The sequence below is a fragment of the Oncorhynchus keta genome, chromosome 17 (assembly GCF_023373465.1).
Source record: "Oncorhynchus keta strain PuntledgeMale-10-30-2019 chromosome 17, Oket_V2, whole genome shotgun sequence".
Taxonomy (NCBI): Eukaryota; Metazoa; Chordata; class Actinopteri; order Salmoniformes; family Salmonidae; genus Oncorhynchus; species Oncorhynchus keta.
The window spans coordinates 48647702-48719790 of record NC_068437.1 but is presented as its reverse complement, the minus strand read 5'-3'; the positions used below and the strand labels follow the sequence as shown (position 1 = coordinate 48719790).

At 43.5% G+C, this 72089-nt stretch overlaps 1 protein-coding gene, 1 long non-coding RNA gene and 1 pseudogene across 6 annotated transcripts; all 3 read left to right on the top strand.

The window, feature by feature from the left end:
• The first annotated feature begins 12888 nt into the window (after positions 1-12888).
• Positions 12889-42401, top strand: cry2 (cryptochrome circadian regulator 2). Of its 4 annotated transcripts, XM_052466315.1 has the most exons (13): positions 13063-13210; positions 18750-18862; positions 19646-19754; positions 22541-22683; positions 24893-24940; positions 25215-25399; positions 27172-27401; positions 27647-27958; positions 33464-33615; positions 37912-38114; positions 38864-38947; positions 39227-39408; positions 40462-42401. In XM_052466315.1, exons 4-12 carry the CDS (start codon positions 22619-22621, stop codon positions 39400-39402), a joined length of 1455 nt encoding a protein of 484 aa, XP_052322275.1. In that variant the 5' UTR covers positions 13063-13210; positions 18750-18862; positions 19646-19754; positions 22541-22618; the 3' UTR covers positions 39403-39408; positions 40462-42401. The 4 variants fall into 4 exon arrangements, with proteins under 4 accessions (XP_035645989.1, XP_035645990.1, XP_052322275.1 ...); XM_035790096.2 differs by lacking the exon at positions 18750-18862 and having other exon boundaries at positions 12889-13210; XM_035790097.2 differs by lacking the exons at positions 18750-18862; positions 24893-24940 and having other exon boundaries at positions 12890-13210.
• LOC127908325 (uncharacterized) lies at positions 31107-33454 on the top strand. Of its 2 annotated transcripts, none has more exons than XR_008066841.1 (3): positions 31107-31952; positions 32032-32821; positions 32901-33454. It is a non-coding gene; the product is annotated as an uncharacterized LOC127908325 (long non-coding RNA). The 2 variants fall into 2 exon arrangements; XR_008066842.1 differs by having other exon boundaries at positions 31118-31241; positions 31321-31952; positions 32032-33454.
• Positions 42402-48069: 5668 nt separating the features above from the next.
• LOC118396063 (C-Jun-amino-terminal kinase-interacting protein 1-like) lies at positions 48070-65101 on the top strand (annotated as a pseudogene).
• The last annotated feature ends 6988 nt before the right edge of the window (positions 65102-72089 follow it).

Sequence of the window (72089 nt, the reverse complement as noted above, 5' to 3'; positions counted from 1 at the left end):
TCAGTGAAATGCTCCTCAGTCTCAGTGAAATGCTCCTCAGTGTCAGTGAAATGTTCCTCAGTCTCAGTGAAATGTTCCTCAGTCTCAGTGAAATGTTCTTCAGTCTCAGTGAAATGTTCCTCAGTGTCAGTGAAATGCTCCTCAGTGTCAGTGAAATGCTCCTCAGTGTCAGTGAAATGCTCCTCAGAGTCAGTGAAATGCTCCTCAGTGTCAGTGAAATGCTCCTCAGTCTCAGTGAAATGCTCCTCAGAGTCAGTGAAATGCTCCTCAGTGTCAGTGAAATGCTCCTCAGTCTCAGTGAAATGCTCCTCAGAGTCAGTGAAATGCTCCTCTGTGTCAGTGAAATGCTCCTCAGTCTCAGTGAAATGCTCCTCAGTCTCAGTGAAATGCTCCTCGGTCTCAGTGAAATGCTCCTCAGTGTCAGTGAAATGCTCCTCAGTCTCAGTGAAATGCTCCTCTGTGTCAGTGAAATGCTCCTCAGTCTCAGTGAAATGTTCCTCAGTGTCAGTGAAATGTTCCCCAGTCTCAGTGAAATGTTCCCCAGTCTCAGTGAAATGTTCCTCAGTCTCAGTGAAATGTTCCTCAGTCTCAGTGAAATGCTCCTCAGAGTCAGTGAAATGCTCCTCAGTCTCAGTGAAATGCTCCTCAGAGTCAGTGAAATGCTCCTCAGTGTCAGTGAAATGCTCCTCAGTCTCAGTGAAATGCTCCTCAGTGTCAGTGAAATGCTCCTCAGTCTCAGTGAAATGCTCCTCGGTGTCAGTGAAATGGTCCTCGGTCTCAGTGAAATGCTCCTCGGTCTCAGTGAAATGCCCCTCAGTCTCAGTGAAATGCTCCTCGGTGTCAGTGAAATGCTCCTCAGTGTCAGTGAAATGCTCCTCAGTCTCAGTGAAATGCTCCTCGGTCTCAGTGAAATGCTCCTCAGTCTCAGTGAAATGCTCCTCGGTGTCAGTGAAATGGTCCTCGGTCTCAGTGAAATGCTCCTCGGTCTCAGTGAAATGCCCTCAGTCTCAGTGAAATGCTCCTCGGTGTCAGTGAAATGCTCCTCAGAGTCAGTGAAATGTTCCTCAGTCTCAGTGAAATGCTCCTCGGTCTCAGTGAAATGCTCCTCAGTCTCAGTGAAATGCTCCTCAGTGTCAGTGAAATGTTCCTCAGTCTCAGTGAAATGCTCCTCGGTGTCAGTGAAATGCTCCTCAGTGTCAGTGAAATGCTCCTCAGTCTCAGTGAAATGCTCCTCAGTCTCAGTGAAATGCTCCTCAGTGTCAGTGAAATGTTCCTCAGTCTCAGTGAAATGTTCCTCAGTCTCAGTGAAATGTTCTTCAGTCTCAGTGAAATGTTCCTCAGTGTCAGTGAAATGCTCCTCAGTGTCAGTGAAATGCTCCTCAGTGTCAGTGAAATGCTCCTCAGTGTCAGTGAAATGCTCCTCAGTGTCAGTGAAATGCCCTCAATGTCAGTGAAATGTTCCTCAGTCTCAGTGAAATGCTCCTCAGAGTCAGTGAAATGCTCCTCAGTGTCAGTGAAATGCTCCTCAGTCTCAGTGAAATGCTCCTCAGAGTCAGTGAAATGCTCCTCTGTGTCAGTGAAATGCTCCTCAGTCTCAGTGAAATGCTCCTCAGTCTCAGTGAAATGCTCCTCGGTCTCAGTGAAATGCTCCTCAGTGTCAGTGAAATGCTCCTCAGTCTCAGTGAAATGCTCCTCTGTGTCAGTGAAATGCTCCTCAGTCTCAGTGAAATGTTCCTCAGTGTCAGTGAAATGTTCCCCAGTCTCAGTGAAATGTTCCCCAGTCTCAGTGAAATGTTCCTCAGTCTCAGTGAAATGTTCCTCAGTCTCAGTGAAATGCTCCTCAGAGTCAGTGAAATGCTCCTCAGTGTCAGTGAAATGCTCCTCAGTCTCAGTGAAATGCTCCTCAGAGTCAGTGAAATGCTCCTCAGTGTCAGTGAAATGCTCCTCAGTCTCAGTGAAATGCTCCTCAGTGTCAGTGAAATGCTCCTCAGTCTCAGTGAAATGCTCCTCGGTGTCAGTGAAATGGTCCTCGGTCTCAGTGAAATGCTCCTCGGTCTCAGTGAAATGCCCCTCAGTCTCAGTGAAATGCTCCTCGGTGTCAGTGAAATGCTCCTCAGAGTCAGTGAAATGTTCCTCAGTCTCAGTGAAATGCTCCTCGGTCTCAGTGAAATGCTCCTCAGTCTCAGTGAAATGCTCCTCAGTGTCAGTGAAATGTTCCTCAGTCTCAGTGAAATGCTCCTCGGTGTCAGTGAAATGCTCCTCAGTGTCAGTGAAATGCTCCTCAGTCTCAGTGAAATGCTCCTCAGTCTCAGTGAAATGCTCCTCAGTGTCAGTGAAATGTTCCTCAGTCTCAGTGAAATGTTCCTCAGTCTCAGTGAAATGTTCTTCAGTCTCAGTGAAATGTTCCTCAGTGTCAGTGAAATGCTCCTCAGTGTCAGTGAAATGCTCCTCAGTGTCAGTGAAATGCTCCTCAGTGTCAGTGAAATGCTCCTCAGTGTCAGTGAAATGCCCTCAATGTCAGTGAAATGTTCCTCAGTCTCAGTGAAATGCTCCTCAGTGTCAGTGAAATGCTCCTCAGTCTCAGTGAAATGCTCCTCAGTCTCAGTGAAATGCTCCTCGGTGTCAGTGAAATGCTCCTCAGTGTCAGTGAAATGTTCCTCAGTCTCAGTGAAATGCTCCTCAGTGTCAGTGAAATGCTCCTCAGTGTCAGTGAAATGCTCCTCAGTGTCAGTGAAATGCTCCTTGGTGTCAGTGAAATGCTCCTCAGTCTCAGTGAAATGCTCCTCAGTGTCAGTGAAATGCTCCTCAGTGTCAGTGAAATACTCCTCAGTGTCAGTGAAATGCTCCTCAGTGTCAGTGAAATGTTCCCCAGTCTCAGTGAAATGTTCCTCAGTCTCAGTGAAATGCTCCTCAGTGTCAGTGAAATGTTCCTCAGTCTCAGTGAAATGCTCCTCTGTGTCAGTGAAATGCTCCTCAGTGTCAGTGAAATGCTCCTCAGTGTCAGTGAAATGCTCCTCAGTGTCAGTGAAATGCTCCTCAGTGTCAGTGAAATGCTCCTCGGTGTCAGTGAAATGCTCCTTGGTGTCAGTGAAATGGTCCTCAGTCTCAGTGAAATGCTCCTCAGTGTCAGTGAAATGCTCCTCAGTGTCAGTGAAATGCTCCTCAGTGTCAGTGAAATGCTCCTCAGTGTCAGTGAAATGCTCCTCAGTGTCAGTGAAATGCTCCTCAGTGTCAGTGAAATGCTCCTCGGTGTCAGTGAAATGCTCCTTGGTGTCAGTGAAATGCTCCTCAGTCTCAGTGAAATGCTCCTCAGTGTCAGTGAAATGCTCCTCAGTGTCAGTGAAATGCTCCTCAGTGTCAGTGAAATGTTCCCCAGTCTCAGTGAAACGTTCCTCAGTCTCAGTGAAATGCTCCTCAGTGTCAGTGAAATGTTCCTCAGTGTCAGTGAAATGCTCCTCAGTATCAGTGAAATGCTCCTCGGTGTCATCTGTGAAATGCTCCTCAGTCTCAGTGAAATGTTCCTCAGTCTCAGTGAAATGCTCCTCGGTGTCAGTGAAATGCTCCTCAGTGTCAGTGAAATGCTCCTCAGTATCAGTGAAATGCTCCTCGGTGTCATCTGTGAAATGCTCCTCAGTCTCAGTGAAATGTTCCTCAGTCTCAGTGAAATGCTCCTCGGTGTCAGTGAAATGCTCCTCAGTGTCAGTGAAATGTTCCTCAGTCTCAGTGAAATGCTCCTCTGTGTCAGTGAAATGCTCCTCAGTGTCAGTGAAATGCTCCTCAGTCTCAGTGAAATGTTCCTCAGTCTCAGTGAAATGCTCCTCAGTGTCAGTGAAATGCTCCTGTGTCAGTGAAATGCTCCTCAGTGTCAGTGAAATGCTCCTCAGTATCAGTGAAATGCTCCTCGGTGTCATCTGTGAAATGCTCCTCAGTCTCAGTGAAATGTTCCTCAGTCTCAGTGAAATGCTCCTCGGTGTCAGTGAAATGCTCCTCAGTGTCAGTGAAATGTTCCTCAGTCTCAGTGAAATGCTCCTCTGTGTCAGTGAAATGCTCCTCAGTGTCAGTGAAATGTTCCTCAGTCTCAGTGAAATGCTCCTCTGTGTCAGTGAAATGCTCCTCAGTGTCAGTGAAATGCTCCTCAGTGTCAGTGAAATGCTCCTCAATGTCAGTGAAATGCTCCTCAGTCTCAGTGAAATGTTCCTCAGTCTCAGTGAAATGCTCCTCTGTGTCAGTGAAATGCTCCTCAGTGTCAGTGAAATGCTCCTCAGTGTCAGTGAAATGCTCCTCGGTGTCAGTGAAATGCTCCTCGGTGTCAGTGAAATGCTCCTCAGTCTCAGTGAAATGCTCCTCAGTGTCAGTGAAATGCTCCTCAGTGTCAGTGAAATACTCCTCAGTGTCAGTGAAATGCTCCTCAGTGTCAGTGAAATGTTCCCCAGTGTCAGTGAAATACTCCTCAGTATCAGTGAAATGCTCCTCGGTGTCATCTGTGAAATGCTCCTCAGTATCAGTGAAATGCTCCTCGGTGTCGTCTGTGAAATGCTCCTGTGTCAGTGAAATGCTCCTCACAAGGCATTAGAATAATTTGTTGCACATTGTCCCATATTTAAACATTCACACATCTTCCTACTTGTATTATTCCATTTAATTCATGTATTATTCCGTTCAATAGATGCTGCTGTAAAAATGGATGCATAGAAGAATGGCAACACTATCACCATACACTATGACAACTAGCTCTCACCATACACTATGACAACTAGCTCTCACCATACACTATGACAACTAGCTCTCACCATACACTATGACAACTAGCTCTCACCATACACTATGACAACTAGCTCTCACCATACACTATGACAACTAGCTCTCACCATACACTATGACAACTAGCTCTCACCATACACTATGACAACTAGCTCTCACCATACACTATGACAACTAGCTCTCACCATACACTATGACAACTAGCTCTCACCATACACTATGACAACTAGCTCTCACCATACACTATGACAACTAGCTCTCACCATACACTATGACAACTAGCTCTCACCATACACTATGACAACTAGCTCTCACCATACACTATGACAACTCGCTCTCACCATACACTATGACAACTAGCTCTCATCATACTTATTTTTGTTATCTGCATTGAAACAACTGGCAGAAAAATACAATAAATGGCAGTGGTCTTTGTACAACAGCAGGCTATACAGGCATTTTTCTAACAGGACATTATCTATGCTCTTACATCAAACCCTTTGTCTGTTTCCAATGCAATGTTTCGTCCCAATATTTATATATTTCTTCATTCCATTTTTGCACTTTTAGATTAGTATTTATTGTTGTGAATTGTGAGATACTACTGCACTGTTGGAGCTAGGAACACAAGCATTTCGCACCTGCAATAACATCTGCTAAATATTTGTATGTGACCAAAAATAAATGATTTGGTTCCATGTGCTATTCTACCAATTCAAAGACTTGCTTTGGGGGGTTTACTTTGGACCTTTTTCCACAGTGTTAAAAGGAGCAAGTGGGGTATTTTCTTGGACAGCATTCTGTGACCAATATGTTGTCATTTGTTACTGCCAGGAAAGTAAAAGTAATCATATTGCCAAGGTGTAGCGAATGTCGTCGGGAGAAGGAGAGGAGGACCAAAGCGCAGAGTGGTACGTATACATAATACTTTTAATCCAGAATGAACACAAAGAAGAAGAACAACAACAACAACAACAACAACAACAACAACAACAACAACAAACTATAAACTATAAACTATAAACTAACAGTTCTGACAGGTGCAACAAACACTAACCAGAAAATAACTACCCATAGTGGGAAAACAGGCTGCCTAAGTATGGTTCTCAATCAGAGACTACGATTACCAGCTGCCTCTGATTGGGGACCATACCAGGCCAAACACATAGAAATAGAAAACATAGAACACAAAACATAGAATGCCCACCCCAACTCACACCCTGACCAAACTAAAACAGAGACATAAAAAAGGAACTAAGGTCAGGATGTGACACAAGGCACCTAACATAATGACTTTCTCTGTTGTCTTGGTTCCTCACCTCACTCTAGCCCACTAATATCTGCTTAAAAGTATGCTGGTTGATACTCACAGAGGACCGTATCACCTTAAACTGTCCCTCTTTACTCTACTGGGGAAAAAACATGGTAATAAGACTTACTTGATCTTTACTATGTCTTCATATCCACATCCTGGTTCAACTCTAACCTTAGACTCAACCACAACCCTAAACCTAGCTTCATATCCACATCCCAAATCAACCCTAATTCTCAACGAAAACCCTAATCTTAGCCTCAGCCACAACCCTAACCCTAGCTTCATATCCACATTCCGATTCAATTCTAACCTTAGCCTCAACCACAACCCTTAACCCTAGCTTCATATCCACATCCCTGTTCAACCCTAGTCTCAACCACAACCACAACCCTAAACCTAGCTTCATATACACATCCCAAATCAACCCTAATTCTCAATGAAAACCCTAATCTTAGCCTCAACCACAACCCTTAACCCTAGCTTCATATCCACATCCATGTTCAACCCTAGTCTCAACCACAACCCTAAGCTTAGCTTAAAATCCACATCCCAATTCAACCCTTATTCTCAACGGCAATCCTAATCTTAGCCTCAACCACAACCCTAACCCTAGCTTCATATCCACGTCCCTGTTCAACCCTAGTCTCAACCACAACCACAACCACAACCCTAAACCTAGCTTCATATACACATCCCAAATCAACCCTAATTCTCAATGAACACCCTAATCTTAGCCTCAACCACAACCCTTAACCCTAGCTTCATATCCACATCCATGTTCAACCCTAGTCTCAACCACAACCCTAAGCTTAGCTTCAAATCCACATCCCAATTCAACCCTTATTCTCAACGGCAATCCTAATCTTAGCCTCAACCACAACCCTAACCCTAGCTTCATATCCACGTCCCAGTTCAACCCTAACCCTCAACCATAACCCTAACCCTCAACCACAACCCTAACCCTAGCTTCATATCCACGTCCCAGTTCAACCCTAACCCTCAACCATAACCCTAACCCTCAACCACAACCCTAACCCTAGCTTCATATCCACGTCCCAGTTCAACCCTAACCCTCAACCATAACCCTAACCCTCAACCACAACCCTAACCCTAGCTTCATATCCACGTCCCAGTTCAACCCTAACCCTCAACCATAACGCTAACCCTCAACCACAACCCTAACCCTAGCTTCATATCCACGTCCCAGTTCAACCCTAACCCTCAACCATAACCCTAACCCTCAACCACAACCCTAACCCTAGCTTCATATCCACATCCCAGTTCAACCCTAACCCTCAACCATAACCCTAACCCTCAACCACAACCCTAACCCTGGCTTCATATCCACGTCCCAGTTCAACCCTAACCCTCAACCATAACCCTAACCCTCAACCACAACCCTAACCCTAGCTTCATATCCACGTCCCAGTTCAACCCTAACCCTCAACCATAACCCTAATCCTCAACCACAACCCTAACCCTAGCTTCATATCCACGTCCCAGTTCAACCCTAACCCTCAACCATAACCCTAACCCTCAACCACAACCCTAACCCTAGCTTCATATCCACGTCCCAGTTCAACCCTAACCCTCAACCATAACCCTAACCCTCAACCACAACCCTAACCCTAGCTTCATATCCACGTCCCAGTTCAACCCTAACCCTCAACCATAACCCTAACCCTCAACCACAACCCTTAACCCTAGCTTCATATCCACATCCATGTTCAACCCTAGTCTCAACCACAACCCTAAGCTTAGCTTAAAATCCACATCCCAATTCAACCCTTATTCTCAACGGCAATCCTAATCTTAGCCTCAACCACAACCCTAACCCTAGCTTCATATCCACGTCCCTGTTCAACCCTAGTCTCAACCACAACCACAACCACAACCCTAAACCTAGCTTCATATACACATCCCAAATCAACCCTAATTCTCAATGAACACCCTAATCTTAGCCTCAACCACAACCCTTAACCCTAGCTTCATATCCACATCCATGTTCAACCCTAGTCTCAACCACAACCCTAAGCTTAGCTTCAAATCCACATCCCAATTCAACCCTTATTCTCAACGGCAATCCTAATCTTAGCCTCAACCACAACCCTAACCCTAGCTTCATATCCACGTCCCAGTTCAACCCTAACCCTCAACCATAACCCTAACCCTCAACCCTAACCCTAGCTTCATATCCACGTCCCAGTTCAACCCTAACCCTCAACCATAACCCTAACCCTCAACCACAACCCTAACCCTAGCTTCATATCCACGTCCCAGTTCAACCCTAACCCTCAACCATAACCCTAACCCTCAACCACAACCCTAACCCTAGCTTCATATCCACGTCCCAGTTCAACCCTAACCCTCAACCATAACCCTAACCCTCAACCACAACCCTAACCCTAGCTTCATATCCACGTCCCAGTTCAACCCTAACCCTCAACCATAACCCTAACCCTCAACCACAACCCTAACCCTAGCTTCATATCCACATCCCAGTTCAACCCTAACCCTCAACCATAACCCTAACCCTCAACCACAACCCTAACCCTAGCTTCATATCCACGTCCCAGTTCAACCCTAACCCTCAACCATAACCCTAACCCTCAACCACAACCCTAACCCTAGCTTCATATCCACGTCCCAGTTCAACCCTAACCCTCAACCATAACCCTAACCCTCAACCACAACCCTAACCCTAGCTTCATATCCACGTCCCAGTTCAACCCTAACCCTCAACCATAACCCTAACCCTCAACCACAACCCTAACCCTAGCTTCATATCCACGTCCCAGTTCAACCCTAACCCTCAACCATAACCCTAACCCTCAACCACAACCCTAACCCTAGCTTCATATCCACGTCCCAGTTCAACCCTAACCCTCAACCATAACCCTAACCCTCAACCACAACCCTAACCCTAGCTTCATATCCACGTCCCAGTTCAACCCTAACCCTAACCCTCAACCATAACCCTAACCCTAGCTTAATGTACACACTAACACCTGTTCTCCCACAAGGAGGTGGTCCTGGGAGGAGGTGAATTGGAGGCAACTTAAAGTAACCTTTAGGTAGTTCTGGAAGTATTCATAAGATTCTGAAAACTTAAAGTGTACTTCAAGTAGTTCTGGAACTATTCATAGGATTCTTTAAGGTGTGAAATTCAAGGTCAATCGTCTATCATAGTATTCTTTAATGAATCACAAAACTGTATCTTGTTATTAAATCACATTATACATCATTTAATTAAGCAATAAGGACTGGGGGGGTGTGGTATATGACCAATATACCACGGCAAAGGGCTGTTCTTACGCACGATGCAATGTGGAGTGCCTGGATACAGCCCTTAGCCATGGTATATTGACCATATACCACAAACCACTGAGGTGCCTTATTGCTATTATAAACTGCTTGCCAACTAAATTAAAAGAGTAAAGATAAATATTTTGTCATACCCATGGTATACAGCCAATCAGTATTATGGGCTCGAACCACCCAGTTTATAATATATAATATGTGATTTGAATCAGTGATTTTCCTGCAGAGATCCTACTCTTTAATCTACAGTAGTGTCACGACTTCATTTTCCATTGGTTTTGTCTGGTCTTCTTACACACCTGGTTCCAATCCCATTCATTAAGTGTTGTATATTTAACCCTCTGTTTCCCCTCCTGTCCTTGTCAGGGATTGTTTATTGTTATGTTCATGTTTTATGGATTGGTGTGCGGCGGGTTCTTGTACCCACATTTATTTTATTATGGACTTTGGTTTTGGAGTTTACATTTTAAGTTATTCAAATACTCCAATTAATACCAAGTTTAATTATCCTGCTCTTGACTTCCCTGCCACCTACATACACGACGTGACAAGTAGATTGTCTCACAAAAGCAACAATCAAAACATGCTTAATGCACGCAAACGCTTGCAATATTCCAACAATACAGATTTTTTACATTAAAAAAGACTACCCAAATGCTCCATCTGCTGAATGTTACTGAATTCTTAGACACACATTTTATCTAACAAACATGATTATCTTGTCATACCAGGTAGCCCAAAGGTAACCCCAAGGGTACCATAAACTGTGCCTTGCATTGAGGTGTTCCGAGGTGTTTCATTTACCATTAGATAATGTTATCACATCTCAGATAAAACTCCAAATGTCATCAGCTCCAGCTTCTGTGGAATCAAGTTTAAATCACAGAGCGTTTAGCTGCTCTGATTAAAATAACTGTTACAGAAATAAGACTGCCTGATCTCCTATCTTTATAAGACAAGCTATTTATCATATTCCACTGTGGAATATATTATTAGTTCAAGTAGGAGGAATAGGTGGGAGGAATATAACGACGAACTAAGATCAATATCCCTTAAATGTCTCCCAGTTAGAAGTGTAGGAAAATGGCACAGTCAAAATTCTGTAACATCCTACGGTTCAAGATGTGATTTTTTGAAATTATTTTTTGGTATTAAAAAGAGATTTACATAGCAGAGACTGAGGTTGTTACTGTATACAATTAATTCTCCACTTGGCCAATTTTAGAGAGATTAGAGGACTAATAGTGTTAGCATGCATTGAAAGATACTGTACTTTCTGTTCACTCTTGATATGGCCCCAATGCATTAAAAAAGGATTACCGAAATTGAAGGATTAACACAATTATTGAAGAGATGTCATCATCTCAGAGAGTTGAAATAGTTAGAAGAAAAAAATAAAGTGGTAAAGTTTCAAATACAAGACAAGGTCATCTGAAATCTTCCTGCATGCACAGAGACCTGAGGTCATCCTGCAGTTGAGAAAAATACACACAAATGCAATGTACTTCAAAGATAAACTCAAATTCAAACCTAAACTCAACTCAATGCCTAATACATTTGATTGATAGTTTGAGGCATCCTTTTCACCGTCAAGCTGCTGATTTAAACAGTGATGATAACCAGCATGCTCTGGTTTCATTGTTCATAATACAATGTATTCCTCAGGGACTATACTCAAATGAGGCTCCGATAAGGGGGCCTAGGGGGGCCATCATAATAAATGGTTATAGCACCACCTAAAGGATGTGTTAGGCCTACCGTAAGAAAGAAAGAAAGAAAGAAAGAAAGAAAGAAAGAATATTTTCCCATAATATGACATTTGAAACATCTTTATTATTTTGGAACTTATGTCAGTGTAATGTTTACTGTTCATTTGTATTGTTTATTTCACTTTAGTTTATTATCTACTTAATTTGCTTTGGAAATGTTAACATGTGTTTCCCAGACCACTAAAGCCCTTGAATTGAATTGAGAGAACATATCAACAAGCTGTTCTCTTCCATAACTTGGATACACACACCACCTGGTGGTTAAAGCATCTCACACCTTAAATCAAAATACTGTATTTGTAAATGTCTCCATCATACTCTCTCTTGATGTGATCTGATTAATAATTTTGGTCATGGATGAGGGTGGTTATTTTGTTGGGTTCCATTCTCCACATGATTACATACTTTGTGCCATATAAGAGGACAGAATGATATGAAAAAATTATATTTTCCCAAGTTTGTGAGGTCAGAAATAAGAAATGAATGCACTAGTTCATCTTGAGATTAAATATTTATGTATTGAAACCTTCTGCAATTAATAAAACTCACCACTGGAAGGTAGTATTGACTTCATATTGAAAACTTTTGTGCTGCGTTCATGCAGGACAGGTTTAGACTATCCGCTAGGTTCAGGCCGTCCTTCTCTGGTTCAGTTCATTTTTGGTCTAAATAGTCAACGTAATGTAGGTCAATGCATAGATCACTAAGCAGACACGTGAATCGTGACCTTTAAGAGTACATCGGTGGATACTTCAGTCGCTTCCATTGCTAATTGTTCATCTTTAACCCTGCAACGTTCCCACCGGACTGTGATCAATTGACAAAATATGAGTACTGTAAATCGTTTTCATAATAACTGGTCCATGAGCAGCTAGGTGATGGTTTACACTCACTTCTAACATATGAGACATGAGACAGAGGGAGCTGATCCTAAATCAGTTTAAGGGAAAACAGTCAATCAATCTACTAACTACATTAAAGCATAGCTTCCACTCAAATAGTTTGTATAACTAAGCCTCCTTGTTATAACCATTTTATCCATTGTTGATCAGATAGATACTCAAGTGGCCTCTATAACCACGAAAATACATTTCTTTAAAAATTGAAGGCAGTCGGAGGAGGCAAGAACAGATGGGACCATTCTAACCAATTAGAGGGCTGATGCGAGTGTGAACAACAGGAACAAGTCCGATATAAAGTTGATTTTTCAAAGTTGCCGGGATGTCACATGTCCTACTTATATCAGTATAATCATAACAACGTAAGCATTGCATTCTATTGAACAAATAAACCATCATGGTGTTTGTTAACCAAATTAGACACGCTCATTGACCTCTATACAAAAACTCATCACTTTGAGAGTAAAAAAACGCCACCTGCTGGAGAAGACAGGTGTTGGGCCCAGTTTATCCATCTCGCTTCACTTCTTCCTCTGTGTTATATTCAATTCAAATGGGCTTTATCGCCATGGGAAACGTGTGGTTACATTGCCAAAGCAGGTGAAATAAATAAAAGTAAGAAGACCAAAAACAACATCAACAAAAAACAATTAGAATTGAACATTTATAACTAACGATCATTCTATCTGTGTTCCACGCATTGAGTTTTAATAAGAAGGGTTCAACTTTCAGAAAACGTGGCGTTCTGATATAACACGTGCGAAGCAACCAATTGACGCTGAGCTAAACCGTCACTCTCTGACCAATGGGGGAAGAGAGAAAAAGAAAGTGGTTACGTAGTAGTGCTTTGGATCCGTCCGTTCCACATTTCTTGGTGTTGTTGACAGGACTGAAAGCGTATCTGTTACATCGTAAAATGAAGACATTTTAGGATTTATCTTGATTCAATTTGTTATTTTTGGTACTACTATGGACTAGCTTGGAATCATGGTTGTGAATTCAGTGCATTGGTTCCGTAAGGGACTGCGGTTACACGATAATCCGGCTTTACAGGAAGCTCTAAATAGCGCAGACACTGTGCGATGTGTTTATATTTTGGATCCGTGGTTTGCTGGTTCCGCCAACGTTGGCATCAACAGATGGAGGTCAGTGTCAATGCACACATTACTAAAACGACTAACTATAACTTCATGAAATGATTAGCTGTACATTCAGCGTGGCCACGAGAAGGCACTGCATCTCAGTGCAAGAGGCATCACACAGTCCCTGGTTCGATTCCAGGCTGTATCACATCCGGCCGTGATTGGGAGTCCCAGTTGTACAGATTTGGCCGGGGTAGGCCGTCATTTTAAATAAGAATTTGAGGAAGTATACACAAACTAGCTAGTGGAAAAGCGAAGCACATCTGCAGCACTGAAAATGCTGGCAAGACATCGGGCATTGTCTTGCTCCGCATCACAACAAAAAATAATCACGCTACAAATTAGCAACTTCTTCGGTAGTTTACTACTTGTACTGCAAAACAACGCACAGATTGGAGAAAGAGAAAAAGCCAACACTGCCACGCACCGCAATCTAGTCCAGCAGAAGAGTTGCAGCGGTGTAGATTGCCTCCCAATTAAACGAATGGACTTCTTCCGGAACACATAGTGTCAAGCAACCGGTGTGTACGAGGCCCGTTTATATCGTGACAAATTTCATTACACTATAAATCTTATTCATGCATTTCCGTCATTACGTTATAGGTCATCTTCATGTAATCTCTTTCCACTACTGGACCACATAATTGCTAACGCTTCGAACACACCGACAGTGTAGGGCGCAAAATATTACGCAGTATCATCTGGAACTGTATGTACCAAAAGTATAACATCACCTTTTGCTACCATTTCTGTCAAGCCATCTACCATATAGTTTGACGTACGTACTGCATCTCAGTGCTAGAGGCGTCACTACAGTTCGAATACAGGATGTATCACAACTGGCTGTGATTGGGAGTCCCATAGGACATTGCACATTTGGTTTAGTGTCGTCCGGGTTTGGCCGGTGTAGGCCGTCATTGTAATTACGAATTTGTTCTTTAACTGACTTGTCTAGTTAAATAAAGGTTCAATTACAAAGGCAAACGCGGTGTTTCATTTGAAATGTATGTGATTCTGGTGTACCGACATGCAATAGCCCTGTCGGTGTGTTTGAAGCTAAATCCAGACTTCCAGGAATGCTTGCGAAACAGACCAAACCGACCAGGTCAGGGTTTGAGAAGAAAAATCTAAAGGCCCAAGCTAGATTCGAGCCAATGACTTAAGTAGTTGAACATGTTATTACTCCAACCTCGTGGAAGTGACAAACTGATACATTTTCCTATCTTTTTTTTCAAAAACAAATGTAACTATCCTTTAACAGCAACTGTCCCTTTTGATTTCAAATCCAATTTTATTCATCACATACACATGGTTAGCAGATGTTAATGCCAATGAAATGCTTGTGTTTCTAGTTCCGACTGCCTTATACACCCAAATGTGTATTTGACGGCTCTGCACATGCGTGAGATGACCGTTAGCACGTACGACGTGTTCCTACGCATGAGTTTAGTTCGCAAACATCGCCGACAAGTGTGATCGGGGATTTCTGCTGGAGAAGCTGTTTTAGCCTATCCTTCGTACTGTCTGACTGGATGGAGAACATAGGGAGGGTTTCACAACACGAAAGTTTGAGAGCCTAATCTCTAGTCAGAAATCGCCTTTATTTTGGGAGATAGCAAAATAGGGCATCCATTCAAGACAGGAGAAACACATTGTTTCAGTTGGTAATACATTGATAAACAAAGGGAAAACAATTCACTCAATTAATATGCCCGACTTGGTGGGAGCCAGTGCGCGCTATTGGCGAAAGACCGCTACGGACACAAAACACATGAAGTCCATGTGGTAGCCAGTAGTCGGTAGCCAGTAGTCAATCTCGCCATTTGAGATGTTGAAGAGTTATTGAGAGGTTACTGTATCCTGATTTAAAATGAGAAAGCAACCATTAACCGGGTTCCCATTGTAATGGAACACTTTGTATGGAAAACAAAGTTGAAGCCATTATTCAATGTTGTCTTGCTCATTATAACCTCAACAAGCTCAACAGACTAGCGCAACACCCTACAATTTGAAATGGCGTTACACAAACGAAAGAGCAAAATTGAAATAATTTGCATATTTTATTTTACTGGACCGATGGTACCTGCATCTGATGGGCATGGTGCTTTCAGGACAACTGGGAACTCAGGGGAAAAATAGGTCAGATCGTGACATCAGTGAACTTCAGGTCGGAAAGTCGGAGCTCTAGAAATATACCCGTTTTTTAAAATTGGAATTCCGAGTTTGACCATTCAAAACAAACTCCTTTCCCAGTCGGATCTCAGCGGAGGAATGGAGAAAGCAGCAGACGGTCCACCTCTCACGGTCCCTGCTCTCTCCTTCCTTTCCTCCGTTGAGACTGACCAGAGAGAGGACAGTCTTCCAACTGATGGCGAAATTCGAGTCGCACCACATCTGCACACATTCCATGTTGCTCCTATGACCAGAGAAATAACTATTCCTCAATATTAAAATAGACGTGACGAGCTGCTATTAATAGTAAAAACGCAAGACTATCGATACACTTGGCTACTCATTTATTGCAGCTGCAGCGCAAGTGGAAATGGAGAGAAGCACCTTTTACGTTTCACAATAGTGTTGAAGTAAACCAGTGACATTGCTGAATAAAAAATTACATAAAAACTCACTCATAAAAACCAGCAGCTCTTTGCTGTATTCTTTGTGAGTCTCTCTGGTCATGGTTTTAAAAGTTATACAATCTCACGTAGGCTAGTTTCAAATTTGGCTGTGGCCGGGGTCGTGGAAGCTGTAGGAACGGGGATTTGAGCTATCCGATTGGCCAGCGCAGTAGACAAACTCGATTTAGCCACAGATCCGTCAGGCAGACTGACTTTGTCTTTTCAGACATTAAATGGTTCCAAACGGTTACACTTTGCCTACTCGGTGCGCAGGGCTTCTGAATCAAGTATAGTTATAGCCAACAGCGCAACACAAATAACAAAACGAGTAGCGCAAGCCTTTTTTTTTGGCTTTTCTAAAGAAATGTTTGAGCGACTAGGAATGCCTTGAAGATCGACCGGTTGGTGACCACCGATCTATAGGCTATATGTGTGCAGCGTGCGTGTGATATATAATCGACATAACGAACAGCTTCAGAAAGCCATCTGTTATAACAAAATCAATGGTGGCCCCATGCCGTGACACTTTTTGAATTTTAGGTTCTCCCTGACTCCCAGTTTTTATTTAGGTGATTTGTTTGTTCTCAAAGATTACATTATTAAAAAATATATATATATATAGCTCCATTATCTTTTCTACATATCTGTTAGTTGTTTTAAGTTTACAGTGAAAACATTTTACCATCCCAAATACAGATGGTACCAGTCAAAAATGTGGGCATACCTAGGGTTTTTCTTTATTTGTACTATTTTCTAGATTGTAGAATAATAGGCCAGGTCATCTGATGCAGCACTGTCACTCTCCTTGGTCAAATAGCCCTTAAACAGCCTGGAGGTGTGTTTTTCCCCCAGGCATTGTCCTGTTGAAAAACAAATGATAGTCCCACTAAGCACAAACCAGATGGGAATGATGTATTGCTGCAGAATGCTGTGGTAGCCATGCTGGTTAAGTGTGCCTAGAATTCAAAATAAATCACAGACAGCAAAGCACCATCACACCACCACCTCCATGCTTCACAGTGGGAACCACACACGCGGAGATCATCTGTTCACCTACTCTGCGTCTCACAAGGACATGGCGATTGGAACAAAAAATCTCAGATCAGATTTGGACTGCTCAAACCAAAGGACAGATTTCCATGTTTCTTGGCCCAAGCAAGTCTCTTCTTATTATTGGTGTCCTTTAGTGGTGGTTTCTTGCAGCTTTTCGACCATGAGGGCCTGATTCCTCCAAACAGTTGATGTTGAGATGTATCTCTTACTTGAACCCTGAAGTATTTATTTGGGCTGCAATTTTTTAGGCTGGTAACTCTAATGAGAGCCAGTTTCATCATAGCGCTTGATGGTTTTAGTGACGGCACTTGAAGAAACGTTCAAAGTTCTTGACTTTTTTGTCTTGAAGTAATGATGGACTACTTCTCTTTGATTATTTGAGCTGTTCTTGCCGTAATATGAACTTGGTCTTTTACCAAATAGGGCTATCTTCTATATGCCACCCCTAGTTTGTCACAACACAACTGATTGGCTCAAACGCATTAGGAAGGAAAGAAATTCCACAAATGAACTTTTAACAAGGCACACCTGTTAGTTGAAATGCATTCCAGGTGACTACCTCATGGAGCTGTTTGAGAGGTTCAGCTGTCAAGGCAAAGGCTGGCTACTTTGAAGAATCTCAAATATATAATACTTTTTTGGTTACTACATGATTCCATATGTGTTATTTCATAATTTTGATGTCCTCACTATTCTACAACTGATTAAATGGTTTTTATTCCTCACCAATCTTCACACAATATCCCATAATGACAAAGCAAAAAACATTTATTTGAAATTGTTTCTAATTTCTTAAAAATATAGAACGTAAGTATTACATTTACATAAGTATTTAGACCCTTTAATCAGTACTTTGTTTGGCAGCAATTACGGTGTCAAGTCTTCTTGGGTATGGCACAACAAGCTTGGCACACCTGTATTTGGGGAGTTTCTCCCATTCTTCTCTGCAGATCCTCTCAAGCTCTGTCAGGTCGGATGGGGAGCATTGCTGCACAGCTATTTCCTGTTCGATCATGTTCAAGTCCAGGCTCTGGCTGGACATTGAGACTTGTCCCGAAACCAGTCCTGTTGGAAGGTGAACATTCGCCCCAGTCTGAGGTCCTGAGCACTCTAGAGCAGGTTTTCATCAAGGATCTCTCTACTTTGCTCCGTTCATCTTTCCCTCGATCCTGCCGCTGAAAAACATCCCCACAGCATGATGCTTGCTACACCGGCGGGATGGTGCCAGGTTTCCTCCAGACGTAATGCTTGGCATTCAGACCATAGAGTTCAATAATATATAATAATATATGCCATTTAGCTGACGCTTTTATCCAAAGCGACTTACAGTCATGTGTGCATACATTCTACGTATGGGTGGTCCCGGGAATCGAACCCACTACCCTGGCGTTACAAGCGCCATGCTCTACCAACTGAGCCACAGAAGGACCATTCAATCTTGGTTTCATCAGACCAGAGAATCTTGTTTCTCATGATCTGGGAGTCTTTAGGTGCCTTTTGGCAAACTCCATGTGGGCTGTCATGTGCCTTTTTTACGGAGGAGTGGCTTCACACTGGCCACTACCATAAAGAGCTCTGTCAGAGTGACCATCGGGTACTTGGTCACCTGACCAAGGCCCTTCTCCCCTGATTGCTCAGTTTAGCTGGGTGGCCAGCTCTAGAAAAAGTATTGGTGGTTCCAAACTTCTTCTATTTAAGAAGGATGGAGACCACAGTGTTCTTGGAGAAATTGTTTGGTACTCTTCCCCACATCTGTGCCTTGACAAAATTTTGGCTTGATTTTTGCTCAGACATGTCAACTGTGGGACCTCATATAGACCGGTGTGTGTTTGCCTTTACAAATCATGTCCAATCAATGGAATTTACCACAGGTGGACTCCAATCAAGTTGTAAAAACATCTCAAGGATGATCAGTGGAAACACGATGCACCAGAGCTCAAATTCGAGTGTCATAGCGAAGGGGCTGAATACTTATCTAAATAAGGTATTTCTATTTTGAATACATTTGCTAAAATTTCAGTTCGGGGTTTGTCAGGATGTGGTATTGTGTGTAGATGGCCGAGGAAATGTTTTTATTAAATCAATTTAGAATATGGCTGTAATGTAACAAAAAGAAGGGGTCTGAATACTTCCCGAAGGCACTGTGGAAACACTGAAGTTGAACTGTATGTGGGTGGGCCAAGCCGTTATGGCTCTCCTATTCTCCCATCTATGTATCCTGTTGTGGCTGACTACCAGATGATAATGGGGATCCATTATCATCTGGTAGTTCCTCGTAAGATTTCTTTATTCTATAGGGTTGCCACTGTCAACCGCTGTCCACAAAGTCACCACATCCAAGGCCAAATCGGATGTTAAGGAAAGACTGCGCTGGCAACACATATTGTGTTAGTCTAAAAAAGTGTGTAAGTTTAGGGTCAGGGCGATACCAGTATCGCTATTATTGTTTTCCATGGCCAAAATGAAAACATGAAGCAGATCAAATTCCTTGTTCCTTTAAAATATTGTGTTTGTGTGTTTTAGCCTGGAAAATAAATACATGTGACTCTGGATGACAACATAATGATATTTCTTCCCAACATTAGGGTTGTTTTCCTAAAGAAGTGAAATCCAATTTGTGTTTTGTTTCCTTGCCACAATACTGTTATAGTCCTGGCCCTATCTAAGTTTCGACTTAGTTTTTTTAAAGAGCTCTGTGACCATGACAAATGTCCTTGTTAAAATAAATGTTCACATTTGTTGATTGGTTGAGATATTCTTTTCACAGGTTTCTGCTGGAGTCTTTGGAGGACCTGGACAGCAGTTTGAGGAAGCTCGAATCTAGGCTGTTTGTGGTGCGAGGCCAACCTGCTAACGTGTTTCCCAGTCTCTTTAAGGTACAGTAGTCAAGTCACAGTTAGCCCTACAGCTTTGATTTGGGGTTATACTACTTTATGTAATGAGCATTTTCATTGAATTGGGTCCAGCAAAAGCTCATAAGCCTACAGTTGCAAGCAGTTACTTCAAAAAACATATAGGCCTAAACTTCTGCACTTTACTGTACTTTAGCACAAGACAATTGAGCTATCTCATTCTCACATTGCCAGCTTTGTCAATATGCAAGTATTTTCCTACCTGGATGTGAGGTAGACTAGGCTACTACTCCGTAATGACTGGAATCAGTGGGTGTATTAATTGTACACTACACCTTGAATCATGGGTAAGTGCAGTGAACATCTTCCGTGGTATGGCTTCATTCGGATTATCACAATAGTATTCTACAGAACCATGTATTTGAGTAATACTGCAATGTGAGAATTGTCTCCCTAACTGTCTGACAAAAGTTTTGCATTGTTTTGGAAGGGTCACCTTTGAGCTCCACTCACAAAAGATATGACCACGAGTAACATAATATTATCCTCATTATTGTATAGTTAAGCTGCAGATTTATTTTTTAATACTAGTGAGTATCGCGATACTGGTACGTCCCGGCCCTACTAGACGTTCCATAACCCAAATTGTAAAACTCAATCCCTGTTTTGTTTTTAATAGTAATGGCACATAAATTTGGGCATTTATAGGCCTATTTGGGTCCATCAATAGGTTTAGTTTCTCAGAAGACAACTATAGCCCTAATACTACACAGCCTTCCACCCACCCACCTCAATGTTCATCCCAAAGAAATAAAAATGAGTTCTGAGAATATGCATTCTTACAGAGAACATAATCCTGCTTACTTACTATGGATGTGCATCATTCCCTTTCAAGACAATTCGATTAGGATCTGTGGTACGATACAGTAGCGATACATTTTAGTTTTAAACTATGTGGTTTGATTAGATGAACGAATCAATTCGATGCACTAAACACATTAATTTTCCATTCTAAAGTCACAATCTGCTGCTGATGGAGCTCATGGGCTGAATTTGTCTGAGCTGACTCATGTCATGTGTGTATATTCTGACAAGGTAGTAAAACAATACTACATTTTTAATGTCCTGAATTTGTTAAAATGCCATTTTAGGCTTAAGGGTTAGGCAGTGGAAGTTAACTTAATAGAAAATGACTCCAGTGAAAGTCACCCAGTAAAATACTACTTGTGTTAGTCTAAAACAATTTGGTTTAAATATTCTTAAGTATCAAAAGTAAAGGTATAAATAATTTCAAGTTCCTTATATTCAGCAAACCTAGAGGCACCATTTTTAGTTATTTTTAAAATTTACGGATAGCCAGGGGCACACGCCAACACTCAGACATAATTTACAAACGAAGCATGTGTTTAGTGAGTTCGCCAGATCAGAGGCAGTATTATTACCAGGTACGTTCTCTTGATAAGTGTGTGAATTGAACTATTTTTCTCCCCTGCTAAGCATTCAAGGTGTAACAAGTACTTTTGTGTGTCCGGGAAAATGTATGGAGTGATAAGTATACGTTGTAAACAAAAATATGCTCCTAAGAACTACTTAATAGTACTTTTGGGTTAGGGAAAATATGATTTGAATAAGAATAAATGTTTACTTCCTAAATCGACATGTATAGCCAAATGAGTTTTCTCCGGCAGTTGCTTAGGCTACTTTTATTCTCGTTAAACACAATTTTCTACAGTTCATTTGATATTTTTTTTAAATACCTAGCAAATTTCATTGGTTGCCACTCAACTAAGAGAGGATACTGTTGTGCAAGCCATCGCACAAACATTTGACTACTGAAGGTGCTGAGCAGATGTGTCAGATCAGGGGAAATCTGTTGTTGGTCAGCGCGCAGAGTTGCACAAAGTACACAGTTTGACTAGACTACTGATATTCCCTGGGGTTGTTTGGCATGCAAAATGACTTGTAGATCAGTGACTGTCAACATAATAACAAGTTCAACACTGAAGTTTTGGTCATGCATGAGACAAGCTGATGGATCACCATTTTGTCTCTCCGGGAACATTTAGGAAATACATCCAATGGTACAGTTGGTAAGTAAATCAAGGAACACTGAACAAACTGTAAAGAACAAATTATCTTCTGCCAGGAACAAACACTCTGTACATCCACACACCTGTTCTCACTTCTGAGAAACGGGACTTATTTTGCAGGTATCAATTCACCTCTATGAAGGTTGATGACTAAGAGGAGAGCCATACACATCACCTCATTGCCTCTGTTGTCAAGGCTGCTTGTCATAATACGGTAATTCGGGAAGATATTTGCTTCTGAATTACCACTTTGCCACACTTTAGTTTTTCAGATGTCCAGTTTACAGTGCTAGAATACGTGTAGTGGGTGACGCACTGACCAGCAGGTTGGAGAAAGGGTTGTTTATGTAAGAGACCATCAGGTCTGAGGAGAGGCGGAGAGGGCACTCAGTACATTTCACATTCAGCACTAAGCTCTCATTATCATGTGTTCAGCAGCAGGGCCTACTGTAGCACTGACGGAGAATCCTGTTTGATTTTTACCTTTCCCCTTTGTGTAGCTTAGACTCTAGCCACCTGCCATGTAGACTAGATTGTAATGATAATGTGTACTGTTCATAGATCTTTAGGCCCATGTCTGGGAGATAAGGTGTTGTCCCAATAACATCAGAGAAATGGATCTCAACCCCAGTTAGCTTTCCATTGTGACTTAACATGTATTATCTTTCATCCTCTCTCATTTCCACCTCTATCCCTATCTCTCTCTGCTCCTGTCTGTAGGAGTGGAACGTCACCCGGTTGACCTTTGAGTATGACTCTGAGCCCTATGGGAAGGAGAGAGATGGGGCCATCATTAAAATGGCTCAGGAGTTTGGAGTGGAGACCATAGTGAGGAATTCTCACACACTCTACAACTTGGACAGGTTAGTCACTGACTGTCACACTCAGTAGGAAGGGTCCAATAAGTCAAATGTATATTTCCCCATTATACTGCTTATCTAACCTAGTCCCAAATCGTTTTGTCCTGTGTAGCCTCAGGACAATGACCATAGGAGTTGGCAAGATGTCACAAACAGATCTGGGATCAGGCTAGTGCTTACCTAGTCATTTGAATGTTGAGCTCACTCTGTTCCCAGTGCTATTAAAAATCTGTCATTCTGCCCCTGAGCAAGGCAGTTAACCTACTGTACCCCAGGTGCCGAAGACGTGGATGTTGATTAAGGCAGCCCTCTGCACCTCTAATTCAGAGAGGTTGGGTTAAATGCGGAAGACACATTTCGGTTGAAGGTATTCAATTGTATAACTGACTAGGTATCCCCCTTTCTCTAAACAACTGACGAGGTATCCCCCTTTCTCTAAACAACTGACTAGGTATCCCCCTTTCTCTAAACAACTGACTAGGTATCCCCCTTTCCCTATACAACTGACTAGGTATCCCCCCTTCCCTATACAACTGACTAGGTATCCCCCTTTTCCTATACAACTGACTAGGTATCCCCCTTTCCCTACACAACTGACTAGGTATCCCCCTTTCCCTATTCAACACCTTATTGGATAAACCAGAGCAAAGTGTGTCGCAGGGGAAACCTTACTGCTGTGGTGCTGTAACACATCTGAGATGATGCTACGTGTTATGTCATGGAGACAGCCAGCTGACAGTCTGGTGTCGTCACAACCACAACAGAACAGTGTGGGAAATAAACTTACCCCAGCAATACTGTAAAATTCTGAATTAACCGATTATTTGACCAGAGAGAAGTCCATAAGATTTCAACAGTCTATTGGGTCTGTCTATCCAGTAGGCTAAGTGATGTCAGTATACCACCGGAAGTCAAACTGGAGAACAATGCAGTGGGTAACATAATTGTGATTTCATGCTGTAAGCAGAGCTCGAAGGGGAAAAGCACTGATGTAGAATGAGCTAAAAGAGTTTTGATGTTCTACTTCCCACAAACACACAGTCCCATAGAATCCCATAGCTCTGTGATGCTTCCTAGTGGTGGGTTAATGTAACTAACTGTCACACCACACAACATGTGCATGCTCCAGGCAGTGGGAGGAGGAAATGGCTGAGCAGGGAGGCAGTCACTGTGGCAGACATGTGCGTGGCGGATAGGTGGGGTGGCAGTGCTCAGCCATCGCAACCACATTGCTGCTGGAGACACATGGGGGCTCCTGACGCCTACTCGGCCCAGACCACAATATGAGTTGATCCAATAAGAATATCTGAAATGGCCCAAACAGCACCAATATATATGAGCGTTCCGTAAGATGGGACCTATTTTATAAGACTCATGCTGTAACATAATCAGGCCATGGTTAGGGGATAACTACAGTACCAGTCAAAAGTTTGGACACACCTACTCATTCAAGGGGTTTTCTTTGTTTACTGTTACTACATGATTCTACATTGTAGAATAATAATAATATATATTATTATATATTATTATATATTATTGTAGAATAATAGTGAAGACCTCAAATGAAATAACACAGAATCATGTAGTAACCAAAAAAGTGTAAAACAAATCAAAATATATTTTCTTGAAAATTGCCACCCTTTGCCTTGATGACAGCTTTACACACTCTTGGCATTCTCGCAACCAGCTTCATGAGGTAGTCCCCTGGAATGCATTTCAATTAACAGGTTTGCCTGGTTAAAAATTAATTTGTGGAATTTCTTTCCTTGATGTGTTTGAGCCAATCTCACCAACAATGCTTTGCTCTGTTATGAGTCAAGATGTTGCCAGATTATTATTTTTTAAATACGTTTAAGTACTTTATGTATATCAGGGCTATATGAGGTAATAGAAAAGATGCATAACAGCTTGATAACTATGATCCAATCCAGTACCATTATTATGTTGACTATCAATAATTTATACAGTATAGGTTTTTAGATGGTACAGAATGTCAAAACTACATCATGTCGACTGAAAAGTAGAACTGTATTGATTGTTTTGATTTGTGCTGAGAAATGAGTTACCGGCCAGTTAATTTCCCCACCAGTTTGCTGACGTGCAAAGATCACCACATCAGTATCAATTGGCCTTTCAACAAGTAATGCTCTGTTTTAATCCTGAAATGACATTTTCATCATTTCTACCTCTACATTTACACCATCATCTTCAGGATCATTGAGATGAACAACTGCCCTCCACTCGCGGTCAAGAATCACCCGTGCGTTTTCCTCAACAGCATCACTTCACCACAGCAGTATTAATATGGACATTTCAACAAAGTTACCTCGGGCTTGGTATTCACAAAACGTCTGATTTAGAAGTGTTGATCTACGATCAGTTTAGCCTTTTACATTGTAATGAATAAGATAACAGGGGCAGGGTGAGGACCTAATCCTAGATCAGCATTCCTACTCTGAGACGCTTTATGAATACGGTCCCGTATCTCAAATGTGTTTTAATCTCACGATCCTTCATGTTTCTACTGTTATCAGGATCGTTGAGATGAACAACGGCAGTCCTCCGCTGACCTTCAAGAGGTTCCAGGCCTTAGTGAACAGGCTTGAGCTGCCTATGAAACCCCTGCCCACCATCACTCAAGAACAGATGGGCAGTTGTCGGACGAAGATCGCTGATAACCACGACGAACACTACAGTGTCCCCTCTCTGGAAGAGCTTGGTAATCAGTCAATCAGATGTATTTTAATACTTCTTTGATATCAGCAATCAATGCATTTACAGTAACCCAGCATAGACTCCATCCAGACCATGTAAGAGAATGACATTCAATTATGGATTGTCATTTTGACTTGGGTGTACCATATACACTACCAGTCAAACGTTTTAGAACACATACTTATTCAAGGGTTTTTCTTTATTTTTACTATTTTCTACATTGTAGAATAATAGTTAACCTGTCAAAACTATGAAATGGCACAAATGGAATCATGTTTTGGAATGAAAAGATGGAGAAAAATGGGGCAGAGGTCGGGCTGCCTCGTAGGCAAGTGAGTAAACTCCCAATGCCATCTGTTCTATTGGCCAACGTGCAATCATTGGGAAATTAAATGGATGACCTATGATCAAGATTATACTCCCAACGGGACATTAGAAACTGTAATATCTTATGTTTCACTGAGTCATCGCTGAACGACGACACGGATAATATAGAGCTGGCGGGATTTTCCATGGTACCGACCGGACAGAGAAACTACATCTGGTAAGACGAGGGGCGGGGGTGTGCGTCTATTTGTCAATAGCAACTGGTGCGTGATGTCTAATATTGAAGAAGTCTCGAGGTATTGCTTGCCTGAGGTAGATTACCTTATGATAAGCTGTAGACCACACTATCTACCAAGAGTTCTCATCTATACTATTCGTAACGGTCTATTTACCACCACTAACCGATGCTGGCACTAAGACCGCACTCAACCAGCTGTATAAGCAAACAAGAAAATGATTATCCAGAAGCAGCGCTCCTAGTGGTCAAGGACTTTAATGCAGGGAAATTTAATTCAGTTTTAGCAATCTTTTTACCAGCATGACACATGAGATGAGATGCATACAAAATGTCACACACAGAGATGCGTACAAAGTTCTCCCCCGCCCTCCATTTGGCAAATCTCCATTTGGCAAATCGGACCATAATTCTATCCTGATTCCTGCTTACAAGCAAAAACTAAAGCAGGAAGTACCAGTGACTCGCTTAATACAGAATACTTATTTTCCATCATAATTTGCAAATAAATTCATAAAACATCCTACAATGTGATTTTCTGGATTTATTTTCTCATTTTGTCTGTCATAGTTGAAGTGTACCTATGATAAAAATTACAGGCCTCTCTCGTCTTTTTAAGTGGGAGAACTTGCACAATTGGTGGCTGACTAAATACTTTTTTGCCCCACTGTACATAATTTAGTCATTATTCATAAAAATCCCTTAACAGTAATACCTACATGTTTCAAGCAGACCACTATAGTCCCTACAGCATCCTCCCAGATACCCTAGACCCACTCTAATTCGCATATCGCCCAACAGATCCACAGATGATGCAATCTCACTCGTACTCCACACCGCCCTTTCCCACCTGGACAAAAGGAACACCTATGTGAGAATGCTACATGATTCCATGTGTTATTTCATAGTGTTGATGTCTTCGCTATTATTCTACAATGTAGAAAATAGTCAAAATAAAGAAAAATCCTTGAATGAGTAGGTGTTCTAAAACTTTTGACCGGTAGTGTATATATATTTTTCACATGTTAAAACAATTGTGTGTTTGTACAGTATAATAGTTATTGTTGCTAATGTATGTACACCATTTGGTTATCCAGAACTGTAACATCCTGTTAATCACCATGTACCGTGTGTGAGGCTAAATGTAGTCACAATGCACATGGTATCTGACTGTTCTGTGCTTTCTGTTCTGTGCTCTCTGTTATGTTCTCCAGGATTCAAGACTCAAGGCCTGGACCCTGCGGTGTGGAAGGGAGGGGAGTCTGAAGCACTAGAGAGACTCAACAAACACTTAGACAGAAAAGCCTGGGTAGCTAGCTTTGAGCGAGCCAGGATCAACATGTGTTCGCTGCTCGCCAGTCCCACGGGCCTCAGCCCCTATCTACGCTTTGGATGCTTATCATGTCGAGTCTTCTACTACAACCTGAGGGAACTCTACATGAAGGTACCGAGACCTTGGATCACCACAATAGAAATCTTTAAAAATATATATATATTTATATATTTTGTTTTACAAGAATACATGTTGCTGTTTGGAATGGGATAAAGAAGCTGTTTGATCATGTATTTGTAAAATAACATTTTGTTTCTGCATGCTCTCTGTGGTACAGGCTGGGTTACTGTAAAGCACAACTGCTGATGTAAGAAGTGATTTTGATAGGTATTTCTCTATCCATCCTTCCCACTCAGTTGCGGAAGAATTGCAGTCCCCCGCTCTCTTTATTCGGCCAGCTCCTGTGGAGAGAATTCTTCTATGCAGCGGGAACCAACAACCCTAACTTCGACCGGATGGAGGGCAACCCCATCTGTGTTCAGATCCCCTGGGACCATAACCCTGAGGCCCTGGCCAAGTGGGCAGAGGGGAGCACAGGCTTCCCCTGGATAGATGCTATCATGACACAGCTGAGGCAAGAGGGCTGGATCCACCACCTGGCCAGACACGCAGTGGCCTGCTTCCTGACTCGGGGAGACCTGTGGATAAGCTGGGAGAGTGGCATGAGGGTAGGTTAGATTCCCTTCCCTCTTCAGTCATTTACATTAACTTTTTCTCGATTCATCTTCCCTCAGGTCTCCCCTCTGACCTTCTCCTGCAATGGTCTTTGAGAGGGCATGCAAGGACTCAAAGTAATTGAGAAAGAACCAACATGCACTACCATACCACAACAAGGGTTGTGGAGAAGCTTTAGTATATTAGGAGGACATGTAGCAGTAACCTATAGAGCTTGTCATCAGCGTCGGTAGATCTGGGCAGGGGTGTCCAACCCTGTTCCTGGAGAGCTTACCTTCCTGTATGTTTTCACTCCAACCCTGTTCCTGGAGAGCTTACCTTCCTGTATGTTTTCACTCCAACCCTGTTCCTGGAGAGCTTACCTTCCTGTATGTTTTCACTCCAACCCTGTTCCTGGAGAGCTTATCTTCCTGTATGTTTTCACTCCAACCCTGTTCCTGGAGAGCTTATCTTCCTGTATGTTTTCACTCCAACCCTGTTCCTGGAGAGCTTATCTTCCTGTATGTTTTCACTCCAACCCTGTTCCTGGAGAGCTTACCTTCCTGTATGTTTTCACTCCAACCCTGTTCCTGGAGAGCTTACCTTCCTGTATGTTTTCACTCCAACCCTGTTCCTGGAGAGCTTACCTTCCTGTATGTTTTCACTCCAACCCTGTTCCTGGAGAGCTTACCTTCCTGTATGTTTTCACTCCAACCCTGTTCCTGGAGAGCTTACCTTCCTGTATGTTTTCACTCCAACCCTGTTCCTGGAGAGCTTACCTTCCTGTATGTTTTCACTCCAACCCTGTTCCTGGAGAGCTTACCTTCCTGTATGTTTTCACTCCAACCCTGTTCCTGGAGAGCTTACCTTCCTGTATGTTTTCACTCCAACCCTGTTCCTGGAGAGCTTATCTTCCTGTATGTTTTCACTCCAACCCTGTTCCTGGAGAGCTTATCTTCCTGTATGTTTTCACTCCAACCCTGTTCCTGGAGAGCTTATCTTCCTATATGTTTTCACTCCAACCATGTTCCTGGAGAGCTTATCTTCCTGTATGTTTTCACTCCAACCCTGTTCCTGGAGAGCTTATCTTCCTGTATGTTTTCACTCCAACCCTGTTCCTGGAGAGCTTATCTTCCTGTATGTTTTCACTCCAACCCTGTTCCTGGAGAGCTTATCTTCCTGTATGTTTTCACTCCAACCCTGTTCCTGGAGAGCTTACCTTCCTGTATGTTTTCACTCCAACCCTGTTCCTGGAGAGCTTACCTTCCTGTATGTTTTCACTCCAACCCTGTTCCTGGAGAGCTTACCTTCCTGTATGTTTTCACTCCAACCCTGTTCCTGGAGAGCTTACCTTCCTGTATGTTTTCACTCCAACCCTGTTCCTGGAGAGCTTACCTTCCTGTATGTTTTCACTCCAACCCTGTTCCTGGAGAGCTTACCTTCCTGTATGTTTTCACTCCAACCCTGTTCCTGGAGAGCTTACCTTCCTGTATGTTTTCACTCCAACCCTGTTCCTGGAGAGCTTACCTTCCTGTATGTTTTCACTCCAACCCTGTTCCTGGAGAGCTTACCTTCCTGTATGTTTTCACTCCAACCCTGTTCCTGGAGAGCTTACCTTCCTGTATGTTTTCACTCCAACCCTGTTCCTGGAGAGCTTACCTTCCTGTATGTTTTCACTCCAACCCTGTTCCTGGAGAGCTTACCTTCCTGTATGTTTTCACTCCAACCCTGTTCCTGGAGAGCTTACCTTCCTGTATGTTTTCACTCCAACCCTGTTCCTGGAGAGCTTACCTTCCTGTATGTTTTCACTCCAACCCTGTTCCTGGAGAGCTTACCTTCCTGTATGTTTTCACTCCAACCCTGTTCCTGGAGAGCTTACCTTCCTGTTCCTGTTCCTGGAGAGCTTACCTTCCTGTATGTTTTCACTCCAACCCTGTTCCTGGAGAGCCTACCTTCCTGTATGTTTTCACTCCAACCCTGTTCCTGGAGAGCTTACCTTCCTGTATGTTTTCACTCCAACCCTGTTCCTGGAGAGCTTACCTTCCTGTATGTTTTCACTCCAACCCTGTTCCTGGAGAGCCTACCTTCCTGTATGTTTTCACTCCAACCCTGTTCCTGGAGAGCTTACCTTCCTGTATGTTTTCACTCCAACCCTGTTCCTGGAGAGCCTACCTTCCTGTATGTTTTCACTCCAACCCTGTTCCTGGAGAGTTTACCTTCCTGTAGGTTTTCACTCCAACCCTGTTCCTGGAGAACTACCATCCTGTAGGTTTTCACTCCAACCCTGTTCCTGGAGAGCTTACCTTCCTGTATGTTTTCACTCCAACCCTGTTCCTGGAGAGCTTACCTTCCTGTATGTTTTCACTCCAACCCTGTTCCTGGAGAGCTTATCTTCCTGTATGTTTTCACTCCAACCCTGTTCCTGGAGAGCTTACCTTCCTGTATGTTTTCGCTCCAACCCTGTTCCTGGAGAGCTTACCTTCCTGTATGTTTTCACTCCAACCCTGTTCCTGGAGAGCTTACCTTCCTGTATGTTTTCACTCCAACCCTGTTCCTGGAGAGCTTATCTTCCTGTATGTTTTCACTCCAACCCTGTTCCTGGAGAGCTTACCTTCCTGTATGTTTTCACTCCAACCCTGTTCCTGGAGAGCTTACCTTCCTGTATGTTTTCACTCCAACCCTGTTCCTGGAGAGCTTATCTTCCTGTATGTTTTCACTCCAACCCCAGTTGTAACTAACCTGGTTCAGTTTATCAACCAGCTAATTATTCTAATCAGGTGTGATAGATTAGGATTGGAGTGAACCTACAGGATGGTAGCTCTACAGGAACAGGGTTGGAGAGCCCTGGCGTAGGTAGTACTGGGATTACATTTTTTATGTATTTTAACTGTTATTTAACTAGGCAAGTAAGTTAAGAACACATTCTTATTTTCAATGATGGCTTAGGAACAGTGGGTTAATTGCCTTGTTCAGGGGCAGAACCATTTTTACCTTGTCAGCTCGAGGATTCAATCTTGCAACCTTTTGGTTACTAGTCCAACTCTCTAACCACTAGGCTACCTGCCAGGCTGTAGATAAACCACAGCCTGTCAGTGTCTTATCATGTAACGCTGGGGCTTGTCTCTAGTCCTTTATCCAGGTGTTAGAGATTTTACTGAATACAGACTGTCAGTGTCTTATCATGTAACGCTGGGGCTTGTCTCTAGTCCTTTATCCAGGTTTTAGAGCTTTTACTGAATACAGACTGTCAGTGTCTTATCATGTAACGCTGGGGCTTGTCTCTAGTCCTTTATCCAGGTGTTAGAGCTTTTACTGAATACAGACTGTCAGTGTCTTATCATGTAACGCTGGGGCTTGTCTCTAGTCCTTTATCCAGGTTTTAGAGCTTTTACTGAATACAGACTGTCAGTGTCTTATCATGTAACGCTGGGGCTTGTCTCTAGTCCTTTATCCAGGTGTTAGAGCTTTTACTGAATACAGACTGTCAGTGTCTTATCATGTAACGCTGGGGCTTGTCTCTAGTCCTTTATCCAGGTGTTAGAGCTTTTACTGAATACAGACTGTCAGTGTCTTATCATGTAACGCTGGGGCTTGTCTCTAGTCCTTTATCCAGGTGTTAGAGCTTTTACTGAATACAGACTGTCAGTGTCTTATCATGTAACGCTGGGGCTTGTCTCTAGTCCTTTATCCAGGTGTTAGAGCTTTTACTGAATACAGACTGTCAGTGTCTTATCATGTAACGCTGGGGCTTGTCTCTAGTCCTTTATCCAGGTGTTAGAGCTTTTACTGAATACAGACTGTCAGTGTCTTATCATGTAACGCTGGGGCTTGTCTCTAGTCCTTTATCCAGGTGTTAGAGCTTTTACTGAATACAGACTGTCAGTGTCTTATCATGTAACGCTGGGGCTTGTCTCTAGTCCTTTATCCAGGTGTTAGAGCTTTTACTGAATACAGACTGTCAGTGTCTTATCATGTAACGCTGGGGCTTGTCTCTAGTCCTTTATCCAGGTGTTAGAGCTTTTACTGAATACAGACTGTCAGTGTCTTATCATGTAACGCTGGGGCTTTTCTCTAGTCCTTTATCCAGGTGTTAGAGCTTTTACTGAATACAGACTGTCAGTGTCTTATCATGTAACGCTGGGGCTTGTCTCTAGTCCTTTATCCAGGTGTTAGAGCTTTTACTGAATACAGACTGTCAGTGTCTTATCATGTAACGCTGGGGCTTGTCTCTAGTCCTTTATCCAGGTGTTAGAGCTTTTACTGAATACAGACTGTCAGTGTCTTATCATGTAACGCTGGGGCTTGTCTCTAGTCCTTTATCCAGGTGTTAGAGCTTTTACTGAATACAGACTGTCAGTGTCTTATCATGTAACGCTGGGGCTTGTCTCTAGTCCTTTATCCAGGTGTTAGAGCTTTTACTGAATACAGACTGTCAGTGTCTTATCATGTAACGCTGGGGCTTGTCTCTAGTCCTTTATCCAGGTGTTAGAGCTTTTACTGAATACAGACTGTCAGTGTCTTATCATGTAACGCTGGGGCTTGTCTCTAGTCCTTTATCCAGGTGTTAGAGCTTTTACTGAATACAGACTGTCAGTGTCTTATCATGTAACGCTGGGGCTTGTCTCTAGTCCTTTATCCAGGTGTTAGAGCTTTTACTGAATACAGACTGTCAGTGTCTTATCATGTAACGCTGGGGCTTGTCTCTAGTCCTTTATCCAGGTGTTAGAGCTTTTACTGAATACAGACTGTCAGTGTCTTATCATGTAACGCTGGGGCTTGTCTCTAGTCCTTTATCCAGGTGTTAGAGCTTTTACTGAATACAGACTGTCAGTGTCTTATCATGTAACGCTGGGGCTTGTCTCTAGTCCTTTATCCAGGTTTTAGAGCTTTTACTGAATACAGACTGTCAGTGTCTTATCATGTAACGCTGGGGCTTGTCTCTAGTCCTTTATCCAGGTGTTAGAGCTTTTACTGAATACAGACTGTCAGTGTCTTATCATGTAACGCTGGGGCTTGTCTCTAGTCCTTTATCCAGGTGTTAGAGCTTTTACTGAATACAGACTGTCAGTGTCTTATCATGTAACGCTGGGGCTTGTCTCTAGTCCTTTATCCAGGTGTTAGAGCTTTTACTGAATACAGACTGTCAGTGTCTTATCATGTAACGCTGGGGCTTGTCTCTAGTCCTTTATCCAGGTGTTAGAGCTTTTACTGAATACAGACTGTCAGTGTCTTATCATGTAACGCTGGGGCTTGTCTCTAGTCCTTTATCCAGGTGTTAGAGCTTTTACTGAATACAGACTGTCAACACACACAGTGTTTACTTTACCTTAGTACTTCCATAAAGCAGGCCAATAACAGAAATACATGGACATTTACACAAAGGCATTGGGGGTTTACATTGACAAGGAAAACGTGGGTATTTACTGTATATACAAAGCATCAAGACGTACGTGAGACAGTAGTGGTGCCGCTTCACTGGTATCTAACTGTATTCTGTGCTGGTTGGTTCTGCCTGTCAGGTGTTTGAGGAGCTGCTCCTGGATGCAGACTGGAGTGTGAACGCAGGCAGCTGGATGTGGCTCTCCTGCAGTGCCTTCTTCCAGCAGTTCTTCCACTGTTACTGCCCTGTGGGCTTCGGAAGGAGGACAGACCCCAGCGGAGACTACATCAGGTACACACACACACACTCTGTCTCACACACACACACACACACACACTACGTCAGACACACACTAACCTGTGGGCATTGGACAGAGGACAGTGATTGGTCCGTGATTACCACGTTGTTTGTGCTTTGGCTGAATAATTAAATAAACTCTATTGATCCATAGAGGCTCATACAGGCACAATAAAGACACAGGCATATATCAGAACACATTGATATGAGCACTAATGGCTGACGGCAGGATTGAGCGTCAGTGCTGGTTGTGGGTCTGGCTGTGCTAGGTGTCTGCCTGTGGACCCAGGATTGGAACCTGGTCAGCCGGTGGGTCCTGGACAGTGCCGGGCGTTGGATTCAGGGCTGGGTCTGGCGATGGGCCCAGGTCAAGGATATCTGCAAGGCAGCAGATGTAGTAGGTGTTAAGTTAATGTTTTAAGTGTATATTATATAGGAAAAAGCAAACACTTGCAGTGGTTTTATCGCTCGAGGAAAGAGCGAGAGATACAGCACTGGGAATATACATGGAGGATTTGAACAAGGAAACGGAATGGGAACTTTGATCAAAGCATTTGCCCAGCACAAATCCACTGGACACGCACTGGACAAGAAGATCAGAATGTGTTATTTGTCAAAGCACTTACCTTTGGGTTAGAGACTGTCCTCATAAAAATGAACAAGTTAAACTAACAGAGGAACATGTAAAAACAGAGAGAGAAAGAGACAATCTGCTTCTGATACTGAGATATTTATAGTTGAATCCTTAGGATCTGCTGTGATTGATACTGCATGTACACGCACAGTGTGTGGTGCAACATGTCTTGATAGTTATGTCAGTGAAATAAATATAAAATAAGTACAAAATATGATTGACACACCAAGCAACAGTGACTTCAAATTTGGAGATGGGAGAGTTATCCATTTTTCATTTTTTATTTCACCTTTATTTAACCAGGTATTCTACCAAGAGAGTTAAGATACCAGCAAAAATTGGTCAGACTAAGAGTCACATTGAAACAGAGGTGTTCCCTACAGATATCCCCTTACTATTAAGCAAAGCTTCCCTCAAAAAGGCAGGGGCTGTACTAGACAAAAAAATGACATGGCAGTGATGTTTTAAACAACCAGTGACCCTTGAACTTACTCCCTCAGGCCACTATTGTGTAAACATTTTAGACAAAGACATCACACAGTCTGTGTAGAAATGTGATTCTGACTGACACAGAGCACATAGAGATTCTGAACACAGCGAACATGAACAAGCGGAAAAACTCAAAAGTATTGTTAACTTCACAAACAATTTGGTCATGCTACAGTTGACAGACTTCAGAAATGACTCAGTAGTTCTGGGAATAATAATGATGAGTATTTCCATTCTACGGCAGATGGTTAACAGTTGTGAGACATGTCAGAAATACAGCAAACCTAAGCCCAGACCAGCTGTTGGTTTGCCACTGGCGTCCAAGTACAATGAAACAGTGGCTGTAGATCTATATGAGCTAGAACTGAGTGTGTGGTACCTTCACATAATCCATCGCTTCACACGCTTCAGCGCTGGAAGCATTGTGAATACAAAGAAACCCAGTGACATCATCAAGCACTTCATTCATTCCTGGATTAGTGTGCACGGCCCGACCCAGAAATTATACAGTGACAATGGAGGAGAATTCAATAATAATAAGAGAAATGGCAGAGAAATTCAACATGGAAGTAAAGACAACTGCTGCATACAGTCCATGGAGCAATGGACTTCTGGAGAGACAATCAAACACTCAGAGATTATGCTGAAAGTGAAGCAAGACAATGGATGTGACTGGAAAACAGCCCTAGATTGAACTCAATGCACAATGTTCATAGTTACAGCCCATAGCAACTAGTGTTGGGGCAGAACCCTAATCTTCCCTCTGTACTGGTTGACAAGCCACCAGCACTAGAAGGGACCAGTGTGAGTGCATGGGTGGGACAGCACCTTTCAGCACTAGAAGGGACCAGTGTGAGTGCATGGGTGGGACAGCACCTTTCAGCACTAGAAGGGACCAGTGTGAGTGCATGGGTGGGACAGCACCTTTCAGCACTAGAAGGGACCAGTGTGAGTGCATGGGTGGGACAGCACCTTTCAGCACTAGAAGGGACCAGTGTGAGTGCATGGGTGGGACAGCACCTTTCAGCACTAGAAGGGACCAGTGTGAGTGCATGGGTGGGACAGCACCTTTCAGCACTAGAAGGGACCAGTGTGAGTGCATGGGTGGGACAGCACCTTTCAGCACTAGAAGGGACCAGTGTGAGTGCATGGGTGGGACAGCACCTTTCAGCACGACATACAGCGAGAAGTGTTCAGAGAGAATTCTCAGGGCTTTGCGTAAACAACCCACCGATGAGCTGTACGAGACTGGAAACAAAGTGTACTACAAACGAGTTGACTGTCAAGAGTGGAAAGGACCGGGAGTAGTCATTGGCCAAAATGGTGTGGTGATATTTGTGAGGCACAGAGGCACCATTGTTAGAGTCCATCGCTCCAGACGGCAGAAAGTAAATTGATCAACAAGATGGAGGGCCTGTTGCTGAGAATCGGCTTCCTACTGAAAATGACAAAGGACACATTAACAGACACAAAACCTACCAAAACATTTTTAACCTTTATTTAACTAGGCAAATCAGTTAAGAACAAATGTTTATTTACAATGACGGCCTCCCCTAACCCGGACGACACTGGGACACTTGTGCGTCGTGCTGTGGGACTCCAGATCACGTCCGGGTGTGATACAGCCCAGGATCACACCAGGGTCTGCAGTGACTCCTCTAGCACTGAGATGCCGTGCCTTAGACCGCTGCGCCACTGAGGCGTGACTTTGTCACACAACCCATTTTGTAATGGAGAACTTATATAATAACTTGTGACATTTCATTATTTTGTTGATGTTTTATTTGTCTTTAAAGAAAAGTGGGAGATTATTAAGTTCATGGTTTAAGTATCCTTGTATTTCTGTTATTGTGGTGCTATCACTCTGTTATTAGTATGCCTGTGCAGTAGTCTCACTGGAGATGAACCTGGCCTGAGTGTGATGGAAACTGTGTACTGTAGAAATACGGGGAAGTAAATGTTGTTAAACTGGTCATTTTGTGTTAACAGTAGAGACCTGAACCGGAGTTGAGTCCGGTGACACTCTGGCCGGGGTTTCTGTTGGGGTGCCAGCTCAGGCACCGGTGACAGCTGGTCCAGGTGACACTCTGGCTGGGGTTTCTGTTGGGGTGCCAGCTCAGGCACCGGTGGCAGCTGGTCCAGGTGACACTCTGGCTGGGGTTTCTGTTGGGGTGCCAGCTCAGGCACCGGTGACAGCTGGTCCAGGTGACACTCTGGCTGGGGTTTCTGTTGGGGTGCCAGCTCAGGCACCGGTGGCAGCTGGCTGGGGTTTCTGTTGGGGTGCCAGCTCAGGCACTGGTGACAGCTGGTCCAGGTGACACTGGCTGGGGTTTCTGTTGTGGTGCCAGCTCAGGCACCGGTGACAGCTGGCTGGGGTTTCTGTTGGGGTGCCAGCTCAGGCACCGGTGACAGCTGGTCCAGGTGACACTGGCTGGGGTTTCTGTTGTGGTGCCAGCTCAGGCACGGGTGACAGCTGGTCCAGGTGACACTCTGGCTGGGGTTTCTGTTCGGGTGCCAGCTCAGGCACCGGTGGCAGGCGGAGGTGGGGAATGCCAGAGCGCCGGCAGCTGCTGGTCAGGCTTCAGCACTGGCAACAGCTCGTCTGGCTCCGGTGCTGCTCGTGGTGTCACCGGCTGGAGTGGGGAATGGAGCTTGGCCAGATGCTGAAACAGCTTGAGCCTCTGTGACAGTCGCTGGTCTGGCTGCACCACTGGTGTCGGGTTGGCTGGCCGGAGCGCGTTGGACAGCAAGACTGGGTGCAGCTCTGGCAACTGCTCGGCTGGCTCTAGGGCTGGAGCCGTGGAGGCTGGGTTGGTTCCGGCTGCTGGACACGAACCTGAGGTAAAACCTCTCCAAGGCCCCAGTCTGCTGGACTTCCCAGTCCTCCTCTTGCCAGGGTGTGTGCCTCGTCTGGGGCATGGCATGCTGCATGAACTGCATCCTGTTTCTACTGGTCATGTCCCAGGCCAATTGCACCTATCCGGCTCGAAAGACCAGTTCGTGGTGCTCTTTTTCAAGTACAAAATACATAAATCAATAGAATAAACAACCAATGGAATCAATTGAATAAACTGCATAGAGACCATATGAATCAGTTCTATATGTAATTCAGTGGCATAAATAATAACAATGAATGTCTCGAACATCTGTGATTGTCTATCTTCTAGGCGCTACATTCCTAAATTGAAGGACTATCCCAACCGATACATCTATGAGCCGTGGAGAGCCCCAGAGTCTGTCCAGAAGGCAGCCAACTGCATCGTGGGAGTAGACTACCCCAAGCCCATGATCAACCACGCAGAGGGCAGCAGGCTCAACATAGAGAGAATGAAGCAGGTCTATCAGCAACTCTCCCACTACAGAGGCCTCAGTGAGTCTTTAACTTTTATATTATTTAACCTTGATTTATACAGGTGAACAAGTTAAGAACATAGTTATTTACAATAAAAACCTAGAATCAAGATCTGAAGACGGCAACAATAGAAAAAGTACACCTCACCCGTCCTCATTAAAGGCCCCATGTGGCTGAGACATCTGAGGTTGGTTACAGTGGTTGTGTTCAGCGGGGACCATTCTGTCATCTCACTGATCATGTAGTAGAAGTATTATGGTTACCACGGTACCGTACATCCACGTTGTCCCTGTTACTGGGAATAGATATCTGTATGTATGCAGGTCAGGGGTAGGCACTTCATGTTTTAACCGAACTGGAAGACAAGGTGTGCTAAATTGAGGCAATCATTGAACTGATCAATTAGCTTAGTAGGTCAGTGTGGTGCCTTGCTGGGACACTATCCTGCAATCCCTGCGTCACTCGAGGAACAGGGTAGGTATTGTACTGCAGTAGATGACTGTTGTTGACTGCTGTCTTATGGATGGGGCTGTCTGTCTGAGTTCTAACAGCACAGAATAGCATCCTGTTTCATGAAGCACAGCTCCCGGTTTATTCTATGGCTCCAGAGAGCCTCCTAGTGGTAAAATAAAAATGGTTGTTTTTCAGTTTACATTGGATGACTTGCCCTTGTTGTTTTCATTCTGCGTCAGTCCTAATGTAGGCTATTTCCAGTCAGTGTTGCCATGGTAACATTGACGTAACGTCGGTCTGTGTGTGTCTGTCAGGTCTCCTGGCATCTGTGCCCACCATTCAGGAAGAGGCAGAGCCTCCCCCGACAGACGACTCTCAGGCCAGTAGCAGCACCTGTGGTATGTTTGGAGGTGTAGTTCTTATTTTGTAGTCTTTTTCCAAATGTTTATTCATCCTTTAATTAACCAGCATTTTTCACGTTTTAGTTGCTGCTTAGTTGGTTCAATAAAAAAACAAGCAAATTATTTTGTAATTGAATCACTTGAAGCTTCTAACACATTGGCTTTTCTTTTCTGAAAGTTTCAATGAATCAGCTGGACAAGGAAATGTCTATAACAGAAAGTGAATGAGTTAAATGTACAGGAATAGACATTACTAATCTAAACTACTGAATGCAGAGTCACCCCCACACACTTCGTCTGCCCAGTCCAACACTCTGAAGAGAGGCAGGTCTTCCGAACCACAAAGCACCCAGATGTGCACCCACACAAAACACCAGCACACCAGCACTGCCAAAGGAGACCAGGAGCAATGGGAGGAACAGTCAGAGCATCAGCCAGTGGATCTGCAGTGACACACGGTAATTAGCTAAACTATCTGAAGACAATGGGTTGTTCTTTTAAAAATGATGAGATTCATTTTTCAGAAGTCATCAAATAAATTAAAATCAAATCAGTCAATGCTCTTTTTTTGGGCTGTTTGTAAGAAGTTAGACGCACCCTTTTCCTTTTGGAAAACAAAATCTCTTTTATACGGTAATGTACACACTCTTAAGGGTATAACAACAATATTTTGAGCAAAATATAATTTTTTGGACATAACTGAAAACTTCAAGGAGTTGATCTGATGTGAGGTCATCGGCCTCCCCGCTTGCTTCAGGAACACTAGAGGTGCAATAGTGAACAAAAGAGGAAAGGTCCACCCCTCACTTGTGCCGTGTCATGAGGATACCTGGACCACTTATTAGGGATGTGACAAATGGAAAAAATATCACTGTTTAAACGGCCCTTTTCATTTTTTTTTTTTACTGTTAACGACGATGACGTAGTTGTGCAGACTCCCTGTTGAGTGTCAAGATTTGATTCTGCAAGAAATCGACTCCTAATATATATACCTTTTTTTGGAAGGGAGGAGACAGATTTTTTTTTTTTTGCCTTACTTCTGAGAACACAAACACTTGCATCTTTCATAGCGTGCTAGTGATGGACAGAGAGGGGAGGGGCACGGTATAGGTAGGTCAGACATCAGGCAGACCGTCAGAACCATGCACTAGGCCCGTCTATCGGCAGTTAACAGCTGTGTCCCACAATTTCTTGGCTTGCAATGTCTCCCGACTTCAGCAAAGCAGGGCCTGTCATCAATGAATAGGCTAGGATATTGAAATGCGTGAGATGTAACACTTTGCTCTCACACAGTCACACACAGTATGTGCACGGGTTCGCTTCGTGCTTCAACACTCTTAGTTGTTGTGGAAATATACCCATTATGCTGTTTACTTTCTGCATCTACGTCAAAAAAACGTCACACCTCTACCACCTATTGAGATGAGCTGCATCCTGTCTTACTGGTGATTTAATGAGGTGAAAGGAGTGTGATTTTAACTGAAGCTTTGGTTTGTTGCCTGTGTCTTTAGGATCTTGCCATGTGGGATGGTGTATAACAGAAGGACATGGCAGAAGACCTCTGATGTCCTGCGCTCACCCCATCCTTGTGGCAAGACGGGTCACATACATACACATACACACACATACACCCCTATCCTTGTGGCAAGACGAGTCACATACATACACACACACACACACACACACACTCTTATCCTTGTGGCAAGACGAGTCACATACATACATACACACACACACACACCCCTATCCTTGTGGCAAGACGAGTCACATACATACACACACACACAGAGCGTTTTAACAAACCACTTTCTAAAATCTAAGAATAACAGCAACTCCAGATCAGTGTTAAAAACAGTACCATACTGGCTAATAATGTATGTGTATACAACAAGGTTACAATGAAGTTTGTTCTAAGAAGGTTAGTTCTTACACCTTTCAGCTTTCCTAATCTAGCATTTAAAATAAAAATCAAAACATTTACCACAACAATTTATTAGTGTGTGAATAACCTCTTTAAGACTGCAATAGACCCTTAAAGATATTAACCTTAGCGTTAAGAACTCACTGGGCAATCTCAAACTGGGGGAAATGTTTTAAATCCCCCAAAAACTGAACACATGCGTGTAAATACGCAGGTCAAATGGTCTATAAAGATTTGATAGGATTTGTATGTGCATTTAAAAGATGTGGATATGTGTTGCGAACAACCTCCATTCTCAACATGTTCGTTTCTCTGATTCCACTCTCCATATATCTGTTTGCTATTTTGCTGTATGTTATTTTGACTTCTATCACAATGACGTGATTGGTCTGTAAACTAATATTTTGCCTGTGGCAGAGAATATATATTATCAATCAGTGAAATAACCAACAATTGTTGGTGCCCTTCATTAAAGCTAGAGAGAATCATATTCTATCAAACCTTACTGGAAAAAGAACGTCACCCACCTGTTTCTACCCATCATGGGTAGTGAGGCTGCGGTCACACATGGATGAAAAATGCATATGCATCCGCCACTGTCCAATCACCTCATTTAAACTTCTCACATATAAGTTGCTTATGTAAAAAAAAAATGCACAAAACTGCTGATAGACATTTCTCATTTCTGTAGCACATCAACCTACAGAAAATCCTTTTGGCTCAATATGTTTTAGATTTTGTGAATCCATCGATCAGGCTACAACACTACAGTTAATGATAATGCTGTCTACTAATACAATAATGACTTGTTTCAGTTAAATACCATATGTGTAAAGGATTTATATTAGTTTCCGCTATATTCTGTGTAAATCAGCCTTGTGTGTGTATCTCTCTTTCTTTTATATATATTATTGTTAAATATATCTTTGTCAAAACAAACATGACTTTCCCTAAAACCTTGGTAGCATTAAGATCATTTTAAGTCCATTGCTAGGCAATTTCTATTTTCCTTTAACACAGTCACCATCTTCTAATTGTTTGTCAGTCACCAACTATTGTACATCCCAAGCAAAAGTGTACGTTCACTATAATTTAAGTTGCCATGATGAGCTGTTGTTGAATAGTTGTATTTATTTGTTTTGAATTGTACAAAGGAGTTTATTTTCATTAAAGCCCTGATAGAATTGTGACCCATTTCACTATTCTTGGTTGTAATTGTTTTATGGACCTTACTATCACATTCTGGAATTCACTATTGTAATGATGACAATAACTGTAGAAGATATAGTTTGTAATAAATGTTATTGCGTTGTATATTTACTGATGGATGGCTACAGCTCTTTGTCTTGAGGTTATGTCATTTAGTCACTGGAGGGCCACATGCAGTAGGTTGACACAGGAATATACTGGAAGTTTGGTATCTGGTAGACAAGATTGTATTGAATCTAAGGTCTAGGACTGAGCTAGAACTATTGTCGGCTGATCATATCTATTAATTGATGCAACCAATAAAAATTCACTCCAACAACCTTTTAATTGTCTTGTGAAAATAGGATTGACTTACCGATTTGTAATGACTTATATTGATTATTTAACACTTTTAAGGCCTTAGGTTTGTTTATTTAATGGCTAGACTCAGATCAGTTATAGCTATAGAGGAAAATGATGTCTTACTGTGCAGGCCAGTTGTAGTCTGTGAGGAGGAGGAGGTTTAACAGTGCTTTGTTGACCAGCAGTAACACTGACGTGATCTCCTCAGAGATCACTACTAATGGCCAGAGTCCTCTCTCTCTCTCTCTGTCTTTGTCTCCTGTTATCCACTCTGATAGAAACAAATGTATGGTTGTGTAACATCCTCTTACAGTAAAAGAGAAATGGATGATTGACAAATGAGCTAAAGGCTGTCTTAAGTACCATGTTGATATCTGGTGAAGACTTGTCCCAGTGAAACTGAAACTTGAGCTTCCCTGTACAGTATAATTATCCTAATCTGTAACTTGATAAACTAAAGACCGAGGGTATTGTTAGGATGGATGAACACAGACCCAGTTTAATTTACATGGCACAACAGTAAAGTAAATGTCACACTTTCATATTGGGATTTTACCCACTGTTTCTTGTGAGGTTCAACACTTGAGTTGATAGGAGTTAGTGTAAGTGTATTCACTTTATAGGAGCTGTATTTTACAAGCCCTGCATGTGTTAGTGGCTAGCCAGTGTTGTAGTGTGTGTACATGTCATGACTTGCCAATAGGGACAGCAAATCACATTATTTTAAACATGATAGACTAGACGTATGTAAGCTGAAAATGATCTCTGCTGCACTGTTACACATATCACAGTTTGTTCAGGGCATGAACCATACTACACAACAACACAGTGGAAGCCATGATGTTCTAAGGGCCAGGGACCTTCTATGTCCTCCTCCCTCAGATCAAGATGATGAGAAGAAGACTCTTTCAGCAGCAGCTCCATTGATCCTGGCAGTCACCACTTCTCTTCCTTTAGCCTGCCCCGGTCACCACTTCCCTTCCTTTAGCCTGCCCCGGTCACCACTTCCCTTCCTTTAGCCTGCCCCGGTCACCACTTCCCTTCCTTTAGCCTGCCCCGGTCACCACTTCCCTTCCTTTACATTTACATTTAAGTCATTTAGCAGATGCTCTTATCCAGAGCGACTTACAAATTGGTGCATACACCTTATGACATCCAGTGGAACAGCCACTTACAATAGTGCATCTAAATCTTTTTAAGGGGGGGGGGGTGAGAAGGATTACTTACCCTATCCTAGGTATTCCTTGAAGAGGTGGGGTTTCAGGTGTCTCCGGAAGGTGGTGATTGACTCCGCTGTCCTGGCGTCGTGAGGGAGTTTTGACTGGGCTGAGCGGGAACTGTACTTCCTCAGTGGTAGGGAGGCGAGCAGGCCAGAGGTGGATGAACGCAGTGCCCTTGTTTGGGTGTAGGGCCTGATCAGAGCCTGGAGGTACTGAGGTGCCGTTCCCCTCACAGCTCCGTAGGCAAGCACCATGGTCTTGTAGCGGATGCGAGCTTCAACTGGAAGCCAGTGGAGAGAGCGGAGGAGCAGGGTGACGTGAGAGAACTTGGGAAGGTTGAACACCAGACGGGCTGCGGCGTTCTGGATGAGTTGTAGGGGTTTAATGGCACAGGCAGGGAGCCCAGCCAACAGCGAGTTGCAGTAATCAAGACGGGAGATGACAAGTGCCTGGATTAGGACCTGCGCCGCTTCCTGTGTGAGGCAGGGTCGTACTCTGCGGATGTTGTAGAGCATGAACCTACAGGAACGGGACACCGCCTTGATGTTAGTTGAGAACGACAGGGTGTTGTCCAGGATCACGCCAAGGTTCTTAGCGCTCTGGGAGGAGGACACAATGGAGTTGTCAACCGTGATGGCGAGATCATGGAACGGGCAGTCCTTCCCCGGGAGGAAGAGGAGCTCCGTCTTGCTGAGGTTCAGCTTGAGGTGGTGATCCGTCATCCACACTGATATGTCTGCCAGACATGCAGAGATGCGATTCGCCACCTGGTCATCAGAAGGGGGAAAGGAGAAGATTAATTGTGTGTCGTCTGCATAGCAATGATAGGAGAGACCATGTGAGGTTATGACAGAGCCAAGTGACTTGGTGTATAGCAAGAATAAGAGAGGGCCTAGAACAGAGCCCTGGGGGACACCAGTGGTGAGAGCGCGTGGTGAGGAGACAGATTCTCGCCACGCCACCTGGTAGGAGCGACCTGTCAGGTAGGACGCAATCCAAGCGTGGGCCGCGCCGGAGATGCCCAACTCGGAGAGGGTGGAGAGGAGGATCTGATGGTTCACAGTATCGAAGGCAGCCGATAGGTCTAGAAGGATGAGAGCAGAGGAGAGAGAGTTAGCTTTAGCAGTGCGGAGCGCCTCCGTGATACAGAGAAGAGCAGTCTCAGTTGAATGACTAGTCTTGAAACCTGACTGATTTGGATCAAGAAGGTCATTCTGAGAGAGATAGCGGTAGAGCTGGCCAAGGACGGCACGCTCAAGAGTTTTGGAGAGAAAAGAGAGAAGGGATACTGGTCTGTAGTTGTTGACATCGGAGGGATCGAGTGTAGGTTTTTTCAGAAGGGGTGCAACTCTCGCTCTCTTGAAGACGGGAGGGACGTAGCCAGCGGTCAGGGATGAGTTGATGAGCGAGGTGAGGTAAGGGAGAAGGTCTCCGGAAATGGTCTGGAGAAGAGAGGAGGGGATAGGGTCAAGCGGGCAGGTTGTTGGGCGGCCGGCTGTCACAAGACGCGAGATTTCATCTGGAGAGAGAGGGGAGAAAGAGGTCAGAGCATAGGGTAGGGCAGTGTGAGCAGAACCAGCGGTGTCGTTTGACTTAGCAAACGAGGATCGGATGTCGTCGACCTTCTTTTCAAAATGGTTGACGAAGTCATCTGCAGAGAGGGAGGAGGGGGGGGAGGGAGGATTCAGGAGGGAGGAGAAGGTGGCAAAGAGCTTCCTAGGGTTAGAGGCAGATGCTTGGAATTTAGAATGGTAGAAAGTGGCTTTAGCAGCAGAGACAGAGGAGGAAAATGTAGAGAGGAGGGAGTGAAAGGATGCCAGGTCCGCAGGGAGGCGAGTTTTCCTCCATTTCCGCTCGGCTGCCCGGAGCCCTGTCCTTTAGCCTGCCCCGGTCACCACTTCTCTTCCTTTAGCTTGCCCCGGTCACCACTTCCCTTCCTTTAGCTTGCCCCGGTCACCACTTCTCTTCCTTTAGCCTGCCCCAGTCACCACTTCTCTTCCTTTAGCCTGCCCCAGTCACCACTTCTCTTCCTTTAGCCTGCCCCGGTCACCACTTCTCTTCCTTTAGCCTGCCCCGGTCACCACTTCTCTTCCTTTAGCCTGCCCCGGTCACCACTTCCCTTCCTTTAGCCTGCCCCGGTCACCACTTCCCTTCCTTTAGCCTGCCCCGGTCACCACTTCCCTTCCTTTAGCCTGCCCCGGTCACCACTTCCCTTCCTTTAGCCTGCCCCGGTCACACTTCCTTTCCTTTAGCCTGTGTATGGCTGGCTGTCCTGCGGAGGAGGAGGCAGGCAACCTGAGTAGAGCTGCATCGATCCAAGCCCTCCATCATACAGGAGGCAGGGCCTTACAGGAGGAGACTCTACCCAACCAGGGTTGATGGGCTGGGGCTAAGAGGGTGAGTCTCTTCCCCCTCCCCAGTCTCACTACTCTCCATCAGGCAGGGCTGCACCTCCCCCATCCCATCATCCCCCAGTCATTATACCGGACCAGAGGGGGACACAAATACAGAGACTAAACAAGTGCCTTGGTGGAGCCAGTGGTGAAGACGAGATCTATGCTGTGTGGAAAATGAGCTGGTCTATCTTTTGACTGGATCCCTTGGTGTTTGTTTATTAGGATGTCCTTTCTTCCTGGGGTCCACACAAAATAGAGAACATGACAACTAACAAAACACTGATACACTGACAGACAAGGAAAGTCAAACACATTTTAAATACAATGATATGCAAATTATACAAACAATAGTACTAATAAAATATGTGCATGTCCTCTGTCTTGTGGTGCTGATGCTGTAGTTGATGTGTGGGCCAGAGTGGATGGCGAGTGAAGAGGCTGGGAGGATTGTGAATGATGCTCTGTTGAAAGGAGGAAGTGTTTGAATTGCCTGTTGAATCGATCACTTCCTTGTCCCTCTGCCTGCCCTGCCCTGCTGATGTTACTCTGCCTCAGTCTGGCCATGGAGTACAACGAGGATGGAGTACAGTGGTTGGGGGAGGAGGATAGAGAGAAGTGGATGGAAGACCAGTGGGAGAAATGGTACAGAAGGGCTGCACTTCTAGAGTTAAACCAGGGTTGTATTCATTAGGGCAAAACGTAACAAAATGTTTTGCAATGGGAAAGCAAAAACAAGTGTTATATTTTTGGACTACTTCAAGTGCTTCCATCCAAGTTTCAGTCCGTATTTTCCGTTTGGTGCCTAATTAATGTCTAAGGCAGAGTTATAGACCTTTACCTGTGGTAAAGATACTGTGCATAGTGTCATCAGATGGTTATTTTCGAAACAGGGTAACAGCACAACCCAGGATGCCTTATTTGGGGGCTCCCGAGTGGTGCAGTGGTCTAAGACACTCAGTGCAAGATGCGTCACTGTAGAGCCTGTTTTGTTTAACATTAGTAGCTTTGCATAACATACCGATTCATGTATTTATCTGTAGAATTACAGATAACTGTGCTGCTAGTTTTACATAGTCGGTTTTATATTTGTTGTCAAGCTTTTCTGCACAATGCATATGAGAAATGAAGATAAACTATGTTTATGCTGCACAGCTCTTTTTGAACATCAGTATTTATTCTGCGGTGTATTCATTACATCTCACAACAGAAAGATACCTATCTGAATTTGTCCAGTAGAAACTCTCATTTACGTTGCAAACCGTTTTCCGTTTGCACCATAAGAAATGTTGTGCAACAGAATCAGCGTAATGAATACACACCTGGTAAGCAGAGGTGGGTAGTGAAAATCTGACTGGTGTAGTAATTGAAGAACCTCCTAAGCAGGACATGCAGCTGCCTTGTGTTCACCGGATTAGCAAACCAGCACATTTGCCATAAGTCCAGACTGCTTGGCAGTAATGCTCTATGCTAATATACATGGAGGTCATACTAGTCTGTCTGTCTCTCTCTCTTTGTCTGTCTGTCTCTCTCTCTTTCTTTGTCTCTCTCCCTTTCTTTGTCTCTCTTTCTCTATCTCTTTCTTTCTTTACAACAATTTGAATGTGTTCTAGGGTTTATTAGAGCATTTTGATATGGTCACAGATGGTAGTTCTCCTGATAGTCCACCTGGTAGTTCTCCTGGTAGTCCACCTGGTAGTCCACCTGGTAGTTCTCCTGGTAGTCCACCTGGTAGTACACCTGGTAGTTCTCCTGGTAGTACACCTGGTAGTTCTCCTGGTAGTCCACTTGGTAGTCCACCTGGTAGTACACCTGGTAGTTCTCCTTGTAGTTCTCCTGGTAGTTATCCTGGTAGTCCACCTGGTAGTACACCTGGTTGTTCTCCTGGTAGTTCTCCTGGTAGTCCACCTGGTAGTACACCTGGTAGTTTTCCTGGTAGTCCACCTGGTAGTTCTCCTGGTAGTCCACCCAGCATGTAGACTAGAAGTATAATCTGGCGGTACCTTAGTATGACTGCCATTATAAAATGAAAGTATGACTAATCTGCAAACAGACACGCCTGTGATTACCCTTTCATTGATGTGTTGTGTGTTCTCCCCTCGCATTGATTTGTGACACAATGTGTGTGTGTGTCCAGGCTGACTCATGACATCAGCCTGGAGGAGTTTGAAGACGAGGATCTCTCCCAGGCCACAGAGATCACTGACGAGGCTGGAGCAAGCCTCAACTATGACAACCTTGACTCACAAGTAAGATAAACTACATGTACACACACCAGACTTGGCTTCAAATACTGTTTCAAGTTGTCAATTGGGCTGGGTTTGCAGTTTTGCGACTTATATTGGTCTATTATGCCAGGCAAGCTCAATCAAACACAGATCAAGTGTTTGCAATTTAAAAAAATAATATTTGAACACAGTTCTGGTACACGCAGCCTCAAGCTCCTCTGCACCTGCTTCCCTCCAGTAACTCCCCCGTCCTCCATTCTACCACAATGCACTCTGTTTGACTTGACTCTGCTGCAGTCTACTTTTCATAATATGAATATTCGTTATAGAGCGTTGAGACGTTGAGATAAATGTTGCTCCCATCGTGTGATTTTATTTTGTGACTGTGAGAATGAGAGTAGCTGCAGCGATAGAAGAAACAGAGCAAAGTCCAGAGTAGGCCAAAGTCACTTATCAGATGAATGATTGCAGCCGGGGATAGTCCTGATACACATGTAGTCCAGAGCTAAGTCGATCTAACATATGACACGTCATTACAGCCTGGCCTTCGGCCTTTTAGCCATGCAGAGATTCTATAACACTAGCTGCTAGGGAGAACTGTCATTTTAATATCAAATGGAGTCTTCAGACCAGGCATTCGCTTAGGGGAGGTTGTAGGAGTTTTAGGATGGCATTGATGTAGCCTCAGTTAGGTTTGTGTACATCTTAATATTGTGTGGTTAATAAAATTATTCAGAATTATCATTAGATTTGACATCAGTGTAAAGACAGTCAGGGTGTTACACAGTGCTGTTGTATTCCTCACAGAACAAAACAATAGCCCAGCCCTGCCTGTGTTTGTTTTCAGGGAGGTTTATCCTGCTACAGTATGATTGGATTAGAATAACATTAAAGTGAGCATGAGAGAGAAAGAGCCACAGACTCTGCTGATGTCATTGCCGAGCCCCGATTGGCTGGCTCCGTCTCTGCTCTCTCCCCCTCCCTCTGCTCTCCTCCTCACTGAATCATTCTCTCTCTCTCTCTGCTGCAACGCTGCTGCTGTCTGGATCTTCCCAGGACCATGTGACGTGGCCAGCCAGTAGCGAGGCGGGGAAGACAGACGGGCGGGGTTTAGGGAATTGCAGGCAGAGATGATCCACTTGGAGCTGATCGATGCTGAGGAGGATATCCAAGAGGAACAGGAGCACTGGGGCCTGATCCATGGTTTCCAAGACGACAACAGGCTCAACCAGGATGAGAGAAGGGACATTGTTTTAACGCCTGTCAGACAGAAACAGCCTAATGTCATAGAATCCGAATCTGCGGAACATCGGGTCACTATGGATACGTACAGGCCCAAGAGACCAACCACCCTAGCACTGTTTCCACAGCCTCAGCCTCCCAGGACTCAGGTGGGGGCTGTTTATTTCTACCCTGTGAGGACACGGATCATCAGATCATCCGTTTGGTTAAAATAATGTTGGATTAGATACCGAATATGTTAAGATGTGTATCCAAACAGTAGAGGGCAGATCATAGATCAAATGATGTCTGTTTGAACGATGAGATTGGACAGGATAGGATCTGTATAGGGGAATTGTAGAAGCTGGTAGCGTGCGAGCATCAATATACAGTAGAGATTCTGCTCATTTTCTCCTCTGTGATTCCAGATCATCTGTTTGGTTTAAATCCTTCATGGGAGATCAGATAGAATGGGATCTGTATCGAAGGCAGTTCCCCAGGCACCGATATACAGACCTGTCATGTAAATGTCTGCATTGTAACTTAATGTCCTTGAATGAAAAGGATGATCAGTTCTCATGCTTTGCTACCATGTATTTGGATATCATAATGCTGGAACTCTTGTGGTTCTCAATCAAGGCGTTGTTACAGTAGAGGGAACGTTCAATCATGTGATACTGAATGGGCTTTTTCGCCCTCCATTTGACGGAGCCAGGGTTTACCACTGGGTATGTAGCATACGCTCCTGTCCTTGGTCTTTGCTCTCTGAAAATAGAACTGTCCTTCTGTGAGTCTGTCAGCTTCCCTGTCAGCTGAATGGCAACAAACAGGGAAGTAAGGGTGTGCTCACCAGTGATGACGATAGAAAAGGACAGGTCAGAGTCCGTCAGTGTCAGTCCAAGGATAGGGCCGTTTACAATGATAGTCCTATGTAGAAGGGGTAAAGGAATGATGATCAGCTTTCATCCCTTGCATCTTGTTGATCTGTTGAAGATCTTTGATCTTCCCCTCAGAATGCACCTCTTGCCAGAGTGCTATCCTGTAGGCTACCAGTTATAAACCAGTATAAACCAGAAACCAGTTATAATCCGTTATCACCAGTTGTTAAAATGGTAAAGAAAAAGTCCAGAAAATATATTTCACAAGGACATCCATGATGAGCACAATGTCTTTCTGAGTATGTGTTGAAATTCACAGAAGATCAGGAAAGAGCAGGATAAAGTAGTATGACCAGATGTAGGATAATAACCTGCTCCAGTATTTACTGTCAGGGTTCCTTCAGATAACCTAACATCACTTCCACGTCTGGGGAGGATGGAGAGAGGCCGTGTGTGTGTGTGTGTGTGTGTGTGTGTGTGTGTGTGTGTGTGTGTGGCAGAACTGGGTACAAATAGCACTTGAAATCCTTAAAATACTTCAGCTGTGCTTGTTTACCCTTGCCTGGTTTAATGGACCAATAGCATAGTCCCAAAACATGAAACACCGCTCCTCTGGCACTCTAGGCAGGCTAAAGCAAATGCTAAACATATTTGAAAGATTTCAAATTGTATTTGAACCCATGGCAACATGGTCCATGAGGAAGATAGAGGGATGCCTGTGTGGATGCTGTTCCTCAAGCAGTGTAATCCTTAATTCTGTCCCTGTCAGTCCTGGTCACGTCTCTGTGTGTGGCACGTCCTGAACTCTACTCCTGAGCCCTGCTGCTGCTGGTGAGTCGTGATCTCACCCTGTGTTGGGGTTAGGAGGAGGATTAGGATTAGGTTTACCATGTTTTAAATCTCACTCTTACTCTGTCAGAGTGATAGCCTGGTATAGACAGAGACACTTCATTAAGGAGCTAATCTCAAGAACTGTGGAATAGACAGTGAAAGCTTGATTCAGACTGCCTGCTCTGGTCCCAGATATGTTTCTGCTGTAGCAAGGCTGCACTTAGCCTGGTCCCAGATCTGTTATCTGAATGTAGGTACTGCCTATTTTCAGATCCCCCTCCAGATTAAGTGTCTATATGCCACACTCAGTCAGGTTTATAATGTGTTCAAGTACATTGGAGGATTTAGCGTTTGTTTAGACTAGAGAGAGGGACTCCCAGCCAATATGTCACCCAGTCCCTAGAGATAGGGCTGCTATCAGACTCTTATTATGCTAAATACTGCACAAATTAAACACCACCCCTTCCCTAAAACATGTGTACATTTTGGGCTATAAATTGTGCCTTTCTGTTTTATGCTGATGCTAAAATATGTATTCTATTCTACTGAGGCATTTACTTTATGTTTGTATTCTTATCTTGTATTATTTCTTATTGATTTCGCATTGTCGAGAAGGAACCTGCAAATAAGCATTTTGTTGGACGTTGCATACCAGGTGTATCCCGTACATACGACTAATTCAACTTGAAACTATAGAGATTCCACTCTTAACTGTGCCAGGTGATTTGTTCAAGATCTCAAAAGACCTGTATCTCTCAGAGGAAATATGTCTAGGTTGTAGCGTGGGCTAACCTGTCGGTGCCATGACTCAGATTACACAGTCGATGGTTATCAGCTGCTGGGGTTGCTGTGGGCAGGAGGAAGGAGGGCGAAGTCTTCCGGGGGTGGTTTGTAAATCTAGGCTCAAATGATGAGTAACCTTACCGGAGACGTGAAGACTTGTTAGCTACCAGAGGGCCCACACAGTAAGTATTGAGTTTGATACCCGGTGGATATCATAAACTCCAAAATGACTCTCCTTTATTTCATAAATATAACCAATTCTTCACGATGAACATTTCAACATCAAACTGTTCTATCAGCACACACACACACCAAAGAAACACATACACACTCTCTCTTTCCTCCGGTTCTGGGGCAGGGTAACCATGGTAACCGTGCCAGTGCCCGTCAGCAGCAGCTGCATTACCACAGTGAGTCAGCACCATCACTGTGAATGGTCTCTATGACAGACAGTGAGCTGTGTTAGTGTAGGAGCCTTGACTTCCTCCTCTTCACTGGTTCATTCCTGATTCATCTTCCTGGCAGACGGATCTGATTGTGGTGGCGTGTGTGATGTCATCAGGGCTTGGTTAGTCTCGCCAGAGCCATATATTTAGATGGGTTTAGATTTAGGTGGATCTGGTTCTTCATTTGGCTGCAGGAAGCTGTAACTGGGGCTAGGGCTTGGTATATGTGATTGGAAACTGAGACAGTCATTGATCGCAGTGCTGCTTGGCTTAAATAGCTGTGGGCTGGGTGGGACTGGGCTGGATGGGGCTGGGGGGGCTGGGGGGGGCTGGCTCTCTGGTAATAATACAAAACAAAACAAACAACACTCAGGCGTTCTAACAACCACTCATTTTGTGTGTGTGTGTGTGCACTGTACACACATTCCCCTTGCTAACGTGCAGAACAGAGATGCTACCTCTGGTAAACCGAGGGGTGTGGGTGTGTGTCTTTTTGTCATGAACAGCCGGTGCGCAATGTCTAATATTAAAGAAGTCTTGAGGTATAGCTCGCCTGAGGTAGAGTACCTTATGATAAGCTGTCGACGACACTATCTACCAAGAGAGTCCTCATCTGTATTATTAGTAGCCGTCTATTTACCACCACAAAGCGAAGCTGGCATTAAGACTGCTCTCAACCAACTCTATAAAGCCATAAGCAAAGAAGAAAATGCCAACCCAGAAGAGGCGCACCTAGTGGCCGGGGACTTTAATGCAGGCAAACTTAAATCAGTGCAACCTGCGGGAAAAAAATCTGAGACCACCTTTACTCCACACACAGAGATGTATACAAAGCTCTCCCCCGCCCTCCATTTGGCAAATCTGACTACAATTCTATCACTGGATTATGTCCCGGGATTCATCCAATGGCATTGAGGAATATACCACCTCAGTCATCGGATTCATCAATAAGTGCATCGATAACTTCGTCCCCACAGTGACTGTACGTACATATCCCAACCAGAAGCCATGGATTACAGGCAACCTCCGCATCGAGCTAAAGGCTAGAGCTGACGCTTTCAAGGAGCGGGAGACTAATCCGGATGCTTATAAGAAATCCCGCTATGCCCTCAGACGAACCATCAAACAAGCAAAGCATCAATACAGGACTAAGATCGAATCCTACGACACCGGCTCTGACACTCATCGGATGTGGCTGGGCTTGAAAACTATTACAGACTACAAAGGGAAACCCAGACGAGATGCCCAGTGACGCAAGCCTACCAGACGAGCTAAATGCCTTGATGTCCACATCACCAATGAACTATCATGGTCCAAACATACCAACACAGTCGTGAAGAGGGCACGACAAAAGCTTTTCTCCCTCAGAAGACTGAGAAGATTTTGCATGGGCCCCCAGATCTTCAAAAGGTTCTACAGCTGCACCATCGAGAACATCCTGACCGGTTGCATCATTGCCTGGTATGGCAACTGCTTGGCATCTGACCATAAGGCGCTACAGAGGGTAGTGCGAACAGCCCAGTACATCACTGGGGCCAAGCCTCCCGCCATCCAGGACCTATATAATAGGCGGTGTCAGAGGAAAGCTCATAAAATTGTCTGAGACTCGAGTCACCCAAGTCATAGACTGTTTTCTCTGCTACCGCATGGCAAGCGGTACCGGTGCACCAAGTCTAGGACCAAAAGGCTCCTCGACAGCTTCTACCCCCAAACTATTACACTGCTGAACAACTCATAAAAATCATCACCGGACAATTTACATTTACCCCCCTCCCTCTTGTACACTGCTGCTACTCGCTGTTTGTTTGTTACCTATGCATATTCACTTCGCCCCCACCTACATGTACAGATTCCCTCAACTGGCCTGTACCCCCGCACACTGACTCGGTACTGGTGACCCCTGTATATAGCCTCGTTATTCTTATTGTTACTTTTTATTATAACTTTTTTTTTTGCCTACTTGGTAAATAGTTTCTTCTTCTTGAACTGCACTGTTGGTTAAGGGCTTGTAAGTGAGAATTTCACAGTAAAGTCTGTACTTGTTATATTCGGCGCATGTGGAAAATCAAGTTTGATTTGATGTAATGTTTATCACATTAAAATGTATCTCTCCCCCTTCTCTCTCCCTCTCTCTCTCTGTCTGTAATATCATTGTAGGACAAGGACACTATTAACAACAATTCGTTTGGAAAGAAGGACACGTGGAAGGAGAATGTATCAAACACAAACTCCTCCTCCCCCCACATCACAGGTGAGAATGGGATATCCATCGGTTTAAAGCATAAACATGTACTGGTAGACAGTACCTGTTTTTAGAATAATACCAACATCAACTTTAAACAAAGCAACAAATTGATGATTTTGCAGAAGTGAAAGTATTAAGGTAATTAATACTTTGATAAAACATGTTTTATTTCATGTCAATGAGCACAGAGTAATTGCACTGCAGTATTTCATTATACTCTAAGCCGCTCATTCCTTCATAAGATGACTGGGCCTAGACCATGACTTGAACACTCATCACAGTCATAATCCTTCAAATGCGCAAGATATAGAACATGTAGATATAGAACATGTAGATATAGAACATGTAGATATAGAACATGTAGATATAGAACATGTAGATATAGAACATGTAGATATAGAACATATAGATATAGAACATATAGATATAGAACATGTAGATATAGAACATGTAGATATAGAACATGTAGATATAGAACATGTAGATATAGAACATGTAGATATAGAACATGTAGATATAGAACATGTAGATATAGAACATGTAGATATAGAACATGTAGATATAGAACATGTAGATATAGAACATGTAGATATAGAACATGTAAGCCCAGCGGCTTCTCAATATTCCCATATTTCTGTATGACAGATTCGAAACCCACCAATGGCTCTCATTATGAAACTCTATACAGTATGCAGAATGGATCTTATTATTACTGTAGCCCTTAATAATCCTTCACTGTAAAGTTTGGTGACTAATGAATAATCTTTTGTTTGTGTTGTTGTTGTTGCGTGCCTCGTTTGTGTTAAAGGGGATCCCACTAATGAGCAGGTGAATGACGAGGCTGTCCAGCAGCACAACGGTGACGGCTCTGTGGCCAAACCACCACCAAACAGAGGGAAAGAGCAGGCAGTCAAGGCACACAACAAGGACTACTCCACGTTCATCTCACACGGAGTTACAGAAACACGAGGCCGACAGCGAGACGCCAAACAGCGGAATAAGAAGCCCTCTGCTGCTCCACACAACCAGGTTACAGCAGCAAAACCCAAAGCAGGCAGCATGAGAGACACGGCTGTGGAGGGGGATAAGAATAGGGATGGTAGCAGGGGGCGAGGAGGAGGACCCGGGCGAGGTCAGGTTCGGGGGTGCTGCCAGGAGGAGGAGCGCCAGCCAGAGGCCACCGAGGAGATCTACCTGACGCCGGTACACCAGAAGAACCCTGACACTGACTGTGACACTGACCGTCCCTTCCTGTCTCAGAGCAGCGAGGGCAATCGCATGTCTATCAGCTCCGATGCAGAGGGGCCCCCAGCATACACAAACACCACCCTCCCTGACCGAACAAACCCCTCCATCAGCGAGGAGGACGAGGTCTACCTGCACCCCTCTGCACCTCCTCCACGCTCCTCCTCCTCGTGCCTTAGGCCATCCGTCAGTGAGGGAGGGGACCGGGACAGGGGGATGTGGGACAGGGGCTCTAAGTCTAGATCTAAGGGGGGGTTGGGGGCTCTGCGAACTGCACACACTCAGAGCTCCGAGGCTGATGGCCTGTCTTATGACTCTGTCAAGTACACCCTAGTGGTGGACGAGCACGCCCAGCTAGAACTGGTGAGCTTGAAGCAGTGCTACCAGAGCTACAGTGAGGACAGCGACACAGAGACGGTGTATGAGTCAGCCAACGAGGAGGACTATGAGGTGGATCACAGTGAGCTGAAAAGAGAAAGGAGAAAGTCATCGCGCCTGTCCAGGGCTTCTTCATCCTCTGAGGCAGGTGTTGGCGGGGGACCTCGAACACGCAAGTTCCTCAATGTGTTTGTGAACGGACGTTTACACTCCTCCGGTGAGTTCTGTGACCGGCTGCTGCCATCCTTTTTTAACATTTTATTTTTAAACCATTATTGAACCAGGAAGTCTCTTGGGATGAATAACCTTTTTTCGAAGGAGACCTGGCTTAAGGTTAGGCTGTTTCTCAGTTGTATTGCAATTTCATTGAAACCATATTTGTGAAGGAAGAGTGCTAAGATTACCACTTACCACACAGGAACTACAAAGGTTAAAGAATGACCAGATTCAACATGATTCAAAGACCAAAGTCACTCCTGTATCAAGATGTTTGGACACTACTAATGTGATAGTGCCGTGAAGCTCCTCTCCTGCCTTGTGTCCTCCAGGTGCAGAGTCCTTTGGCCTGTTCTCCTGTGTGTTAGACGGGGTAGAGCAAGAGCAGAGCCACAGAGCTGTGTTCAGGTGAGACATTGTTTGGGGTTACTCTATACAATAACCTTCATGAATAAGCCATTATACAGTGCATTCTGGAAAGTATTCAGACCCCTTGACTTTTTCCACATTTAGTTGCGTTACATTTTATTCTAAAATTGATTAAATTGTTTTTCCCCCTCGTCAATCTACACACAATACCCCATAATGACAAAGCAAAAACAGGTTTCAAACATTTTTACAAATGTTAAAAATGTAAAAATGTAAAAATTCATATCATATTTACATATACTATCGTTCAAAAGTTTGGGGTCACTTAGAAATGTCCTTGTTTTTCATGAAAACATACATGAAATAAATGAGTTGCAAAATGAATAGGAAATATAGTCAAGACGTTGACAAGGTTATAAATAATGATTTTTAATTTAAATAATAATTGTGTCCTTCAAACTTTGCTTTCATCAAAGAATCCTCCATGTGCAGTAATTACAGCCTTCCAGACCTTTGGTATTGTAGTTGTCAATTTGTTGAGGTAATCTGAAGAGATTTCAACTCACACTTCCTGAAGCACCTCCCACAAGTTGAATTGGCTTGGGCTTGATGGGCACTTCTTACGTACCATACGGTCAAGCTGCTCCCACAACAACTCAATAGGGTTGAGATCCGGTGACTGTGCTGGCCTCTGCATTATAGACAGAATACCAGCTCACTGCTTCCTCCCTAAATAGTTATTGCAGAGTTTCAAGCTGTGCTTTGGGTCATTGTCCTGTTGTAGGAGGAAATTGGCTCCAATTAAGCGCCATCCACAGGATATGGTACGGCGTTGCAAAATGGAGTGATAGCCTTCCTTCTTCAAGATCCCTTTTATCCTGTACAAATCTCCCACTTTACCACCACCAAGCACCCCCAGACCATCACATTGCCTCCACCATGCTGACAGATGGCGTCAAGCACTCCTTCAGCATCTTTTCATTTTTCTGTGTCTCACGAATGTTCTTCTTTGTGATCCGAAACCTCAAACTTTTATTCGTCTGTCCATAACACTTTTTTCCAATCTTCCTCTGTCCAGTGTCTGTGTTCTTTTGTCCATCTTAATCTTTATTGGCCAGTCTGAGATATGGCTTTTTCTTTGCAACTCTGGCTAGAAGGCCAGCATCCCGGAGTCGCCTCTTCACTGCTGACGTTGAGACTGGTGTTTTGCGGGTACTATTTAATGAAGCTACCAGTTGAGGACTTGTGAGGCGTCTGTTTCTCAAACTAGAAACTCTAATGTACTTGTCCTCTGCTCAGTTGTGCACCGGAGCCTCCCACTTCTCTTTCTATTCTGGTTAGCGCCAGTTTGCGCTGTTCTCTGAAGGAAGTAGTACACAGCGTTGTACGAGATCTTCAGTTTCTTGGCAATTTCTCGCATGGAATAGCCTTCATTTCTAAGAACAAGAATAGACTGACGAGTTTCAGAAAAAAAGTTATTTGTTTCTGTCCATTTTGAGTCTGTAATCGAACCCACAAATGCTGATGCTCCAGATACTCAACTAGTCTAAAGAAGGACAGTTTTATTGCTTCTTTAATCAGGACAACAGTTTTCAGCTGTGCTAACATAATTGCAAAGGGCTTTTATAATGATCAATTAGCCTTTTAAAATGCTAAACTTGGATGAGCTAACACAACATGCCATTGGAACACAGGAGTGATGGTTGCTGATTATGGCCTCTGTAAACGTGTGTAGATATTCCATAAAAAATCAGCCGTTTCCAGCTACAATAGTAATTTACAACATTAACAATGTCTACATTGTATTTCTGATCAGTTTGATGTTATTTTAATGGACAACATTTTTAGCTTTTCTTTCAAAAACGAGGCCATTTATAAGTGACCCCAAACTTTTGAACGGTAGTGTAAGTATTCAGACCCTTTACTCAGTACTTTGTTGCAGCACCTTTGGCAGCGATTACAACCTTGAGTCTTGTATTTGGGGAGTTTCTCCCATTCTTCTTTGCAGATCCTCTCAAGCTATTTTCTGGTCTCTCCAGAAATGTTTGATCAGGTTCAAGGCCGGGCTCTGGCTGGGCCATTCAAGGACATTGAGACTTGTCCTGAAGCCACTCCTGCGTTGTCTTGGCTGTGTGCTTAGGGTCGTTGTCCTGTTGGAAGGTGAACCTTTGCCCCAGTCTGAGGTCCTGAGCACTCTAGAGCAGGTTTTCATCAAGGATCTCTCTGTACTTTGCTCCATTCATCTTTCCCTCAAACCTGACCAATCTCCCAGTCCCTGCCACTGAAAAACATCCCCACAGCATGATGCTGCCACCACCGTGCTTCACCGTAGGGATGGTGCCAGGTTTCTTCCAGGCGTGAAGCTTGGCATTCAGGCCAATAAGTTCAATCTTGGTTTCATCAGTCCAGAGAATCTTCTTTCTCATGCTCTGAGAGTTCTTTAGGTGCATTTTGGCCAACTCCAAGCAAGCTGTCAATTGCCTTTTACTGAGGAGTGGCGACCGTCTGGCCACTCTACCATAAAGGCCTGATTGGGGGAGTGCTGCAGAGATGGTTGTCCTTCTGGAAGGTTCTCCCATTTCCACAGAGGAACTCTGGAGCTCTGCCATAGTGACCATCGGGTTCTTGGTCACTTTCCTGACCAAGGCCCTTCTCCCCCGATTGCTCAGCTCTAGGAAAAGTCTTGGTGGTTCCAAACTTCTTCCATGTAAGGACGATGGAGGCCACTGTGTTCTTGGGGACCTTCAATGCTGCAGAATTTTGTGCCTTGATACAGTCCAGTCACGGAGCTCTAACGGACAATTCCTTCGACCTCATTGCTTGGTTTTTGCTCTGACATGCACTGTCAACTTTGGGACCTTATATAGACAGGTGTGTGCCTTTCCAAATAATGTCCAATCATTTTAATTTACCACATGTGGACTCCATTCAAGTTTTAGAACAGGATGATCAATGGAAACAGGATGCTTCTTTGCTCAAATCATAGCAAAGGGTATGAATACTTATGCAAATTAAAAACCTGTTTTCACTTTGGCATTATGGGGAATTGTGTGTAGATTGATGAGGAACATGTTTTCTTAAATCCATTTTAGAATAAGGTTGTAACGTAACAAAATGTGGGGGAAAAGGAAGGGGTCTGAATACTTTCCAAATGCTCTGTACATGGGTTCTACATATATATGAATGCAGAAAGCAATCTTACACATGGTCCTCCTTCAGGAGCTGACAAACACATTAAAGATTCATTACATGGATAAACATCAAACACAACATCATAATGGTCTCACATTTAGCTAGTGTCCTCATGTAATCACTACCTCGTTAGCAAGATATTCCATGCTCGTAGTGTTTCATTTGCATCCACTATGGAGTGGTTTTCCTTCCCACTGTGCTCCTGCTTGCTCTTTGGGTGTAGGCTGGGTTACTGTAAAGAACTTTGTCACAACTGGTAAAAACGACTTTCTAAATACATTTGATTGATTTATTGATTAACCGTGCTGTCTGTGTGATTGACAGGTTTGTCCCTCGCCATGACGATGAGCTGGAGCTAGAGGTGGATGACCCCCTACTGATGGAGGCTCAGGCTGATGACCTGTGGTGTAAGGCCTACAACATGAGAACTGGGGCCAGCGGCATCTTCCCTGCCTACTACGCTGCCAAGGTCACACAGGAAAAAAGCAAAGGTATCAAATATGGTTTATTTCATCCATTATATGGGCTCTGAACATAGCAAAGGTAATGCTATCGATACACTTCGGGCATCAATGTTTGGTTATAGGATCAGTAAGGGCATTTTAAGAAATGCCTGAAATAAATTAGCCTGGGTGCCAGTCTGTTCATGCACTCTTGCCAACTCCTTGCCACTCACTGTCATGCCAAACATGTTGGCGTTTTGGCACAAGAGCACGAACAGGATAAGATCTTTAAATAGTATTACTTGGCTTTGAATTAACCTCTACTGTATACTGTGCTGATGAAATTAAATCTGTGTGGACCACCATTGAATGTTATTGAACTTTGTCTTTGCCCTTGTCTTACCCAAATAATTCAGCTTTTCACTGCTGTTAATATCAGTATGTAATGCTCCTAACGGTAAATCAAACCGTTCTCTCCTCTTATATCAATTAGATGACAAAGATGACTGGGTTGACAGATTCCGTGTGAAGTTCCTAGGCTCTGTTAACGTACCGTACCACAAAGGCAACGATGTGCTTTGTGCTGCTATGCAAAAGGTAGAGTATTAGCCCCCCCCCAGTGGTGGGCTGGAGTTTCTAATCTAAACCTTCCTTTCACAGTCCTTATTTGGAATAATACAGGAGAAATGTGATCTGGAAGCTAAATGTACTTACAGCCATCGTATTTGAATTTGACCCTGTTGGTCCTGTTTCCGTCAACAGATTGCTACCAACCGGCGGATGACCATGCAGCCTCCCTCTACATGTGTTCTGGAGATCAACATGAAGGGGGTGAAGATCATAGTGCAAGATGAATGCAGGACCTCGGAAAGAGTATGTCTTCTCTTAAACCCTAAAATGACTTTATTCCATGACTGCTAACAACAATGTGTGTTCACAATGCTTCACTGTTATTAGTTTATGCATCAGTGTTCAAGACCCATGTTTCATTTGGATTTGCTAGATATTTTTTATTTTATTTAACCTTTATTTAACTAGGCAAGTGAGTTAAGAACAAATTCTTATTTACAATGACTGCCTAGGAACAGTGGGTTCAGCTCGGGGATTCGATCTTGTAACCTTTCGGTTACTGACCCAACGCTCTAACCACTAGGCTACCTGCCACCCCTACATGTTGTGGGATGGAATTTTGTAGTCAGACTTTTGTATTAATCAATCCCACGAGTCATACATATATTAGTCATATTGCAAAGTACAATTCTGGAGTGTTTCTGTAGCTGTGGAAGCTACGGTGTAACTAGACCTTTTCAAAACACTCGTTAGTGGAAGCAGCAGTCTGTTAGCAGGGTGGACACTACCATTCTGTTAGCAGGGTGGACACTACCATTCTGTTAGCAGGGTGAACACTACCATTCTGTTAGCAGGGTGGACACTACCATTCTGTTAGCAGGGTGGGACACTACCATTCTGTTAGCAGGGTGGACACTACCATTCTGTTAGCAGGGTAGACACTACCATTCTGTTAGCAGGGTGGACACTACCATTCTGTTAGCAGGGTGGACACTACCATTCTGTTAGCAGGGAGGACACTACCATTCTGTTAGCAGGGTGGGACACTGCCAGTCTGTTAGCAGGGTGGACACTGCCAGTCTGTTAGCAGGGTGGGACACTGCCAGTCTGTTAGCAGGGTGGACACTGCCAGTCTGTTAGCAGGGTGGGACAATGTTAGTCTGTTAGCAGGGTGGACACTGTCAGTCTGTTAGCAGGGTGGACACTGACAGTCTTTAGTGGAAGCAACAGTCTGTTAGTAGGATGGACACTGACAGTCTTTAGTGGAAGCAGCAGTCTGTTAGTGGGGTGGACACTGCCAGTCTTTAGTAGAAGCAGCAGTCTGTTAGCAGGGTGGACACTGCCAGTCTTTAGTGGAAGCAGCAGTCTGTTAGCAGGGTGGACACTGCCAGTCTTTAGTAGAAGCAGCAATCTGTTAGCAGGGTGGACACTGCCAGTCTTTAGTAGAAGCAGCAGTCTGTTAGCAGGGAGGACACTGCCAGTCTTTAGTAGAAGCAGCAGTGTGTTAGCAGGGTGGACACTGCCAGTCTTTAGTAGAAGCAGCAGTCTGTTAGCAGGGTGGACACTGCCCTCGTGAGGATGTTTGGGATACTGTGGTAGCCATTTACATAACCACACTCTTGCATAAAGACCACTCAGTTTTAAGACTTTTTAATCCTCTTCACTCGAGGTGCACCGGCAGTGTGCCCTATTGGACTGGTTTAATGTATGAACAAGCTCTCAGACACAGACCATAGAGTCTCAGCCTTAATATTAGGTTGTGTTTTTACTGGTATGGCCTGCATGTCAGTCTGTTTCTGATGATTGAATTGCCATGTCAAGCATGAGCAGAAACAGATGGGCTTCCATGCTAGTATGATGCATTCACTCAGGCCCATAGCCACTGTGCCCATAAAAATAGAATGAGTAGGCTACATTCTATGAGTACTTGTTCTAATTCTAGAACTGTACCGTCTCTGACATCACACGCTAGTGCAGGAACTGGCCGTAACTATCTCTAATCTCTATGTATATTTTCACAGGGGGATAAGTGCTTTCACTTTTTTCAGCTTAAGAACATCTCCTTTTGCGGCTGTCACCCAAAACATAACAAGTGAGTAAATGAACTATCATGACACATGCTAAACTAAGGAAGCTTTTCCAATACTGTATGAAAGCAGATTCATTGCATAAAGAAATATGGGTGTTTAAAAAGCTGTAACTCAAGGATACAAAGACTAGCAATTGAGAGTTGCTTCTCAACTCTAGACACTGTATCTGGAGCATATTGCATCGTGTCTCTCCCATTGCTCTCTCCCATCCAGGTATTTTGGATTCATCACTAAACATCCTGATCATCAGCGGTTTGCTTGTCATGTATTCATGTCAGATGACTCCATGATGCCCCTAGCTGAGTCTGTTGGGTAATCTCTCGTCCTTTCTCTCTGCCACCCCTTCTTACTATCCACATATGCTAATGAACATGTACATCACACTGTTTATATAACACATTTTTCTATTAACAAATTACTACTGACTATTTGTACCTAACTCCTCTTTGTTGTTCCTATACATATAGGAAAGCCTTCCAACTGTACTACAAGGAAACTGTGGGCTACTCCTGCCCAACAGAGGACATCTTCATTGAATAGCGTTCTCTCAATAGTATATTTCTCCAATATTGTGTTATGATGAAACAACTTGCATGGTGGATTTTAAACTGCATTGAATGGTAACGCTTTGGCCGACTCCTAAAATAAATCTTTACAATATGCCAGTAAATAACCATTTAGTAATACCGATCTGCAACACAATCTACTTGGTGCAGCTTTCTCCTCACTGCCATGTTTCTACAGAACAAACATGTCTCCAGAAATACCCTAGCTAAAGCATTACCGGTCCCATCCAAAAGAGCCTACATGTATCTTCCTCACAAAGGTTATTGGCCAAAAGTACAGTACTGTTAACTGTAAAGTGTGCAGCCAAATGTGAGAACGGGTACTACAGTGCAGAGAAACCAACAAGTAGTTACAGATCACACTCCATATCAAGATAGAATATGTTTATGTGGCTTTATGAGCTATTCCAAATTATATGAGATCACTATCAAGTCACCTGGAAACCTTGTCTCTGTACGGAGGAAGACAGTGACAGTGATTTTAATCTGTCTACGTGTCCCTGGACTGTTTTTAGTGTCACACTGTTTGATTTCAGATTCAGTTAGTATATATGTTGGAAAGTTTATTTATGGATTAATAGTCCATCACATCATAACAGGCTTTAAATTAAATGCAGTCCGTCAGTGCATTCTCACCAATTAACTATGTGAAAATGAACTCTGACTAGGGCTTGTCATCTATCTGCCAATACCAAAAAGGTGAATTAACTCTTATTTTTTTACTGTATTGAAAGGAATGTAATTTAAATTAAGAAATATAAAATAGTAGTCTGTTATTGAATAATCTATGTATATTGGTGGGTAAGCAGGTGTAAGTTAAGGATGGTATCCTAATAACATTGTTTCCTACCTAATTCAATCACGCTCTATGTGTGGAATTCTATCCCGGGTGACCCTTGAAAATGACAATCTACAGACAAAAAAGCCCTATGTATTAATACTTCTTCCTACTGTAACTTAGAAACAATGTTTGGCCAAAATTGTATGGTGGAATTACTGTATAAGGAAAATATTTCAACAAGTATGATCTTGGCATCACTGTGGTCTTACCACTTTAAAAGTAATCCAGAAGGCACTTTTTCTAAAAAATCAAAACCACAAGTAGTGCCTATTTTCTAATTATTGTGATTACTCTTTACAGTATGTATTTCCTTTTTATTTGAGATGGTTCTGGCACTGTGGGACAGATGTATTACCTGTACAATAGAAATATGCTGTTTGTAAATGAAATGTCCTACAGTAGGTTTGATCAAACCCAGTGTGTATTGCATGATATCAATGTCAAACAAAACAATGTAGAGAAAGACTCAGGAGGTCAATTCTTGTCATTAAATCTGAAGGTGTTTACATCTTCTCTGAAACTCAGTCGGGGTCTCAATTACTGTTGAAAGTTAAGACTAGTAGAATACAAAAGGTGCCGTTTTGAATTTTGGTTGTGTATTAGCAGTTTTCCTCTTGTTATGTCAGTCACTCAATTAGCTCATGTCAGCTAAAAATATGTTGATTGGTAAATAATAATCTAGCGATCAACTATCTAAATTTGTAGTAATCATGGTCGGATTACCGACCAGGGTGCCCCCATTGATTTTCTTAGTCACTGTCACTCGGATATCATATTAAAAACTGCAATCATTTCTCTCCGCCCCATGGAAAAATAAGTAGAATTGCATGAAATTAGTTATAAAACTGCTAAATCTTCTCTACGCCCCATGGAAAAATGGATAGAAATGCAGGAATATAGCTCAAACCTTTTTCTTCGCTGTGAAGGGGTGGGGGTTATAGAAGTAACAAGGTCAATAAGAGATTTAGTCTGTCAGTGGGAGGAGGTGTGTTAAGAGGAGGGGGGGTTATAGATATAACAGGGTCAATAATAGATTTAGTCTGTCAGTGGGAGGAGGTGTGTTAAGAGGAGGGGGGGTTATAGATATAACGGGGTTAATAGTAGATTTAGTCTGTCAGTGGGAGGAGGTGTGTTAAGAGGAGGGGGGGTTATAGATATAACGGGGTTAATAGTAGATTTTGTCTGTCAGTGGGAGGAGGTGTGTTAAGAGGAGGGGGGGTTATAGATATAACGGGGTCAATAAGAGATTTAGTCTGTCAGTGGGAGGAGGTGTGTTAAGAGGAGGGGGGGGTTATAGATATTAGGGGGTCAATAATAGATTTTGTCTGTCAGTGGGAGGAGGTGTGTTAAGAGGAGGGGGGGTTATAGATATAACGGGGTTAATAATAGATTTAGTCTGTCAGTGGGAGGAGGTGTGTTAAGAGGAGGGGGGGTTATAGATATAACGGGGTCAATAAGAGATTTAGTCTGTCAGTGGGAGGAGGTCTGTTAAGAGGAGGGGGGGTTATAGATATAACGGGGTCAATAATAGATTTTGTCTGTCAGTGGGAGGAGGTGTGTTAAGAGGAGGGGGGGTTATAGATATAACGGGGTTAATAATAGATTTTGTCTGTCAGTGGGAGGAGGTGTGTTAAGAGGAGGGGGGGTTATAGATATAACGGGGTCAATAAGAGATTTAGTCTGTCAGTGGGAGGAGGTGTGTTAAGAGGAGGGGGGGTTATAGATATAACGGGGTCAATAATAGATTTAGTCTGTCAGTGGGAGGAGGTGTGTTAAGAGGAGGGGGGTTATAGATATAACGGGGTCAATGAGAGATTTAGTCTGTCAGTGGGAGGATGTGTGTTAAGAGGAGGGGGGGTTAGATATAACGGGGTCAATAATAGATTTAGTCTGTCAGTGGGAGGAGGTGTGTTAAGAGGAGGGGGGGTTAGATATAACGGGGTCAATAAGAGATTTTGTCTGTCAGTGGGAGGAGGTGTGTTAAGAGGAGGGGGGGGTATAGATATAACGGGGTCAATAAGAGATTTCGTCTGTCAGTGGGAGGATGTGTGTTAAGAGGAGGGGGGGTTATAGATATAACGGGGTCAATGAGAGATTTCGTCTGTCAGTGGGAGGATGTGTGTTAAGAGGAGGGGGGGTTATAGATATAACAGGGTCAATAATAGATTTAGTCTGTCAGTGGGAGGAGGTGTGTTAAGAGGAGGGGGGGTTATAGATATAACGGGGTCAATAAGAGATTTAGTCTGTCAGTGGGAGGAGGTGTGTTAAGAGGAGGGAGGTTATAGATATAACGGGGTCAATAAGAGATTTAGTCTGTCAGTGGGAGGAGGTGTGTTAAGAGGAGGGAGGTTATAGATATAACGGGGTCAATAAGAGATTTAGTCTGTCAGTGGGAGGATGTGAGGGAGGGGGGTTATAGATATAACGGGGTCAATAAGAGATTTAGTCTGTCAGTGGGAGGATGTGAGGGGGTTATAGATATAACGGGGTCAATAAGAGATTTAGTCTGTCAGTGGGAGGATGTAAGGGGGGTTATAGATATAACGGGGTCAATAAGAGATTTAGTCTGTCAGTGGGAGGAGGTGTGTTAAGAGGAGGGGGTTATAGATATAACGGGGTCAATAAGAGATTTAGTCTGTCAGTGGGAGGAGGTGTGTTAAGAGGAGGGAGGTTATAGATATAACGGGGTCAATAAGAGATTTAGTCTGTCAGTGGGAGGATGTGAGGGAGGGGGGTTATAGATATAACGGGGTCAATAAGAGATTTAGTCTGTCAGTGGGAGGATGTGAGGGGGGGTTATAGATATAACGGGGTCAATAAGAGATTTAGTCTGTCAGTGGGAGGATGTAAGGGGGGGGGGGTTATAGATATAACGGGGTCAATAAGAGATTCAGTCTGTCAGTGGGAGGAGGTGTGTTAAGAGGAGGGGGGGTTATAGATATAACGGGGTCAATAAGAGATTTAGTCTGTCAGTGGGAGGATGTGAGGGGGGTTATAGATATAACGGGGTCAATAAGAGATTTAGTCTGTCAGTGGGAGGATGTGAGGGGGGCGATTAGAAACACGTCTTCCTCGGGGGGTCTTTGTGTCCCGGTACGATGCTGCTGCTGTTGGACTGATAGCAATCTGGGCAAGAGCATAGAGATACAATATAATACTATTTGATGCTGGGGGTGACAACACTGAAGGGTAATATTGGATTGATTTCAAGGCATTTAATGTGAGTTTAAAATATGTGATTCTATAACCTACTCCATAACAACAGTACGTTGAAGTTAGTTGCTATTAGCTATACCTAAAGCTTTGTTAACAAGTGTATATTAGATATCGAATCTGCATTAGGGGAAACAACGCCACTGTTCGCCCCAGTAACATTATAATGAAAACAGAGGAGAGGAGGATTCGGCAACGTGGCAAAAAATATATATATATATATAATCGTATTCTGCTGTTGCGTGCAATGATGGCCGAATGGCGAAAAAACAGTGTTAGTTGTTTGCAGTAACTTCTTTGTTGTCATATCCGAAACGGACGTGACAGTTTCACCAATTAAGGATTCGAGCTGTACATATTTTCAACAGTATTAGAAACATAGGTGAATGTAAGGTTTCAATATTGGTCAGAATGAAACTAAATGAAGTAGGTTCTGTGCCTCAGTTTACCTAGTTTATCCACCTCCTGGTCCATATCAGGGTCAATGAGCAGCTCGGACTTGTTTGGCAGGCCCCCTAGCAGCGACAACACTCGGTTATTAACACTAGATGAGCAGCCCACACCCATTGCAATGGTAATATGTTCAAATGAAAAGCCTGCCAGTGTTAATTGTAATGCATGGCTTGCATTTGTATTGCATTATGGGAACAATAGTCTTTGTTATGAACAGAAAACAACACTTGTGTTCTCACCAATGTCCTGGTTGATGTCCTCCTGTCTAACCAGAGCCATCGCAAACTCATAGGTCATGGCAGGTGCAGAAGGATGGCTATGGAGAGTCACACAATATCAATAAATCACTCAAACTTAATCAAGCATTATGCATCCTAGTACAATTCAATACAACTCTATTTGTCCCCTTAAGGCAATTACTAAGCCCAGGAAGAGCCTCAAAAATAAGTATCATCTTGTGAGTACTACTGTTGACTGAAAAATCATTAATTATTTGTATTGCCATTGTAATATTCAGATTTATTTAGAGCAATGTATTGTAATGAAACTGTTCCTTACTTGCATTTGAACCTCTCACAAAGCACCTCAAAGCATTCTCCAAACACTGATGAACCCACTCCTTCCTGAGCCTCAGTTTCCTATGTGGCCACCAGAGGCAGAGGTGGGGATGATTACAGTGTTGGGACTCTTCCCTGACAGCAGGCCCTAGTAGATCACATCACAGCAATGATCTCCAGGAACTCAGTGAGTGAACAGGAAACCGGATTTCAGGTGACACTGTGCAGTCTAGAGTCTCCCACAGTCTAGAGTCTCCCAAGTCAGAGGCTGGGCTATTTATTTAAACAGGTACGTTTTCAATAGAGACCTGGATCATGTCAGGTATCCAGTAGTAAATCAAGTTCTCTGGTCGTTGTGAGAGGACCCGAGGCAGTCCATGGAATCGTTCAGCACTATCCTACTATCCTATGTTGAAAGAGATATGAATTGGGTACGGCCATAGTGTGTACTAAAATGTTCACAATCATGTCTTGACGATCCATTTCAGAGACGAAAACACCCTGAACTTGATGTTACATAGTGTAATGTAATACTGTACAATATCAATGAATAATGCCAAATCACGGACCTTGCTGCGTGTTGTACCAACTCCACTAAACTGTCTGGACCGAGGAGCTGCAGAAGAGAGTTGTACTCCAACATGGCCAGGAAGTCTGTAGCAAGCAGAGCACATAACCTATAACAGTGGCAAACAGCAGGGATGTTCACTGTATCTACTGAATATAACTCAACGGCACACACAGGGGGTCCTTGTTATAATACAGTAGAATTCCATAACCTTTTTAATCAATTATATTCAAATTTGTCATATGGTCAAAGACAGAATGACCATCACACAGACGCATTAGGCCTACCTAAGTTCTTTCCAATATGTCTGAAGCACCTCCAGAGAATGGGGATAAAGGAGGCCCTTTTATGAGCTCTGACCTTGATGTAGCTAAACTCTCTGAACAGAACATGGTTGCCATTCTTCACACTGCTGAAGCTGTCAACCAATCACAAAGGAAATCAAATACAACATGAGTGAGGACCAAATATAGGTTTCCATTAGTTACCCCAGCCACAAAGTAAAAATTGGCTATATATCGTAAACATTCATGAAAACGAATTGAAGTTTAGGCATAGTTAGCAGTGTGGTTAGGGTTAGGTTTAAAATCACGTTTAAGAAGATAAATTGTAGAAGTAGGCTGGGTTTATGGCTTTGTAAAGAATTTATGATAAATTAAACACTAATATATGTTATTCGATAAGTATTCAACCCTGAGTCAATACATGTAAGAATCACCTTTGGCAGTGATTACAGCTGTCAGTCTTTCTGGGTAAATCTCTTAAGAGCTTTCCACCCCTGGATTGTGCAACATTTGCCCATTATTCTTTTTAAAATTATTTTAGCTCTGTCAAATTGGTTGTTGATCATTGCTAGGCAACCATTTTCATGTATTGCCATAGATTTTCAAGCAGATTTAAGTAAAAAATGTAACTCGGACAATAAGGAACTTTCACTTCTTGGTAAGCAACTCCAGTTTGGATATAGCTTTGTGTTTTAAGTTATTGGCCTGCTGAAAGGTGAATTCATCTCCCAGTGTCTGGTGGAAAGCAGACTGAACCAGGCCTGGGCTTAGCTCCATTTCATTTTATTTTTTATCCTGAAAAACTCCCCAGTCCTTAACGATTACAAGCATATCCATAACATGAAGCAGCCACCGGTATCCTTGAAAAATGGAACATGGTAGTCAGTAATGTGTTGGAGAAAATACAATACAAACATAACAATTTAATAAAAAAGGACAAAAAGTTGCTTTGCAAGCAAGGATGCATGTTTTGGAATATTTGGAATATTTGTATTCTGTACAGGTTTCCTTCTTTTCACTCTAAATAGGGTAGTACAGTAAGCAAATTGGAGTGGGTCTAGGGTGTCAGGTAGGGTGGAGGTGATATGGTCCTTGACTAGTCTCTCAAAGCACTTCATGATGACGGAAGTGAGTGCTACGGGGCGGTAGTCGTTTAGCTCAGTTACCTTAGCTTTCTTGGGAACAGGAACAATGGTGGCCCTCTTGAAGCATGTTGGAACAGCAGACTGGTATAGGGATTGATTGAATATGTCCGTAAACACACCGGCCAGCTGGTCTGCGCATGCTCTGAGGGCGCGGCTGGGGATGCCGTCTGGGCCTGCAGCCTTGCGAGGGTTAACACGTTTAAATGTCTTACTCACCTCGGCTGCAGTGAAGGAGAGACCGCATGTTTTCGTTGCAGGCCGTGTCAGTGGCACTGTATTGTCCTCAAAGCGGGCAAAAAAGTTATTTAGTCTGCCTGGGAGCAAGACATCCTGGTCCGTGACTGGGCTGGATTTCTTCCTGTAGTCCGTGATTGACTGTAGACCCTGCCACATGCCTCTTGTGTCTGAGCCGTTGAATTGAGATTCTACTTTGTCTCTGACAATTTGGCCATTAGTTGGCAAGGCAATAATAGGCCGGGGGCCTCAATGAAAAGATGGGACAGTGTGTTAGAAATGCCGGGGCCGATTACTGGTCGAGGGCAAAAGGGCAGGTGCTCAGCCAACCCTTAGACCCCTATATGTGCACGTGTCTGCTTTTAAACAACATTCCTCCCCTTTGCTGCAAGAACATATTTTGGCGTATGAAGTTGAAATTCAACATTTTAACACTGTAATGGAGTATCCTTATTCTGAATTATGTCTGTTAGTGTGAAAGAGGACAATTAATAGTCCATTTGTAATTTAGTTATGGTTTATTGATCAAATTGTGAAATGTATCAATGAGTAAAACGGACTCCTTGCAAGCCTGATAATTATGCCAGGCATGACGCTCTCTAGATAAGGTACTCTGTTTATTTTAGACAAGCCTTCTCCACAGAAAAGTTCATATTTAAATTAGATCATTTAGATCATTATAATTCAATAATATAATAATTCCAATAAATGTTTACCCAGTGGCATCCTGAGGCATTGACAGATCACAAGAGAAGAAAAACAACTCTCAATACACAGAGTCACTAATCACTAACCTTGATTCTCCCACCTGTGACTATATCAGAGGGTTGGTTACCGTGGCAGAAAAAATACACATTTCTGTTGCATAACATAAATAAATACCTAAATAAACATCTATTTGAGTGGTCTTTTATTTTGAAAACTCCTTTTGAAAACGCACAGTTAACTGCTAAAATGAAGGAAACACTTCAGTAAATGAGGGATACAAAGTATATTGAAACCAGGTGCTTCCACACAGGTGTGGTTCCTAAGTTCGTTTAGTAATTAACATCCCATCA

What these genes read in the sequence shown, in the direction of transcription:
- cry2 (XM_035790096.2), top strand. Translation starts at nt 13,053, where the DNA reads ATGGTTGTGAATTCAGTGCATTGGTTCCGTAAGGGACTGCGGTTACAC. An exon ending in TGAGGGAACTCTACATGAAG is followed by an intron (nt 27,402 to 27,646) that starts GTACCGAGACCT and finishes CTTCCCACTCAG; the next exon opens with TTGCGGAAGAATTGCAGTCC. An exon ending in CCCAGCGGAGACTACATCAG is followed by an intron (nt 33,616 to 37,911) that starts GTACACACACAC and finishes TCTATCTTCTAG; the next exon opens with GCGCTACATTCCTAAATTGA.